This window comes from Martes martes (genome assembly GCF_963455335.1).
Source record: "Martes martes genome assembly, contig: scaffold_288, whole genome shotgun sequence".
In the NCBI taxonomy this organism is placed as follows: Eukaryota; Metazoa; Chordata; class Mammalia; order Carnivora; family Mustelidae; genus Martes; species Martes martes.
Window position 1 is genome coordinate 1,131 of NW_027666337.1, and position 64,157 is coordinate 65,287.

Consider the following 64,157-nt stretch of genomic DNA (forward strand, 5'->3'; position numbering starts at 1 on the left):
GAGACAAGTAGGATGCTCTTAATTGTTTCAAGTGAGAAATAATGAGGCTCTTGATTAAGGTAGGGATGACCTTAACCTGAAATTATAAAAACTTTTAAACATTGGTTATTTAGCAGATGTTCAGTTTTCTTCTTCTGTACCCCTGCATATATGTATGATACCCCTCTGCCTGTAATTTGAAATTGCCTTGTATTTCTCTCTGCTCTGTTCATATTATTTTCTCCTGACATGCTTTTTCCACTTTTCTTTCTTGTGGAAGGCCTGTCAACTTTTAAAGACCCACCTCAAGTGCCAATTCCTGAGGTCCTTTCTGATCTATATATGTATATCTATATAAAATATGTAAATGTCATTTTATAATATTTATTAAAATATTAAAATACCAAAAAATAAAAAATTAATTAAAAATTTAATAAAACATTTAAAATTTTATTTAAACTTTTTATTTTTTAAAATTTTAAATATTTGAAATTTTAAAAATCAAAAAATTAATAAAAATATTTTAAAATAAAATATTTTAATATTTAATAATATATAAATATTATAGATGTATTTTTAAGAGCAAGTGAGTGTGTGTGATGAGTGCTGGAGGTGAAGGGAATGGGTAGGGGCAGAGGGAGAGGATGAGAAAGAATCTTAAGCAGTCTCCATGTCCAGTGTGGAGCCTGATACAGGGATTGATCTCATGACCCTGAGATCATGACCTGAACCAGTATCAAGAGTCGGTCACTTAACTGACTAAGCCACCCAGGCGACCCCCGATCTATATTTCTTTTGACTCTAAAAAATGTTCCTTCCTAGTTTAAGGCCCCAGAGCACTTACTTTTGTTCTGCAGGATATTATTATTGTGGTCCTTGTTAAACTATGTAACGGCAAGTCGCAAAGGAGAAATCAGAAAACAAAGAACATGGTCCCCATCCTCTGTTTCTAGTTGTATCTATAAGGTATGTGTATAAGTAATATGAGTAATGATAACCAACACTGCCAGGTAAAAGTGATAAATGCCAGAAGAGTAAATCATTGCTTCTTACTCAGGGTTCTATAGCACTGAGAAGTACAGACAGAACAAGGGAGGGATTATTTGAGGTTTTGGAAGATGAGTAGAATTTGGGTAGGTAAAGAAAGAATTAAAAGGTATTTCTAGAGAAGCTGATTGATAGAAAAATGAATATTTCCCTAAGAATATAGTAGAGGTCTTGGAGAGGGTAGGAAGTGTGACATAAAATTTTACTTTATGGAAATTGTTCTAGCATTGATTTGTGAACGTATATCATTAGAGAAATGGAATGAGGAGTCAGGGAGCCCAGAAGGTTGTAGGAACTGTTAGGTTTGAAGTAATCAGAATTAAATCCCAGTAGTAGCAGTGGAAATGGAAAAGAAAGACCATGTGGAATAGATACTGTCAAGGAAGAAGGAATAGTAATTTCTGACTGGATGTTGGAAAGAGGTGATGATGCCTATGCGTTCTGTCTAGATAGTATAGATAATGTACTGTCATTGGGCGGTGTCAATAGCAAACATAAGTAATTTTTCAAATCTGATTGGATCTAAGTTTAAAGAAACATTAAAGTTAAAGTTCTACTATCTTACTGGTTTCTTCATCTATTTATGTGCAAGAAATATTTTTCTACATTATTTTTCAAACCTTAGCATATTGTAAGGGAGATGTTATGAAAAAAGCAAAGTATTGCCTTTTTATTCTTACTTTTTAAAGTAATTTTAAAAAAGTAATTGCCTTTTTTGAAAGTGTAGTTTTTAAAGAAAGAAATACTGTTCTGGGGTGCCTGGGTGGCTCAGTTGGTTAAACGGCTGCGTTTGGCTCAGGTCATGATCCTGGGGACCTGGGATCAAGCCCAGTGTTGGCTTGGACACCTTGCTCAGTGGAGTCTGGTTCTCCCTTTCCCTCTGCCCTTCCTCCCTGCTTGAACTTGCTCTCCCTCCCTCTCTCTTTCTCTCTGTGTCAAATAAATAAAATCTTTGGGGGAAAAAAAAGAAATAATGTTTTGTTCATATTTATCTCTTTCGCTATAGTTTTATTTATTTATTTATTTTAAAGATTATATTTATTTGTTTGACAGAGAGAGAGAGAGTGAGAGAGGGAACACAAGCAGGGGGAGTGGGAGAGGGAGAAGCAGCCTTCGCGCCAAGCAGGGAGCCCAATGCAAGACTTGACCCTAGGACCCTGGCATCATGACCTGAGCTGAAGGCAGATGCTCAATGACTGAGCCACCCAGGTGCCCCATCTCTTTTGCTGTAGTTTAAATACTATGTACTATTTAGTAAAAGAATGTTTAAAATATTTTTTTGAAGATTTTATTTATTTATTTGACAGAGATCACAAGTAGGCAGAGAGGCAGGGAAGCAGGCTCCCCGCTGAGCAGAGAGCCCGATGCGGGGCTCGATCCCAGGACCCTGGGATCATGACCTGAGCCGAAAATATTTCTTTAAGTATAATTCTGACACTTTTACTGAAGGGTGGTATCTTGTTTTAATGGAATTACTGCTTAGTGAATTGGGATCTATAAAGAAATTCATGAAGCAGAATTCAATGGTTTCCAGTTAACAGATATGTATTAGTATGGTAATGTCCTTAGAGAAATATCTTATAGTGAGGTTCTTAGTTACTTCATGATATAAAACTAACTAATCTTGATGCTTTTATTAAAGTTCTTTTCAACCCTTAATGGACGACTGATTTAGGATTTTGAAATAGTTAGAAATATTCCAACATTTCATATTGAAAATTAAGTAGTCACTGTTTTGTAATTATACATTGTGTAACTGGAAGATGTTACATTATTGAGGAAAGCTTTGTGATTGGATTATTATCAGGTTTTCTCTTTAAAGTCAATCTAGTTAAGTTCTCAAAGTAATTAATATTTGTACTCTATTACATTTATATGTATATATTTTTTAAAAGAGCCCCTTATCCCAGAATAGTGACAGCAGTGTTTCCTGAAGTGTGGAATGGGTGCTGCAGGTAGTATTCGGAATCATTTCAGATTGTAACAGTTGAATTTTAAAAATATGTTCACGGTTGTATATTTACTTTGAGAACCTCCAATTCATAATATCAAGTAATACCGACTTTTCCATTTAATACTGTAACAGTACATTCAGACTGTGATTCAGAAACCTGAGTTAATCACGTCTTCTGTTTATGGCAGCAAAATTATTTTGTTGTTTATTAAAATCCCTCAAATGATTTATTTCATTTCCTTTCTTCTTGATTGCCTCTTTTTTATCTCCTGCTGTAGGACCACTCTAATTTGTTTGCTTTATGTCCTTGAATGAATGTATAGTGTTATTGGTGTGTGCGTATATATGTATTTAATTGACTTAGTTAGGTTTTGCTACATATGGTCTGCCCCTATTTTCCACTGTTTTGTTCAGCACTAGAAAGTTAAAATCTCCCTGTTGCTGTGTATATACTTACATGTTCTTTGCTTTTTACCTTTAGTGCCCCACAGCGTACTGCACCGGGTCCTGCTACTGTATTTATTTATTTATTTTTTTAGTGTTTCATTTAAATTTTATTTTTTTTAATTTTTTTATTTTAATAAACATATAATGTATTTTTATCCTCAGGGGTACAGGTCTGTGAATCGTCAGGTTTACACATTTCACAGCACTCATCATAGCCCATACCCTCCCCAATGTCCATTTCCCCACCACCCTCTCCCGTCCCCCCTCCCCCCCGCAACCCTCAGTCTGTTTCTTGAGATTGAGTCTTTTATGGTTTGTCTCCCTCCCAATCCCATCTTTTCATTTTTTTCTTTTCCTACCTCCCCCCAACCCCCCCCCGCATTGCATCTCCACTTCCTCATATCAAAGAGATCATATGATACTTGTCTTTCTCCGATTGACTTATTTCGCTAAGCATGATACCCTCTAGTTCCATCCACGTCGTCGCAAATGGCAAGATTTCATGTCTTTTGATGGCTGCATAGTATTCCATTGTGTAGAGGCAGCATGCTCTTGTTCAAACACAGGCAGTGGAGCTAGTGGTTTTAGTTTGAGTCCTGACTGCACCGCTTCTTAGTCTGGGCTCCTTTGAAAGTAGAACCTGAGAAAAGGACTTAATGGCTGGGCAGTTTATTTGCGAGGTGATCCAAAGACACAGAAATGAGGGAATGGGACATGTGAGGGAGGTTACATATAGTGTGTTAAGGAGCTAGTTATCACTATGGGCAACTGGGGTTCAGTCCTTCTGGGAACCCTCTGAATGCACCTTAGTATTGTCCCACCAAAGGACAGGGGGCTGGGACCTTTATCCACTGACTTTAATCTTCTGTTCATTGAAGGCTGCTCCTGGAGCTTTAATGCTAGCATTTATGTGGCTGTGCCTACTTACTGCTGGGCAGTCTTCTTTAGGTTTGGAGAAAACCCTGAAGAGCAAAACAGCAGCATCTTGGCTTACACTTGGTGTCGGATGTTGTCGGGCAGTGCAGAGAACTGTCCGCTGTAGCTGTGCTGAGGTGGCAGGCAGGCTGAGGGGATAGCACCACAAGTGTTCAGCTGCCCCTTTTGTTACTCAGATTGCCTCGTGTTCCAGTAAGCCCACTCAGTCTGCTTCAAATTTGGGCTAGTTATAACTGCTAAAAGAAATCTCCGAGACAGGAGGGTTAGTGGAACAAGCTATAGTCCCCACTACTGTAGCTGGTTCTGAGGCCATAATTGATATTCCTCATGCGCTAATCTGTAAACCCTGGGACGATGGTGCTGGCATAAGGTATATGTGGGCAAGGAAGACAAACCTGAATCTGGAGTGGCAGTGGTAGTAATTAGGTCACCTTCATAAGGAGGAGCCCATGCTGTTGGGCCTGTGTAAAGCCTTCCTCCCTTCACCATGGCTCCTCCGTTCATGGCCCTGTTGGTCAACCATTGAGGTGGCTGACAGCAAAAGCTCGCTGTAGTTAACCGACCAGTCATTTCCTCTGTAGTTGGGAATGGTGTTAAACACACCTCTTCTTTTAGTGCTTTGTGGTGGGTATTACCATTACCGTAAGACATAAAGATCAACACTTTGTGCTGACTCTTGTAGAGCCATCAACATGCCTTTTGTTTAGGTGCCTTGTGTCTTATTTTCTAGTGTTTCCATCCCACTAACCAGTCAGCCATACCATTTGCCACTCCCAGGGAGTCCATATTTTTTCTTCTCTGGTCACTTCTCCCTTCACCATGCCTGCCAAGAGAATTTCTCCTCTTCATTGTCTTTCAGAGTCTTCCAAGGAAGGCTGCAGAGCAGTAGTGGTCTAGTTTTGACTTGTCACTGGCAGCCAGGCCCCAGGTTTCTCTTTTTGTCATTGGTCACCAGGAACCTACCATAAAGTTGTTGGTGTGAGCAAAAGTAAAGACATCTGTGTGATGGGAGTTAGTGACATAAGGTTCTGGGCTACCACTTGGAATTCACTAGTGCCCTCTAGAACTGCCTAGGTCCTGTTACAGAAATATATTTCCATCATTAAGTAACTTGCTGCTGCACCTGACCTTAGGACTTGGTGGATCATGATGGGTAGCTCTGGTCACTAAATCCTGGATCTTCCATGGTTCCATTCCTTACTAGGGCCCAGTATCATGCCAGGAGCTACACTCTTCAAACAACATTATAGAGGTCATATCCTTGCCTCAGAAGGTCTAGATGTCTGTCCTCCATCTCTTCTAGTGGAACTTGCCAGAGATTCTGCATGGCCTCTCTGTCTACCACAGATTATCTCTAGTACCTTTGAGTTGATTGAACATCAGGACAACTTTGCACTGCAGCTTAATCTGCTGAGAGCCCCTTCTTTTCTGGTCCATCAGCCTTCTGATGACTCAGAACTTTAAAAAAATTTTTTCTAAATGTACAATCATCTTTCACTGAGCATTAATTCTCAATTAGGATATAAAAAGATTGAACAAAGATTGAGTTCCTCAAGGGGAGGTGCAGGGCAAGGGTCGTGATAAGGAATGTGGAGTGTACCCTTCTTGCTGGGCCCTCTTCATTGGCTCTTCATTGGTTGCATAGCTGTTAGTGTTTTTTTAATTTTTTTATTTTTAATTTATTTATTTGAGAGAGAGAAAGAGAGATAAGGTAGCAAAGAGAGAGACAGCACGAGTGAGGAGGAGGAGAAGCAGGCTTCTTGCTGAGCAGGGAGCCTGATACAGGGCTTGATCCCAGGACCCCAGGTTCATGACCTGAGTGGAGGGCAGATGCTTAACCTACTGAGCCACTCAGGTACCCCCTCCTTTTTTTTCTTTTAAGATTTTTTTTAAAGCTGTTCATGTTTGAGTTCTTAGGAGAAAAGCAATAATTGAGAAGCACATCATCTGCCAGCACCGTAGAAACCCAGAGATGCCCCCTTTCTTCACCTTGGCGTACTGTTGGCATAATACCCTCTTTGAAATGCTTTGACCTTGTCTTTGGGGGCGAAATCGTGCATTGGCAAAAAAATCTGCTTGGCAGCTCCTGTGCTCTGACATCCATGAGTTGCTTCTCCTTTACTGGTCAGACTGACGCCCTGGGTGTCCTGCATGAGCACTGATGCCCATTCCCTTCTGTTCCATCTAAGTAGAAGCCACCTGTTCTTATTTTGAGCTTAGCTTTTTTTGTGCTTGCTGAGTTCTCTTTAAGCAAATTGCATTTTTTTGCACTCACTTCTGGGAGTCTTGGGTTCTCTAAGCATTTATTTAGTTTTGGCTGTAGGCATCTATTGTTCAGTGGCAAACCAATCGGGATAGAAGTTGGAGTGTTTCTGCTGTGGGTTGATAACAAGTGGAGCCAACAAACTGTTACTGATTTCTTGGAGCTCTGGGAGGAGTCTCCTCAGTGCCTCCATGCACTGGCAACTGCTAGATTCTTGAGCAGTGTAGTGGATCTGTTAGATCTAACAGCATTTTAAAACCCTGCATTGCAGAAAAGCAATTATAACTCCATGCTTGAAGAAAAGATGAGTTCTAACCTTACCGTTGAGTTCTACCCTTTCTACTGGTATCTGCCAGCACACCATTGAAAATTTAGTCTTACACCTCCTCTCCTTTTTTTTTTTTTTTAAGATTTATTTATTTATTTATTTGACAGAGAGAGAGATCACAAGTAGGCAGAGAGGCAGGCAAAGAGAGAGAGAGAGGGAGGGAAGCAGGCCCCCTGCTGAGCAGAGAGCCCGACGCGGGACTCGATCCCAGAACCCTGAGATCATGACCTGAGCCGAAGGCAGCGGCTTAACCCACTGAGCCACCCAGGCGCCCCTCCTTTTTTTTTTTTTTTTTTTAAGATTGATTTCTTTATTTTAGGGAGAGAGAGAGCTCGGGGTGGGAGACGGGCAGAGGGACAGAGAGAATCTCCAGCAGACTCCCTGAGATCATGACCTGAGCCAAATCCAAGAGTCAGATGCTCAACTGACTGAGCCACCCAGGCACCCCACACCTACTCTCTTCTGTAGAGAAATCTAGAACTCATCCTATAGACATCCTATGGACCTTGCCCTCAGGCTCTTGGGTTATAATGCTATCCACTTACCCCCACCCCCAAGGGAGACAGAAAGCTTATTCCCATTGTCTTCAGTGAAGAATGCCTCCTCATAACTACAATATTATTCTTATTTATATATGTATGTATATAGGCTCTGTGCCCAGTGCAGAGCCCAGTGCAGGGCTTAAACTCACGACCCTGAGATCAAGACCTGATCTGAGATCAAGAGTCAGACACTTAACCACCTGAGCCACCCAGGTGCCCCTGAGAATCCATTCTTCTTAACTGAAGTTGGTGGGTATGCTCCTGGCTTTCTTATTTGATCATTCTCTGTGTTGGGTACTTTCAGGTTCAGGTAGCCATTTGTGTTACTACAGCTATATGTGATACTATGGGGGAGAGCATGCCACAGGATTTCAGCAGCATCTTTTCATCTTCTGTAGTGACATTTCAGTTCCTATCCTTATCCTCCATCTCAAGTACTTCCTTCCTGCTCTAGTGTCTTACACTTTCACCTGTTTGTAATGTGGTTTCCAATCCAGGTATCTCAGATTCCAGTTTAACTCTTGAGCTCATCTGTTTCCTCCCTATTCTTCCTTTCTTGTATTCCTCCCTTGCTTGCTCCCATCTGCTCTTTGTTTGTAAGGGACTAATAAGGGGATCTGATGAGCTCTTCTTATATAAAATCTTGAACAGTATACACCAAAGCCTGTGTTCCTCCTCACTGCTGTCCCCCTCCACCGCCCTTCTTACTACCTGCCATCCCATTTCCAGTATGGTGACCTCTACTTCTTATTGTCACCTTGGCATATTTAGGTATTCTGCTTCCTCTTGAATTAATTTTGGTATTTAGTACCATTCTAAAAAAAAATCATACGCTGCTTTATTTTCAGATTTATTCTTATAAAATTATTCATGATGAGAATACTTGCCTCATAAAGTTAATAAGAGGATTAAATGAATTAATATATATGAAGTAGGTAGACTATATTAAATTTATTTCATACTATTAAAAAAGTATGATAAGAAAAACCTAATGAACTTAGAGCTAAGATAATTCAAAACATGAAATAAGCCAGAAATATTTTAAGAAGAGGGCTTCTGAGTATATTAAGGTTCCCTGTTTCAGGACTTGGATGTAAATTTCTTTTCTCCTATACCTAGGAAGTCACCAGAGGTGATAATAGGAGTGAAGTTCATGAGCTAGTACTTGGATAGAGATTGTTGGATTGGTAGTTACTGGTTTGGAGAGGCATTTTCAGATGCCAGTATACTTCTAAAGAATGTTAGAGTATATATGTGGTTTTTGTAGTGGGTTTAACTCCTCAGTTATGTTTCCCTTAAGATTTTAATATATTTTTTATTCCTTTATTGAACATGTATCGCTTTGCTTAGTAATGTGCCAGAAAATGGAGATTACAAAAGCTGCAAGAGAAGTCCAGACATCACCTGACAATGTATGTCTCTTAATAGGAGGAGTTATATCTGCTTCATTTACTGTTGTGTAAGAAGTGTAGAGCGCATACCAAGGAATTAATAAGTAGTTTTTAAATGAATGTTAGCCAAGAGCCGTGAAGCAGCTATGGTACATGTTCTGGGTGCACCAGCCGTACAGAGATAGGACACCTCCCTCAGCCTGATGAGTAAGGATCAGGGATTGCCTGCCAAGATTACTCATAGATCAAGTCTTGAAGAATGAATTAAAGTTAACCTGGTAAAGGCCAGAGGCTGTGCAGAAGAATGGAAGTCTGAGGGGATGCCTGTGAAGATAGAGTGCTACAGTGATTTCAGTATAGTTGGAGCATTGTAAGGATATGGAGGAGTGGGAGGATGGTGTTAGAAAACCCTGCAGAAGCCAGATTCTAACAATTCTTCTTATGTCTTGGTAATTCCACCCTATTAAAATGCAGATATTCATGGATTTTTAAGCAGAGAATATGACAAGTTCATTTGTTCTAGACGTTAACATTTATTAAATGTGACCATTTACTAGGATGTACAGCAAATTCTAATACATTTCAAAATATAAATAATTCCGATACATTCCAAATAATCATATCAACCGTATTTTCTGCCAAGAAATGCACTTAAGTTAAAAATGAGTAACAGGGGCACCTGGGTGGCTCAGTCGGTTTAAGTGTCTGCCTTCAGCTCAGGTCATGATCCCGGGGTCCTGGGATCGAGCCCCACATCTGGCTCCCTGCTTGGCAGGGAGCCTGCTTCTCCCTCTCCTCCCAGCTCTTGCTCTCTCTTGCTATTTAGGTCTCTCTCTCTCTCAAATAAATAAATAATCTTTTAAAAAATGACTAACAAACAGTATATACAAATCTGTGGTTGTAAATTTAAAAACATACTTCTGTAATCCCACGGGTGAAAAGTAAAATGACAATACAAATCAGAAAACACCTAGAACTAAACAATAAAGAAAATTTGGATATTAATACTTACCTGACACACTGAAGCCTTAAATACTCATATTAAAAATACTAATAAGCTAAGCATCTAACAAATTAGGAAAAGAACAACAGAATAAATTCAAGAGAGATAAATAGATAATGAAGGTAAAAGCCAGCATTTCTGTAGCTTCTGGGTGGTGTAGTCAGTTGAATGTCTGACTCTCAGTTTTGGCTTGGGTTGTGATCTCAGGGTTGTGGGATAAAGTCCCGTGTTGGGCTTTGTGCTTAGCTGGGAGTCTGCTTGGAGTTTCTCCCTCTCCCTCTGCCCACCCACCGTGTACATGTGTGTGTGCTCTTTCTCTCAAATAAATAAATAAATAAATAAATCTTAAAAAACAAAAACAAAAAACTCCACACTTACTGTCTAGTCCTTGCATTGTTCCATATACTTTACAAGGATTATCTTATTTAATCTTTATAACCTTGTGGAGTGAGTACTGTTATTATTCCCATTTTATAGATGAGAGGACTGAGGAACAGAGAGAAACTTCTGCAAGCTTTTAGCTAATCTCTGATAGAATTGGGGTTTGAAATTAATGGAAAAAATATTTTTTAAGACACATAGAGAGGATTACGAAAACCAAAAACTGGTTCTTGAAAAGGCTAATAAGATAAACCATTTGAACAATCAAGAAAAACCCAGAAAGCACACATAGTATTGGGCATGTAAAGGGGAGAATGTAACTTCAAATATAGAAGAGATTTTTTTTCTTAAAAATAAGAGAATACCTTGAGTAACTTCATGTCAGTACATTTTATAATTTAAATAAAATGACAATTTTCTTTAAAAAAAAACAATAAATTGACTCTGACTAAATAGAAAACCTGGATTTTTTAATAATTATTAGAGAAATTTGATTTATATTGAAAGACAGTTCGCTCCCACGTACTCACGGATAAGCCCTTGGCCCAGATAATTTTATTATTTTTTAAAGAGTTTGTTTTTAAGTAGTCTCTACATTCATTGTGGGGTTTGGACTCAACCCCAAGATCAAAGTCACGTGTTTCACCATCTGAGCCAACCACACACTCCATGGCCCAGATGATTTTAAGACTGACTTTTGTCAAACTACTCTAGTGGTAGATATGTCCAAATTTATATATATTGTACCAGAGAACAGCAAAATAGGGAAAGTTCCTCAGCTTATGCTATGTGGTTAGTATAACTTTGATATCAAAACTAGGCATGGATAATACAATAGGCACGTCTTACTTATGAACATAGATACAAAACCTAACAAAATATTAGCAAAACAAATCTAGGAGTGTGTTTAAACAATTCTATCTACAATATTGTAGTACAGTTCTGATAATACCTACCCACAGATATAAGGGCACAGTCCCCAATGAGATTACCCTTACTTGAGATGCCAGTAACAAGTTTGGGGGTTTCCAGGCTACTTGGACTTCTCACAAACTGGCTGCAAATCCAGAAGAATCAATGATCCCCTCAGATTTTATTTGACGATTTAGTAAAATGACTTCAGAGGATTCAAGAAAGTGGTACATGTACAATGATCATTTGATTCTAAGGGTTACAGATTGGGACCAGCCAAATGAAGAGACACATATGGTGAGGTCTGGGAGTGTTCCAGATGGGGAGCCTCCTCTCCCCTGGGAATCAGGGTATATCATCTTCCTGGAACATTGATATATTTACCAACCAGGAAACTTATCTTAGCTATGGTATATAGTGTTTTCAATGGTGTTTCATTGTGTAGGTATAGTTGGGTAATTGGCCACATAATTGAACTCAGTATTCAGCCTTGTCCCCTCTCCAACCCTCTGATCACATGGTTTGCCATTTTGGTGACCAGCCTCCATCCTGAGTCATAAAATCAGGTATGATCTATAAGACTTGTGCATAACAAAGACACTGCTAATACCGGGACATTCCAAAGATTTACTTTAGGGGTTCCCTTCTAGGGACTAGGGACAAAGACCAGACAATTTATTATTCAATAATGACAAAATTGAATTTATCCCAGGAATCCAAGGATAGTGTGTTAATTATTGCTGCATAACAATTTATCCCAAAACTTAGGGACTTGAAACAATGAAAACTTAACACAGGACACTAAGAGCAGTTCACTGGGTGATTTTGGTTCAGGGTATCTTATGAGATTGTATTTAGGATGTCAGCAGGGGCTACATTCGTCTGAAAGCTTGATTGGGGGATGGGGAGGGGATCTCCTTCCAAGGTGGTACACTCAAATGGCTATTGGCAGGAGGCCTCAGTTCCTCAGCCCAGATTGAATGACCCAGGAAAGAGCAAAGAGAAAACTGCATTGCCTTTTAAGACTACTTACGGAGCACATACTTTGTCACTTTCACTTTCTGCTGTTTGTTAAAAGGGAGTTATCCAATCTAGCATGCACTCATCTATCATACAGTCCACTTTCACAAATGTGAAAAGATTGGTGGACATCTGGTAAACCACAGATGGTTTACTCTTTAAGAAAGCTCTTAGTATGGATTATTATGATTAATTTATCCACTAATATGGATTATTACCAATTAAATTATCCATTAATGCATCAAAGGAGGAAAACATTGATCATATCAATAGATGGAGAAAAAACACAATAAAATTGAACCCCATTTATGTTGAAAACTCTTAGCAAACTTAGAAGGGAACTTCTAAGGAGGAATTGACATACATGATATTGAGGCTTTCTATACCTAATGTAGTATGTCTTTCCCTGTGTTAAAGTGTATACTGTGTCCTTCAGGAGTATTTAAAAATTGTCTTTTTTATTTTTTTAAGATTTTATTTATTTCTTTGACAGATAGAGATCACAAGTAGACAGGCCTGCAGAGAGAGAGAGAGAAGGAAGCAGGCTCCCCAACGAGCAGAGAGCCTGATGTGGGGATCATGACCCGAGCCAAAGGCAGAAGCTTTAACCCACTGAGCCGTCTAGGCCCCAAAATTGTCCTTATTTAAAAAAAAAAATTGTCCATATATCAGTGTTGCACTTGGAAGTACAAAACGGTACGGTTCCAGTGAAATTACCAAAATATCTACCAAGACTACAGGTAGAGCCAGAATCCTACTTCTGGACTTTTGCCTTGCAGATTTATTTGCTCAAGCAACAACAGAAGCAGCTATTCGGGTTTATGTATTACTAAGGCTCTGAGAGGGAAGTGAATTGGCCAGGATCAGCTAGTTGGTTAAGGCAGAATTAAAACTAACCTAAAAGACTATGCTCTGTATTATCCTTTCCTTATTAAAAAAAAAAAAAATGCGTTTTTTTGATGCAGGGCTCGAAATCACAACCCGGAGACCCTGACCTGAGCTGAAATCAAGAGTCAGTCACTGAACTGACCGAACCACCCGTGCACCCCTTTTTATTTTTTTGCTTTTTAATTTGTTTTATTTTTTGTCTTTTTAAAAAATAAACATGTAAGTTCATAGGTATTTACACTAGGTATCTCAGCTGCAAGATACTAAAAGGAGAAAAAAAAGTACACCCTGTGCCATAGAACTTCTTCAGCAAAGCACTCTAAACCAGCACATTTAGTGGTGGTAATGTTCTGACACAGAGTAACAAAATAAAAAGTAGATGTTTTGTCTATAGGCCAGAAGTGCTTCCTGGGTTTCCAGGTGCTGCTTCCCATTTAATAAATTGGAATTTGTAATCTCGAGGATGTTCTTTTGTAGATCTACATTTCGCAAGGTTTAGTTTCCTATAGTCTGTGGTTAAATACAGGGAAGAATTACTAATGATCTGATTGTAACACCCTCTGGTCTTATTCAGGGCCTTTGGTGGCTTACAATTTACATATAAATATTACCTTTGAACCTTTACTTGTGCCTCCTTACTGAAATATTGCAGTTGAGTTTAGATAGTCCTTTGAAGTTCCTTTTGTCAGACCACGTTGTTTGTACCAAAGAGAGGGCTGTATTTTCTTTTTGTCTGTGATTATTTCCACAATTATTTAACTTGCTTTAACTATGTGGTACTGTCAAAGTATAACCCAAGCCATTGTTTGCCTTAAGCAATATTTTAGATCTTGAGACGTTATGTTTACTTATACAAGACTTTATTAAGACCTTTTAATTTATATCTCAAACTGGAGTACATGCAGTGAAAAGAGTGGAAAATTTTCCTCACAGGATCTTGACACAAGTCAGGGCTCAAAGTGAGCAGGAGGAAGTGGTGTGGTTTTTGTATCATTTCAGTTGTGTTGAGATAAGGAAATTGAATAGTTTATCCACAGTACAGCCTGTTTGGGAAGGTCTCACTTGTATATAAAAGTAAAAAAATTTGGCATGATGTTTTAATTCCTTCTGCTATATTCAAATTCCCTCAGCAAATATTTATTTAGTACCAACTATGTGCCAAAAGCTCTTCTTGGTGCAAGAAATACAGAGTGAAAAAAAAAAACACCCCTGCCCTTATAGAGCATACATTCTAGAGCAGGTACCAAGCAGTAAGCAAAATAAATAGTAAATTGTATGTCAAATTGTAGGATGACAGGTGCTGAAGAGAAAAAAAAATAGATATATATCAGGGAAGGAGGCTAGGAGTGCCAGGGGTAAAGATAGGATTACAGTTTTAAATAAGGTGAGCAGGAACACTGTTAATAAGAAAGGGATATTTGAGTAAGCCTTTGGAAGAAGTAAGGTAGTAGCAAATCATACAGATGTCTAGGGGAGGAATGTTCTAGGTAGAGGGACCCATGAATGCAAAGGTCCTGCAGCAGAGCCAGGCCTGGTATGTGTCAGGGACAAAGAGGCCAGTGCAGCTGGAGTGGAGGAGCTGGAGTCCTATGGGCCATTATGGACTTCAGCTCTTACTGTGAGTGAGCAGAGGGGGTGATGTGACCTAGTGTGCTTCCTATCACTACTTTGGCTACGGTGTTGAGAATATACTGTAGTGGACAAGGGTAGAAGTGGGGATACTGGTTAGGAGGCTATTCAATAATCGAGGCAAACAGTGTTGGTGTCTTGGACCAGAGAGCAGGGGAGGTGGTGAGATGTGCATAGGTTCCGGGTATATTTTGAAGGTAGAACCAGCAGGGTTTGCTGAGAGATTGGATATGGAATATGAGAAGGAAGGAGGAAATGGCCAAGAATGACTCCCAAGATTTTGGGCCTGAGATACTTGAAAAGTGGAGAGGCCAGTAGCTGAGGTAAGAAAGACTGAGGGGGCTAGCAGATTTGAAGGGTAAGAGGAGAAAGACCAGGAGTAATAAATTATGTAGCTGCTGGACACATTATTAGGTAAATTTGTATACTACTGGAGCTATCTTTAATTCTCATACCTGTCTATGTTGTTGCTTATTCAGAGTTACTCATTTTATGCTAATCTAACCCAGAATACTTAAGTGTTCCTTTCTCTTAAACCTTCCTGTCCACTGGAATGTTTTTGGTTCTAAAGGAAAAACTGACTCCTTGTGACCTAAAAAATAAAAAGGAATTTATTGACTGTAAACTGAAAAGTGCCTGTTATTCAGGCTTCGGGCAAGGTTGCTGCTCACTGATGGCTGTAAGGACCTGGCTTCTTTTAGTCTCCTGGCTCTGCCTTCTAGTTCCCCTTCTGGTGCCAACATAACTGCCAAAAGCTTCTTGGGCAGCTGTTTTCTTGGGCCTATTCAGTCTGAAAGAGGGACGGTGTCTCTGCAGGCCTAGCCACAGTCCTGAGACTATGTTAGACTGGCTTTCCCCTGAACTTTTCATTCTGGCGTGGAGGATGGAATATGCTGAGTGGCTTAGTCTGGGACAGAGCCTCTACTCCCGGAGCTTCAGGGAAACCTGTGTGCTCCTGTTTTTTTTTTTTTTTTTTTTAATTGTAAATAGAGAAAAAAGTGGAAAGAAACTGATTTTCAGCTGTTTTTGCCTTATGCAGGTACTGTGGTTAATACAGTAAGAATAGGAATCTTTTTTAAGTGGTCAAAAGAGAGGGAAAAAAAGTAAAGTGAAAGTAAAATTGCACTTAGACATTAGATTGATCAAGGTAATTTTTCTTCCTAGAGGCCTAATACTGTTGCATCTTGGACATCTAGAACCACAGAGGAGCCTATAGATAATGAAAAACAGTAGTCAGGTCATTTAGTCAAGAATCCGTATTTCTCAACAAGGAGAGCACTATTGACATTTGGTTGAGACAGCTCTTTGTTTTGAGGGATCATCCCTGCACATTGTATTGCGTTTTCTATTTTGGTCCTTTGTCACCAACCAAAAAGTCACCCGCATATTTCCAGATCTTCTTAGGGAGGGGCACACTTGCTAAAGCTCATGACTGGGATGCCTGGGTGGCTCAGTGGGTTAAAGCCTCTGCCTTCGGCTCAGGTCACGATCCCAGGGTCCTGGGATTGATGCGAGCCATGCATCGGGCTCTCTGCTCAGCAGGGAGCCTGCTTCCCCCTCTCTCTGCCTGCCTCTCTGCCTTTTTGTGATCTGTCAAATAAATAAATAAAATCTTTAAAAAAAAAAAAAAGCTCATGACTGTTTTTGAAAGGTTGATTTTCCTTATTGAGAGCATAAATACAGACATATTTTGATTTAGTTTCCTGAGTGAAATATGGGTAGAGGTTTTTTGTTGTTATTTTTGAAGTTCTGCTTTGTTCTCCCAGCCCCCCTTAGTTCTGGAAGTTGGTTATATTCCGCTGAAAGATTCATCTAGCATTTGAATTAGTTTTTTGGTCACAGCTATTTATTGAGTTAACCCAGAAACTCTTTGATTACATGTAATCTTGCTTACAGAAATGAGAAATCTGTTTTGAGAACCAAATTTTGGTATTCTTTTAGGCATTTTGACTTTGGGTCACATAGGTTAGAATAGGAAGCCCAGCCAAACCTGAACAAACTTCTAACTTGGATAGGTTATAATTATTTGTGGGAGAAGAAGTAAAATGTACTGAGTCTAGAAGATTTCATTCCTGAGGTCAGAACATCTTAGAACTCTTGAATACACATATTAAAATGCAGTTTATAAGCACTTGAGAAATGTTACCTATGTTGTTGGCTTCTGCTTAGTGAAGTGAATATATGTAAAAATGTGTGTGGTGTGTGTGTAGTCTGTTCAGTCTCTGAGGTCTGTTTTCTGAAGTATTTGTACCAATCAGGGCCCAGTCAGGAACCACAGTGGCTGTTTTCACAGGAAGAATTTGATATAGGGAATTGACTACACAGGTATTAGGGAATTGAAAAAGCCAACGAAACACGGGGATTAAGCAAAAATGGTCATGTGGGAAGCAGCTACCACCCTGAAGAGACTGAGGTTTCAGAACCAGATGCTTGGAGAATGTGTGCCCCTGTGGAGGCAGCTCAGAGCCCAGCTGCGGCTGGCCCCTGAGGAGCTCAGAACATAGGTCCCGAGGTGCTGGCTCTCAGACTTTGAGGTGCTGGCACCCCTGGATCAGAATGTGGGCCATGAGCCTGGTTTCTGGAAATGTGGCAGGAAGCTGGAAACTAGAACCTACTGGCTGCTGCCTTTGCGGAGGGTGTGGCTCAGATGGCTGACAGGGAACAGCAGAGTCCGGAGGAAGCAAGTCCCTTCTCCCTCTTCCAGCTTTCTCTCTTTCCCCTGTTGGCAGAGCCTTTGAGAGAGCTAGCTGGTGAAAAGACCTGTTAGCATTATCCCAGCTCAGTGTCACACAGTAGAGCGTTGAGAGTTTTTCCCCTTTCTGAGCAGCAGTGGTGTGTAATGAGCATACTACTTTCAGGGTTTTTTTTTCCTCATTACCTGCCTCCTACTGACTTCGCAGCAGTGGGTGGAATTTGGGCTTTGTCAGCACCAGACTTGACTCTAACTGGTTATGTGATCTTGGGCAAGTTTCTTAACTCAGCTGTGCTTCACTTTTTCCTTGCAGAGTTGTAAAGTTGAAGTAAAATCTTACGTGGCTCAATAAAAAAATAACTTCCTGTTTCCTCTTTGATGGATTTACTCATGTACCAACTGGATAAAACACAGCCCTTGGGGTTCAAAGACCTGAGGCTTAGTTGTTCCCCAAGTTGCTAGCTATATGAAATTCAAGTCGCTTTAGCTCTCTGAGCCTGTCTTTCCTCTGTTAGAGTAGGAATAATTTTACTTACTGTAAGGGTCATACAGATGGTTTAATGCACGTAAAACTAACTTGCAAATTACAAAGACGGGCTATGCTAACCTAAAGTTACCACTAAATAATATTTAGGAGTTTCTCTCATTTAATCTACACAGAGGACCTAGATCTGTCGTATGCTAGACCTTGAACTCCTCTTCACTGCCATTTTATACTGATTTTATCTGTGTAAAAATACTGTGCAGAAAACACAGGTTGTATTGTTCAACGTTTCCCCTAATACACCTGAATAGGAATGACCAAACGCTGCTCCTCCCAGGCTTCTCTGCAACCATTGATTCACTTCGCTTGTTTTTTGGTCATCTTTGCTTATTCCAGAGGAGAGACAGACCCCTTTATGGACAGCTGGCAGTAAGACTCTCTTCTGAGCGCAGTCTTGCCAAAGATTGATGTATAGCCTAATCTAGTTCTTACTTGCAAGCATTTTCATTTAATAGAAGTAAATGAACAAAAAAAAACCTTTGGACCAACTAGGTTAGGGGATTTGTAGTACAAAGTTGAATGGTTGAAAATAGATCTCCTGGGGCGCCTGGGTGGCTCAGTGGGTTAAAGCCTCTTCCTTTGGCTCTGGTCATGATCTCAGGGTCCTGGGATCGAGCCCCGGCATCGGGCTCTCCGCTCAGCGGAGAGCCTGCTTCCTCCTCTCTCTCTGCCTGCCTCTCTGCCTACTTGTGATCTCTGTCTGTCAAATAAATAAAATAAAAATTAAAAAAAGTAAATAGATCTCCCTTAAAAAAAAAAGTTCATAAACCAGGAAGCATTTGTTGTGCATCTAATATTGAGCCCCAGGTGTGAGATGTAAGAGTATAAATGCATCAGCAATGTATAATGCTGTACTTGTTTGGTTTGCCTTTCTGTTCCTGGAAGAATTCATACTTGTGTTGGGGAGAATAGTCTGTTGGCCCAGAAGGAAAGTAAAAGGTTTTGAATAAAGAGGGGACGACTAAACAGAAATACAAAGGTTAAATGCATTAAAGTTGCTTTGAATAAATAATTGAGCATTGGGAAAAGGTTAAGTCTAGTTAGAAAGTAACTTCAGTGGTGACAATGAAATTAGTGACCTCAAGGTGTTGAAGACATGGCAATTAGAAATGTCTCTATAAAGTGGAACTTCTCCATCCCTTGTAGCTCAGAATTCAGTGAGATGGTTGGTTCTCTTTGCTCCTTTTTCAGACTTTCCAAAAGACCTCATTATGAATGTCTCACCCAACACAGATTCTCACAGCACAGCCTCCCAAGGCAGACATTTTGGTGAGATTCCTGTGTATTACCACAGATACACTTACATAACTATTTATTTAAGCATGTTTTTTTTCTTAAGGGTTTATGTTTAGATTTGGGTGAGATTGTTTTTCACACTGATATAAAAATAGCCATGAGCAGTGTTACTACAGTTGTCTGTGTGTATATTAGCTCAGGGATTGATGGGGAGAGATGGTTCGAATGGGGAAGGAATAGATGGGTTGCTGTTTAAGAGAAAGGACAATATTCTTATGCTAATCTAAGCTCTGGATAAGGAGCAAAGCAGCCATGCAAACAATGGCCATGGAGCCAGAAAGTCTGCAGTGAGTCTAGTCCTTCTCAGAAAGCTTGTCAGGCCAGGCGCCTGGAGCTGCCTAGGGGGAGGGACCCCTGAAGGGGGGAGTTTTCTCCTCACTACTTCATGGAATTGGCAGCTGGCCAGCTTGTTGAAAATTCCCAAACCTCACTACTAGAGAGTAAAAATTAAGGGTGGGGGGCTTAACGGGAAGAGGAAAGAATGACTTTCATCTGTTTTTTCAGCTGACTTCAGCCTTTTCCTGTTTTTTTATTCTGACTGAACTATTGGTTCAGCCTTACTTCTGTTTACCAAGCTTTGTAATTTTTTATTTAAAAAGAAATTATTTATAATTTATTGAATAATTTGCCATAGATTTATTTTCCTGAAGAAGGAACAGCACCAATCTATGTATGTAGTAATGGAAAGTATATTTCAATGCCTATTGAACTAAATATTTTAAAATAACTTTTAAACACCAGCATCATTTTGAAATTTTGATCATTTGGCAATTTCAGATGTCTGTGTTTCCTTACATCATTAGCTTTCCAAGATTTGATATTTTAAATTTAATATAAAAATTCCAACGAGTTATTCTAGGAATTTAAAATCTGTTATTTTCAGATGTTAGAATTATAAAATACTCTGTTTCAGGAATGATTGCAAAATATCGCTACTGTTTTGCTATGTCATGATCACAGAAACAGTTAACATGATGGGACAAATAAAGGAAAAGTCATCAGTATTTATATTATTAATAGCAGTAATCAGAACCGTAACAACAAATGGTTAATTCTGAGAAGCACGATGCTAACTCATTTGGGTTAGTAGTATCATTCCCATTGTGTGGCTAAGGAGACTGAGATTTAGACAGCTTGAATAACTTCTCCGAAATTACATCGCAATAAATGCTGGAGCTGATACTTGAAACCAGTAGACTGACATCAGAATTCACTCTCTTAAATTTGCCAGGATATTATATGAGAAGTACCTCTACCTAGAACATAAAATTGATGTCATCTTTCTGGAACTCATACCTTAAAGGGCATGTGTTTAACAGTATAGAAAGTAGAACTAGCGATGGTTTTCTTCCCACAAGAATGAACCTTACTTGTTGAGATAATTTTAAAGGAAAGAGCATACTTTTGGTTACTCCTTTGAAAGAAAGGTGTTACTTATATTTACCAGTTAGTTCTTTGGGCATCGTGACTGTCTTATACTTCTGCTATTATGCTCTGAATTGACTGTGCTTTCCAGACTTCTGTTTTTTGGTTGCCTGTACAATAACTTGCAGTGATTAGGCTTTTTATTATTTTAGCAGATTTCTTATAATGACTATGTTATATAGCAGTGAATGTTTTCTCTTGCCACCCAACAAATTACCCCAAAACCTAGCAGCTTAAAACAAGCATTTATGATCTTCCACATTTTCTGACGGTCTGGAATCCACCAGGGGCTTACCTGGATGGGTCTGGGGTAGAGTCACGTGAATTGTGCTGGTGAAGTTGCGGTCACCTGAAAGTCTCCCAGGGGCTGCAGCATCCATGTGCAAGCCAGCTCACTCCCATGCTGCTGGCGGGAGGCCTCGGCTCCCCGCCCATGGCCCTCCAGGTAAGGCTGCTTGAGTGTCCTGATGACATGGCGGCTAGCTTCCCTCAAAGTGGGTTTCTCAAGAAAGAGCAAGGTGGAGTCGGAAAAGCCTTTTATGATCTAGTCTCTGAAGTCTCACTCTGTGGTCTCCATCTCATTTTATTTGTTAGAAGTGACTTATTAAAACCAGTGGGAGTTCTAGGCCGGGAAGTAGACTCCTCCTGTTGAAGGTACTGTCACAGCACTTGTGGACATGTTTTAGATCACCGTAGTGCTCTTTTGGTAGATTGTTGTTTTTTTTAACCTGTGAAGTGTCACTTGTGAATAGTGGTTTATATTCCAGCTGTGCTAATATATGCTACATTAATACTGCACACAGTCGGTTCTAGACTGTGAACTTATTTTATCAGTGAATGCCAAATAAAGATATGTGGTGTCAATGCTTTTATTAATCCCGTTTTTAAATGAATGTTGGTGTTCTGGGGCCCTCTTTTCTTTTCATTCTTAGAAGGCCATCTCATACGAAGCCATAGCTTCAAATACTCTATACTGTTGGTGTAATAGATTGGTATCTTCAGTACCTAAAGTGTCCTTTAAGCTTCATGCCCATTAGACATTCCCTTTGGGTAATCTCAAATGTCTAAAATTGAACCCTTGATCTCTTCTCCTTGCTCCTTTCAAAATCTGCTTGTCCTTATTTCAGTAATTGCTTATGCCAGAAATGTGGAGATCTTCTTTGACATTCACTCTCCCTCACCCCCACATCTAATGCAATACTAAGCCCTATTAAATCTGCTTATGAAATATACCTTGAACCCGTCCATTATACCACCACTACCCAAATCTTAACCGCCGTTGTCCCTCTCCTAAACTACTACACTGTCTTTCTCACTGGTCTGTTTGCTTCGGCTTTTTCCCCCTTCAGGCCATTATATAGACACCAGATAATTTGCTTTCCCATCCCACTTAGACTTAAATCCCATATTCTTCATACACTCTTGCCTCATCTGGTCCTTGTTTTTCCTATTTCTTCAAACCCACATCCCACCAACTACCCCTTATTCTCACCATTCCAGAAATATCATTCTTCCATTGTTCTTTTCTGCCTCAAGATCCTTGTATAGGCTGTTCCTTATGCCTAGAACTCACCCCTGTTTCTTTACCTGGGTAACTCTAATTCTTCAGATGTCAACTTAAATGTCGCTTTTTAGCATGGCTTCCCTTAGTCTTTCCAGATGAGATTAGGTCACCACCTCATGCCTCTCTTGGACCTGGCACTTTTCTTTCCTCACACTTAGCACAAGTTATGATTACATATGATTTGTACTGTCTTGTTCAGTGCCTGACTATCTTAATTGTCTTGTTTAATGCCTGTGAACTCCGTGAGGGCTGGGCCCGTTTTGCCCTCATCAGTATATTCTCAGTGTCTAGTACAGAATCATGTATATAATAGGTACTTAATAAATATTTAGGAAATAAATTAATAGTCAGTGCAAGGATACTGTTCCCGCAGGACTTCAGCATTAGAAGGAATCCGATGAATCACTCCTTTCCGTCATGTCTGTCATGTCCTTGACAGAGGTGCATTCACACTTTGTTCCTTTGATACTCTGTGAGCAAAGGCCCCCATCTTTGAGTTGTAATCTCAATTGTAGTCATTTCCCTGTCCTTTGCATTCCTGTCATTCCTCTCTGAAGTGTTGAAGAGGCCAGACCAGGTGGAATGAAGAAGGTGGTGACCCTCTTTGATTACAGCAGTGTGCCTCTATCCCTGCTTGATAAGGCCGCCTTCGTGTCTTAGCAGTTGTCATAAGCATATGTCATATGGAGCTGGTAGTCAGCTAAAACCTAACATTTTTCTTTTAAAGATTAAGGCTTTTCCATTGTTAGACTACAAATGAGGCAATTGAAGCCATTTTTACCTTTAGCCTTCTGTTGGCTGATAGCTGTTTTTTCCGGCTATCAGAATTTCTTGAAGACAGATTGTTATAGATCACACCTGTTACTTCCTGTGACATGTTATAAACATGTATGAGAGGAGGAAACTTTATTGAGCACCTATTCTATACCAGGCTCTCCTTTATGATACGTAATTTACATTGTATGACCTACATACAATATACAGCAAGGCAGTCTGGGGTAGCAGTTAACACATGGACTCTGTGGACTCTGAGCTTCTTGAGTAGAATTAGAGCCCTGCCGCTTACCAGTAAATGCCTTAAATTGTGCTTGCCTCAGTTTCCTCATCTGTAAAATTAAAATAATAATTTCACCTCCCTCATAAGGTGGTTGTGATGATCTGATAAATAAATATTATATTCAAAGCATTTATAATGGTGCTGGTACATAATTAGAGGTGAATATGTATTAGCTATTACCTCATTTAGTTCTTAATGATGAGTTAATAATGTAATTTCAGTTTTACAGATGAGGAAATCATCCAGAGAGGTCAGGTTCCTTATTTCAGGCAGATCAGGATTTGAACTTGTGCCCAGCATAGCAGTCACAGATGTTTATGGGGAAGAATCACACATAATCCCCTTCCTGTGAAAGGGGCTATGACTGTGGCAGGTGCTTAGAGTCTCCTCAGCTGCTCTGCAGGATGCCTTGGTTGTCCTGCTAGTGATACTAGACCACATACCAGCTTTAAATAAATCGATGAGGAAACAATGAGTCTGGAAGAGGGAACCAGTCAGAGCAATCCGTCTCCTGCCCATGACCATGAGCTACTTGAAGCAGGGACTGTCACACTCATATTTGTATTCTAGCACCTTGCACTGATGTGTCTTGTGTACTCAGAAAGGGCTCTTGGTGCGTGGAAGTGAGTGGAACTACGGAGCAGAGTGGGGAATGAGTAGCTACTAAGAGAGGCAGAAATGATGCCAGGGTTTTTGCCATGCGTGACCAAAGAGATGGCATCACCTTCCTCTGTGATAGTAAATGCAGAAGGAGGCAGGCCTAGAGGGTTCAGAAGGAAAGTTAATGCTTTTGATTTAGACGAGTGGTGTGTAATTCTAGTAGAGATACTTAATAAGCAAATAGAAATATGACAGGAGAGCAGGGTTGGAATTATACTGCAGACTGCTTTTGAATTTGAAACCTGGAACAAGTATCCCTAGAATCACAGTTGTGTAATTTCAAGAAGGGAGTTTTCCCAGGAAATGCTATTAAGTCACATTATAGATGTTTTCTGTAATTATTTTAGATTTTATGTCTTACTCTCTCAGCATTATGTAGATGAGAACCAATTTAATTTTATAGTAGAGAAGTGAGAAATTGTAGAGAGTTTAGAAGTCAGCCATATTAAAATGCACAATATAAATGACACTCTATAAACCTTATTTCCTCAATACTGTGCCTTTGAGGAGCTAAGTAAAGTGAAAAATTCTTAGGTTGATAAAATAGAAAGCTCAGGTTGTTTGTGGTAGAAATCATGCTAGGGGTAATTGTGTCAAGAATAAATAAAATCTTTTTCATTCAGGAATAGTTCAGGCTGAAATCAATAAAATCAATTGTCTGAACCAGTACAATGGGAGAAAAAACAGAATTATACTCATCTATATACTAACTAGTGAGGGTTTTTTTGTTACCTATTTCAACTATTTTATAGTTGCCAGATCCTAACCTGGGAGATTATGTTTCACATCATCCATATTAAAAGCTCAATTTTATACTAATGAAGTCAGATTTGCAATATTTTAGGAAAATAATTTTAAGATATATTTCTGTTGCTTTAATGATGAAGCACACTGCATATTTAAATATGTGTGATTATCTAGGTAGCCTTTCTCTTCTATGGAATAAATTATTTATTGCAAAGATTTGAGGTGCTTTTATCACATCTATTAGGATTTGAAAGATTATTGATGAATATTTTAAATTTTAAAATTTAAATTTTAAATTCATTTTTTAAAATTCATTTCTTTAAATTCATTTTTTCCTGCTTTTGTCTTAATATATTTAGAAATTGTTACTAATAAAATAATTAGAGCAGCCAGAAAAGACTATCTGGGTTATTTAGTGTACTTGTTTTACATATGATTACTCTGAGATCAGGAGAGGTGGCAACCTATTTACTGAATTATTTAAGCTTTTGAATTACAGTGCCTTTTTGTTGTTGGAAATAAAGATAGCTTTATTCCTTAAAAATGTATTTCATGGGGCGCCTGGGTGGCTCAGTGGGTTAAAGCCTCTGCCTTCGGCTCAGGTCATGATCCCAGGGTCCTGGGATCGAGCCCCACATCGGGCTTTCTGCTCAGCAGGGAGCCTACTTCCTCCTCTCTCTCTGCCTGCCTCTCTGCCTACTTGTGATCTCTGTCTGTCAAATAAATAAATAAAATCTTTAAAAAAAAAATGTATTTCATTTCTGAGTGGCTCAGTTGGTTAAGCTTCCAAGTCTTGATTTCAGCTTGGGTCATGATCCCAGAGTTAGGAGATTGAGCCCCACGTTTAGCTCCATGCTGGGCACGGAGCCTGCTTAAGATTCTCTCTCCCTTTTCCCCTCTCCCAATTCTCTCTCCCTCTCTCCAACCCCAAAATGTATTTCATTATTTAAAGGTATGTTTGAGCATTTGTTTTTCTCTGTTAGTTTTGAAAACTTTCCAGAATTCAGTTATATTCATTATCTTTTTTGTATTTTTATCTTTCAGGAATCAGGAGAAAGCAGTGGAAGTTGAAGTCATTGTCAAGTGATTGAGACCTTCTGCAAGAAAATCATCTGGATAAAAGTCATTTAAATTAGTGACATAACAGGACCAGTTATTAGAGGTGACAGTATACAGGAAACATTAAAATTGAACAATGACTCAGCTGTATATTTACATCAGATTATTGGGAGCCTATCTGTTCATCATTTCTTATTATGTTCAAGGTAAATCATTGTTCATTTAAGTAATCTTATCTTTTTCAGTAATTTATTTCTATGTTTAAAACACTCATTTTTGAAACTGCTCCTTCTCCTCATGTCCCTTTTTGAACAGTTAGGCTCAGTATTGCCAGCATAGCTTTTAAGTAAAAAGGCAAAGAATAAGTACATGCCAAATAATTTTGAACTTGACTGTGGTAGAACCATTGTCAAGTATTTGTTAAATTTCAGCCTCTCTGAATCTGTTCTCTTACCATAACATAGACACTATGATATGCAACATTAAGTCTTGTGAGGATTAAATGAGATAAAGTATAAAATGAAGTATCTGTCCTAGTTAAGACTAAGACACGGGGTAACAGGTACTCAAGACTTAGTTTTAAAATTCCTTTCTCCTTTAAAATACAATATGGAATAAAGGTAAATAATTAAAAAAATCATTTTGTCATCATTAAAAAACTTCAGAAATGTAATTTGCATTTCTGTGTGTGCTAAATACTAAAATTTCTTCATCGAATACTCAAAGTTTTATTTATGAACAACATTGTAATTTTGTGTTCACAGCTTGGAACTCCCGAACAGGAAATTATTGTGATGACTCTGAGGATCACATGGGCTATATTTGCACGTGGGCTTTTTCCCAGATGGTTTAATTAGGACATCATTTCAAACTGAAGAGATAGTACTGTTTTGCAAAAGGTTTTTAGATTAAAATTATTGGGTCTCTTCATTCTCTTAAGTTTAGATTAAAGTTATTGGATCTCTTCATCCTCTTAAGTTTATGTCATCACAGATTGTTCTTTCATAATGTTTCATTAACAGTAATAAAGATTAATATCTACAAGTAAGAAATAGAATTAACAGCACAAATATTTTGACAGTTTCATTAAAAAAAAAATTATTTAGGGGCACCTAGGTGGCTCAGTTGGTTAAGCACTGCTTTCAGCTTGGGTTGTGATCCCAGGGTCCTGGAATTGAGCCCCGCATCCAGCTGTCTGCTCAGCGGGAAGTCTGCTTCTCCCTCTGCCTCTCCCCCTGCTCATGTTCTCTCTCTCTCTCTCTCAAATAAGTAAATAAAATCCTTTTGAAAAGTATTTGTTTATTTTAGAGAAAGAGTGTGCACACTAGTGAGGGAAGAGGCAGAGAGAGAGAGAGAATCCCAAGCAGACTCCCTGCTGAACATGAAGCCCAAAGTGGGGCTCAGTCTCATGACCCTGAAATCATGACCTGAGCTGAAACCAGGAGTCAGACACCTAACCGATTGAGCCACCCCAGGTGTCCATGACATTTTCATTTTAAAGATAAAGTCTGTAGCTTCATATTTTATTTTAGGTGTAATTAATACCTTTAGTATTTTCTTGCTCAGAATACAGAAAGCCCTCTTCTAAAAGCCACTTTTTTTGGTGAAATACCAAATTATTTAATAAAATACCTTTATTTAACAGCTCTTGTTATATGTCTTGTTGAGCAGCATCAGCCAAAGCTGTCATAGTTTTGAAGATGAGTTAAATCAGTAGTAGCATATTTGCTGTCTCACTCCCAGGTAATCAGTATTTGATGTTAATTTTTTTTTTTTAATCTGTGTAGATCACATGAGGCAATATAATTCAAAAATTTTTCCCTACCCTGATTCAAACTGTACTATAAACTTTTATTAGATGAAATGAATTGGTAATTAGTTATCAGGTGTAAGTGAAAAATCTTAATAAGAATCACATTTCTGTGATGAATAGCCAAATATTTACATTTCCCTTCAAAAAGATTAGTTTTAGAGTTGCTTTAAATAAAATAAAAATATTTAGTCTTAAAGAAAAGAAAAACCAATATAGAAGAAAATGTTATTTCTTAGAGATTACCAAGGACCAGAGAGTGATGTTAGTGGAAGTAACTTGACTTTATCTTCAACTTTAGCTTCAGTTGCGTCTTGAGAAAGTAAATTTCTCCATATATTGGTCTCCTTGTTGTAAAATAGAAACAATAATACATATCCTAGATGTAAACAGGAATTTTTGGAGCATTAGATGTTTTGATAAAGATTTAAGTCCTTTACATTGAGATGGTTGGAACAAAGAATGAGTCACCTAATGTTAACATTAATTGCTATTTAGTTCTTGTTTTTGGCTTGGTCACAAGTTTTAGGAATGGATTTTAGCTTTAAGAAACTGCCTACAAACAGTGACTTAAACAAATAGATTTATTTTTTGATGTAGATGGTAGATATTTGCTGTTTGCTCATTCAGTAGTTGAATGGTGTCAGGGTTGACATCTGTAGTTTTCTTGACTTTTCCCTAATGGTTATAAAACGACTGCTGTTATCTACATTGGAGGAAGGAAAAATGAGGAAAGGGTCAGCACTGACTTCAACTGGATGTTATTTCAGAAAAGCAAAATGTCCCCAGAAACCAACCTTCTGCCAGCAGATTTTATCATGTTTTGTTGGATAAACTGAAACAGTTGCTAGGGCTACTGGGAAACTGGGAGACAGAATTGTGACAGTCAGCTTAGATTAACGTAAGTCCATTACCTATGGCCGGACACATGTCCCACCAGACAGAAACAGAGTTTGACAGGAAGATAGGGAAAATAGATATCCTTTGGTTAACTTAAAGAGTCTGGAACAGATTCTTTCTCTTCTGTCAGTTAAGGTGTTTTCAACTATAAGTAACAACAACAACAACAACAAAAAACACCAATTCAGAATAGCTTAAACAATAAGGAAAATGTTGTATTACAAAACAAGAAGTCTGAAGGTAGGGGGACTTCAGTAAGTCCATTCCTTGGCTCATCAAGTTTTTTCTCTTTTTCAACTTTGTTCTCCTCCACCTATTAATTTAGCCCTAGGTTAACTCACTTCATGGCCACAGTGTGGCTGCTGTGGGGCCAGGGATCCCATGTAGATATGGCAGTTTTGCGTTGGCAGCATTCGGTAGAAGACAAATGGATGTCTCTCATGTCTCTTTCTAATTGGTAAAGAAATCTTTCCCCAGGCACCTCTCCTCTTCCTCCCCCTTCCTCTTGCAGCAGACTTCCTTCTCACTTTATTGGCAGAATTAATTTATCCTCTTGTGTAAGCGGAGGCAAGGGGAATGGAACTAAAATTGTTGGATTGGACAAAACAGTTGTCTCTACTGAGGGTAGGGCTGTGCTTCCCTGAATCACATGGAGGACGGAGCAAATACTTAAAAAAGGGTGTTTGTGTGTTGTTAGCAAGGTAAAGGGGGAAAGAACACCTAACAGCATCTGTTGCAGGGTACCACATCTGTCCACCTAACATCATCCATACCTTACATCATACGTACCCTTCTTACATGCATATACTGAAAGTGCCCGTGTTGTTGGAAATATTCAGTTCCTCCTCAAAGGTATATATGTATGTATAACCCAGAGGTTTATCCACTTAATGCACTCGGCCACTCATTCAGGACTTTTGGGTAGTATGTAACCTTGTCCACCAGGTTCACATGGACCTCTTCATGGTCTAGCAGTGAGTAGCTAAGAGAAATTGTAGTGCCCAACACACCTAGTATTCAGTGATGAAGAAGAAATTGGATAAGTCCTATATAAACTCCCATATAGAAGGACAGCTTGGAAGCCACCTTCAGTAATCACTGCTCCATAGCACATAGGTTAAGGAGAATTGTTACTGATGTCCCATTGATGTCTCATTGATGTCCCAATGGTCTCTCCTGCTCTCCTACCGTTTGCCTTCTGATTCCTATTCTAGACATTGTACCTTAAGGATGGGGGAGGACTTTCTCTGCTTTGTACAAAGGAAGCCCCTAGATTGCTGGGAAAGCAAGAAAAATTATTTAGTCAGGAAAAAAAAGGTAAAATTATTGATGCCAAAAATTGCCATTAATGACAAAGGTGGTATAAACGTGTCTATAGTCACTTGTCTCTTTTAGCCATTCACCTCCATATTTATATATATTTAGTTTTTTCTCAGTTGTTACACTTGAACATGTAAACCTGAAATATTTTTTTGCATGTATTTGTTTTGAAATACAACCTATAGCTTCGGCCCACCCAGACCTCATAATTTTATGCTTCGTAAACACAGGACTAGTGAGTAGAAAGAGATTGGCATATTGTAGAACTAACAGAAAGCTAGCATGCCTACGCATGGTGGAGGGTAGGTGCTGTGAGTTGATGTTAGAGAGGTACACAGGGTCCAAATTCTGCTGGTGGTGGGTGTGGTGAAGAAGGTTGGAGTTTATACTGAGTGCATATGGAGTCATTAATTGGTTTTAAGCAGGGGGCATGACAGGATCAGATTTATGTTTATAAGCTAACTCTGGCTCCTGTGTGGGAAATGGATGGGAGGGCCCAAGAACAGAAGTTGGGAGGTCAGAATGGAGATTCCTATCAGAAGTGGCACTGCATGATGGGCCTAGGTAATAGCAGTGAAGTTGGAAAAAACTGGAAAAACTTGAGATCTATTTTGGAGGTTGGGCCAAAAGACTTGGGGAGATGGGTTTGAGGAGATACGTTGGTGAGTTCCATTTTGGACAAGTTAATTTTGAGATTACTTAAGCAGCTTAAGGCTGGAGGGGTAAATCTAGGAACCATCAACAAAGAGATTTGTTTAAACCATGGGATGGGTGCTGTCACCTAGGGAGATAGTGTCAAGAGGCTGTTGCTTTGTTATTTTTCTCTGCATCCGTGCCTCTATTTAGGGAAATCTTACAACTTTAAGATACAGCTTAGTTTTCATTGCTTTTGACACCTAGGCCAAGTTTGTGTTCCGGGCGCCTTCCTTTGTTTACCTTTGTATTATATCACTTTTCACAGTGTATTTGTTTATGTCTTATTGCCCTTCCCTGTTTCTCAAGGACCAGATCAGTTTCCAGCATTCAGTAACTTGCTTGCCCATAGCTGGCCTCTAATCAATATTTTGTTAAATAAATATTTGAGGTAATATAAACCCCAGGTGCAAATTATTATAATTAGGGTTTTTAATTTCCTAAATTCAGATAGTGTTTTGGGAAATTATGTGTGTTAACCATGCTATAACTTTGAATATTCTAGGTATTGGTGATCTTTTAGTGTGATCTTTGTTATTAAGTAATTTCTTCATTTATACCCTTTTTTTATATGTAATTAAGCCCTTTATTATACATTCATGTCTATATATAACCTTGAGTTGAATTGAGCAGGAATTATTATCACCATTTTTTAGAGATAGAAGAGCTTCAGAGAATAACACCTATGCATATATTTGGGAGTTGAACCCTTACCTTCACACTGTTACTTTCATGTCATTTCTACCATACTATACCACTTTCTCTGTGTTTCACTAGATTTTTGAAAAATTAATTGCATGTAGTATATTATTTACCATTTGTTCTCCATGCTTAGATTAATGCTTCCTTCTGTTATCGTAGTGGATTTTAAAGCTGGTGAGGAGACTTCAGATGGCCTCTAGTTCTGTGGTCTTACTAAGTAAATGAGGTCTGGAGAAGTGACATGGCTGGTCCATGATTATCCACCTAGCTAAACTGTGGTGAGACCATCATAGGACCATAGTAGACCACAGTACAGGTCTCCTCATTTTTAGCCTAGTGGATTTCTTCTGTTCTTGCCCACCATGCCTTTTTGTTACTTTTTACAGTTGATGTTCCTAACGTAAATGAGGTCTTTAAGCTTTTTATTAATTTAAAGGGTTAAATGAAGATTATTAAAATTCGAAGCATGGAGTCACTAAAAAAAAATAGCAGGACATTCTTTTCCTGTTATGAGTATGTATTTGTGTGTTACTTTTTCTTTTCAGTAGTTCATTTTGCCTGTACGGCTAAATTTAAATTCAAGTCCACATTATACTTGAGCCACTTATCTAACTTTTATAATGAAGTGTTGTTTATACACAATTCTCTTAATATTTTATACCTGTTTGGCTCTATATTTTATTCCCTGGAGGTCAGCCCTACAGGAATAGGCTAGCCAATTTCAGTTGATTCAGAGGGAAGGAAGAATTACTGAAACATTTTAGTTCTGTTCTGCTTTCAGCCTGGAAGATTCAGTACCAAATATGACAGTATCTGTCATTTGAGGCTACTTGACTCTAATGCAAGAACACAGTAATATTTTCATAAGCTAACTACTGCCCTACAGTAACCTTCAGTTTCTGGCAGCATAGGCTGGATTTGAACCAATGACCTTGAGATAAAAGGCACCAGATAATATGATTAGTCTCCTTGCTCTCACAATTCCCTTACTTAAGCAAGTAAAGTCCAAAACGAAATGCTTAGTAACTCCACTTCCACCTAGAGGCACAAATAAAGGACTTTTTTTTTTTAAAGCTAGTCCCACGTCTTGAGCCAAGGAGTTTAAGAACTATAATTCATGTATTTTTTGTAATGATTGGAAACAATCCGACTTCCTGAAATTGCTTCCCATTTTGCACCTTTCTTACAAGTCATGACAATATTCTACCTTTGCCACATTGTTTGTCTTCCACTGTGCAAAATTTGTGACACAGTCCTCTCTGTATGTCTCTCAAAACCTGGGATGGTTTTTCTGTGCTCAATAGGTTATTAACAAATGTTAAATGTATGAATGAAATGTATTTTTAATTAAACACAGTAGCTGCCATACTGTAATAAGAAAACCTAGAAACTTCTCATTGGAAATTGAAATGAAAAAAATTAGCTTTTCAGAAATGGTTTATTCACAAATTTCATATTTGAATACAGGGCAGAATCTAGACAGTATGCTCCATGATACTGGGATGAAATCGGACTCTGACCAGAAAAAAGCAGAAAATGGAGTAACCTTAGCACCAGAGGATACCTTGCCTTTTTTAAAGTGCTATTGCTCAGGACACTGCCCAGATGATGCTATTAATAACACATGCATGTAAGTATTTTATGCAGCCCTTCTTGAAGTTATGAGAATAGGAGTGCATTTGATGCTATTTTAGGAATTGTTCACATTGTTTAATGTTTTTTTTTCCCCCTTAATTTTATGTGGTATCTTTCCAAAGAGCCAAAAAGCTCTTGTTCTGCGTATGGGAACATTTAGTACTACTACATGATTGATGGTTCTTTTCTTACAGTAACATTGTAATATCCCTTTTAAAGGAGATGAAAGGAATCTGGTATTTATCTAACATTTTGAGTTTATTTAATAATCTTTTTATCATAAAGTTTATTGATAATTTATTGTAGAAAATTTAGAGATTACCAAAAAAGCAATTCACCCCAATCTTAAAATTCTGAATTGGTTGAAATATTTTACCAAAAGATAGGGGTTGATATTGTGATATTTAATTAATTTTATGTTACTTTCTTACAAGTGAGCTCCCAATCCAAGCCTGATTTATATGACAGTTTTAATTTTCCTACTTAATTTTATGTTCACTTTGCAACACATTTGTAAATGATCATATAATTCTATTCCATATTGTTTGGGGACATCAAAGAATTGACTTATTAGCCAAAAAAATTCCCTGAATGACACACTCATCAATTAATTAATTGTGTCCCTTTTATGAAGGTAATAACATCCTACTTTGAATGTCACCAGATGTAAAGCAAAAAAGTATACATGTAAAATACTGAAATTATATGAATAGCTCACCATGTCTTAAATTTGTTGTTTTGTCCTCTGGTGGTGATTGAATTTATCATGACGGCTTGGATGATCTGTCACAGGGGTGTGTTCCCCACTGTGGCACCAAGTAATTTCTTGCCAAAATTCTTGTCTATAGTATGTGCCTGATATGTGTGGGCTGTTAGTGGTTTAGTAATCCAGAATAGAACTGAATCATTAATTTTAACAGACTTTTGCCCCATACTTAGCATTTTTCCCTACAAAAAAGTAATAATTCTGCAAGAGTCTTTTAAGTAGAAATAATATACTTACTGATGTGAATAAGTAAGAACACCCAAAAACATTTTTTTTTAAGATTTTATTTATTGATTTATTTGTGAGAGAAAGAGAGAGAGAGAAAATCTAAAGCAGACTCCCAGCTGAGCATGGAGCTTGATATGGGTCTCAATCCCACAATCCTGAGACCATGACCTGGGCCAAAATCCAAGAGTCAGACACTACTGACTGAGCCACCCAGGCATTCCACACAAAAAAAACTTCCACAAGTGTCTTCCTACCCATTAAAGTCTAAATGAATATGTTAGGGATAAACTCCAACATACTAATACTAAAATGATAACATTTCATTAAATACATATATATGTACATTTCTTGAAGCTATTCAGAAGTTATCCCTTTTTTCTTATTGCATTCGGTAAAACACACCTCTCACGATCTTAGTCAGTTTGTTATTCCCAAATATATTTTTCTTTGTCATTTAGTCTGGTTTTGTGTTTCATAGAAAAGTTGTTTTTATTTATTGTCTATTGTATGTGAATACTGAAAATTCTATGGATAAAAAGAGGAAGTCTTTTTTTTTTAAGATTTTTATTATATGATAGACAGAGATCACAAGTAGTCAGAGAGGCAGGCAGAGAGAGAGGAGGAAGCAGGCTCCCTGCTGAGCAGAGAGCCTGAGGTGGGGCTCGATCCCAGGACCCTGAGACCACGACCTGAGCCAAAGGCAGAGGCTTTAACCCACTGAGCCACCCAGGTACCCCAAGAGGAAGTCATTTTTTTAAAAGATTTATTTATTTGAAAGAGAGAAAGCAAGCATGTACGAGTTGGGAGAGGGGCAAAGGGCCGGGGGAGAGAGAGAGAGAGCGCAAGTAAATCTCAAGCAGAGTCCCCACTGAACATGGAGTCTTGCTCACAGGGCTTGATCCCACAGCCCTGAGATCTTGACCTGAGCCTAAGCTGAAACCAGGAGTCAGACACTCAGTTGATTGAGCCACCTATGTGCCCTAAAGAGGCAGCCATTTTTACACATATTTTTAAAACATCAAGATTCTTTACTTTGTAAAATTTTATAAATCAGCTTTCTGTGATCACGTAACTGTGATTAGCAAAGAGAAGTTACATAGTCATATTTAGAGGACTCATTTTAAAAGAAATCTTTTTTCCCCTTGGACCATTAGGTTTTAGTTCAGACGTGACCTCTTTCATTTGCCTGAAAGCCCATAGAGTTTTGCCAATAAATAACACGAACGTAGTTCTAGTTCAAAAAACAGGAACTAAAGGCCATTAGTATCCAGTCACATTCAAATTGAGATTTAATTGGTACTTTCTGATGTAACGTTATGTTTTTTTGTTCTTTTTGTGGGGGTCTTTTCTTTTAGAACTAATGGGCATTGCTTTGCCATCATAGAAGAAGATGACCAGGGAGAAACCACATTAGCTTCAGGGTGTATGAAATATGAAGGATCTGACTTTCAGTGCAAGGTAAGGATCTCCACTGGGGCCTCTGAAATAAAGAAGGGAGGGACCACATGAAAAGTATTCATCTCTCCAGGAGGAGTGTGCCTGATCTGCTCATCACTGTATCTTCTCGTAAATCAAATATATTGGAGGAAGCTTAGCTCTTGCTTCAAATAGTAAGATTGTGGTAATTGAAGTTCCAGATTTTTTTTTTCAGATTATTTTACTTTTAAAAAAAAGGTTTAAATCATCCTGTTTGCAAATTGTCATGACTGCAAAAAATATTGTCACAGTATCACCCATGGATTATAAAACTGACTGGAAAGACTTTAGGGTAATGGGCAGTAACCTTTGTGTCACTGAGACAAGTCCTTGTAAGGAAATCTCAGTGGAGTTATTTTAACAGCAGCAGCAAAGGCATTAGAGGGCTGGTAAGAAAGAGTTTATGAACATCCTGATGGCTGTCGGGTATAAATCTAATCTCTTCAAAATCCTGTGCAGTAATTTTACCCTAGCAGTCCTTCGAGTGTTTCTGAAAAACAGTTTCAGACGGAACTGTTTGTGACAAATTTAAGGTTCGACTATTTTAGGAAGTTATTTCCATCATTAAGAAATTCTCAGGATTGATAGAAACTTTAAAGGTTATATGGTCCAACCTCTGCTAAAGTTCGGGATCCCTCCCCCCACACACGTATTGCATCCCATCTGTTTTCTAGTGTAACACCTCTAGTAATGGGTCCTCGCCTCCCAAGACCACCTGTTTCGTCTGTATGAACAACCTGACCTGATTTTTAGAAAGCTCTTCCTTCTAGTGACTATAAATCTCTTCCTGCCCCTTTGGACCACAGAGGACAAATCTAAAGCCTCTTTAATAAGACAGACCTTTACTATGTGAAGAAAGTTTTCTGTGTGGTCCTGCCTTCCTCCCCATACCCTCTCATCTTTGCCTGGTGAAAATGCGAGTTCCCGGTCACCTCAACTGCTCCGTGTGTGATCAGCTTCAGTTACTCTGGTTTCTCAGGGTTGTATGCAGAATCAAGTGTGGTTTGACCCGGGGTGGTGGGGGAGGGAGATAAATAGCTCCTTTCTCTTTTTCTAAATACAGCCAAATCTCATGTTAGATGGCAGATTGTCATACCACACTCTTGAAACCTGCCGAGCTTCCCATCAGCTGAAATCCCCATCTTTCACTCACGCTACTGCTGAACCACATCTCTTGCATTCTTTGTTGGTTCTTTTGGTTTCTTGACACAAATAGGAGGATGGGAATGGAATGACTTTTGTTAAACAGTTGTTACATACTTGTCTATGTTACATTTTATCATGTTAGAATTAGTCCTTTGCTGTAATTTGTAAGGATTTGGGGGGGGATGCTAATTTGATTATTTCTTCCAGTTTTATGCCATTTGCATGTTTATCAACCATGAACTCTGTACCTTTTATAATCACTGAAAATACGGAAGAAAGAACTGTAGTTAGAGCACGGAGCTCAGCAGTAATAACCAGTATCCTGCAAGCCCCCTAAACTAGGTGTATCATAAATTGAACTCACTAATAGAAGTTAGTTGTTAAACTTCACAGTCTGTATTCAAATCCACGTGCTGCTTCTTGCTAGCTGCAGAATTTTGGGGCAAGAAGCTTTTCTTTTTTCAAATTGTTTTCTTACTTCTAAAGGAGTTGTAAGGATCAAATGAGATAACATATATGTAAAGAGTTTAGCACAGAGGGCTTAATAAATGTTAGCTTTTACAATATTGATGATATAACTGAGCAGTCGTTAAGCTGGTTATGTGCATCCCTAAGTACACACAGACTGTTACACAAGGATCACATACATGCGTGGATAGTTTAGGGGAATTGCTTTCCCAAGCCTAGTCCTATATTGTACTCTTGAGCTGCCTGAGAACAGGGTTCCCCAGGCAGTTTCTGTTCCTTTCTCCCTTTGCACAATCGCCCATCTCCTGATTTACAGATCAAAGGCCTGGGACCGCAAACCTCATTTCCAGACAGTGTTGTAATTCACATCTAAGTATTTAAGCTCACATGACTCTGGTCAGATCACAGAATTGGACATGGATGGAGGATGGGAGCGGGGGAGTGCAGGAATAGAAAAGGTCCCTCCTCTACCTTGATCATCTGATGTTTGCCCACCCAGACATACGGTTAACTATCGAAGAAAGGTGGGACCTGAGGCTGCTATTGCTGTTCTTGGTCAAGCCACATCGGCTCTTCTAGGAGTTTATAAGCATTTTTGGCTTGTTCTAGAATCCCCAGTAGGATCATGTCACACTCACTAGAGCAGGAAGAATTTATTTATCAGATATTTAAGGTTTGCTTTTAATGTGCCAGGTACTTGGTGTAAGCTACCTCATTTCCTCGCAGTTACCCCACAAGGCAGGTGTTTTTGTCCTCCATTTTAGAACAGAGGAAACAGAAGCCCAGAGAGAAGTTCATCGTTCACAAAGTTAGTAAGTGGCAAAGCTAGGATTTAATAAGCTTTTTGGTTTCAGAGCCCTTGCTTTTTCCGTAATACCATGCTGCCTCCAAACTCTAGTTGGCCAAGTCTGCTTTCTTTTTCTTTTAAAAAAAGAAAGAGTATAACATTTAGCTCTTCAGTGTCCAGTACTCGTTCTTGCTAAAATCTTAACATCGCACCGGCCTTCCAGGCCTCTCTCTTCCTTTTGCTGGGTGTGCTCACCGGGCTTCAGCTTCAAGGGCAGGCACTCCTGCAGAGCGCAGGAGCCCTGGAGGACCTGTTGCTGTGTCCGGGAGAGCAGCTTCCACGTACGGTGCTGATCTGTGCCCCTCTCCTGCTGTCTCGTCAGCAGCACATTCGTTGCTTGGTGTCTGTCCTCTAACAGTGCCACAGAAACCCTTTCTTGGTTTTTCTTTAAGTTTTCTCTTCTGCAAGGCTCAGCTCATTTTGGTCGTTAGCCTTCCTGCAGCTGTTCTTGGAGCTTCGCAGCCCTTGTACTCATCTTCAGTTATGTACCCTTCATTTCATCCTTCATGTAAGTCTCCTCGGGCTGGGATTATTTCAGAGTCACCTGTATAACTCCTGAATTGTCTCTGTCTCCTCTTTTTTATGATCATTTACAAGTAAAAATTGTTTTAATGTTAAAAATTCAGTTAAAGTATAAAACTTGTGCTTTTGAAAGTTTCCAAATACTCTTGACCCACTTTCCCTGATAGAATCTCAAGTCCTGGACTCCTGAAGTCTTTCTTTCTGGCCATCTGATACTTAAGAATAGTATGGCCAATTTCTGTGCTTATATTGTTGCTACTTGTATAATGACAAGTAATTCCTTTCTGTTACTACTTTGGTCCAGAATGGCAGTTTTCCCAGGCAGTGCTGAAATGTCAGCATTCGAGTTAATAACTTGTCAAGTACTGTACCAGTCAAGTAAAACTTCACACATAATTGTTGGTGTCTGTTCTCATGACTACGGTGTTTTCCTGTGCTCATTTATTGACCTATTAGGGACACGTCTCATATCTGGTTGGTAGACTCTAAGAAACTCAGAAAAATGGCTTCTATATTTTGCCTTTGTCCTCACTGCATCTGCTTTAACTTGCTTCTACGTGGGGTTCATTAGTCTCAGTGTAGTTGTTGTAAGCAGTATCTTCTACCGACTCAACCACTCTTCCTGATGTCTCTTTTCTTTAGACTGGGACACCCTCCACCTAAGTAGTTTTGGTACTGCTCTGAGATCCTGTGTACCCTACTAGTTCATCATTATGATAAAATGTCTTATCCATGTTTTTTAAGGAAAAGATACCATGACTTACATTTTTACTGAAAACAAATGAAAAGGAATATATTAAGATAAGCCAAAGTTTTAGTGAAAAATACTTAATCAACTTTTGTTTGTAATTTATGGTTCAGTGTTCCAACACACCATCCACATACATACGTTCTCTTTAGGAAAAATAATTTCACAAACTTCACTATTTCAGCACAGATTCTAAGTTTTCAGTAGTCTTTTTTTTACACATAAAATTTGGAGGTCCTGTTCTTTCAGCTGAATTAGAAGTTATACTTAGGAATATTAAAAAAAAACTCATTATCAACCTTAAAATATCAAGCCATTTTTAATTTTATTATTACTTTTCCTCTAGGATTCACCAAAAGCCCAGCTACGCCGGACGATAGAATGTTGTCGGACCAATTTATGTAACCAGTATTTACAACCTACACTGCCCCCTGTTGTCATAGGTAGGTTAGCCGAAAAGGATGTGATCATGATTTTCAATAAAATATTTTCTCTGATTTTTACAATAAGCAAGCTTTCTAGAATTTAACACTACAAATTATTTTTCCCCTTTAATATGTGATAGAAAGATAATATGTATACTTCATTGTTTACTTCCCTTGTCAGGTCCATTTTTTGATGGCAGCATTCGCTGGCTGGTTGTGCTCATTTCTATGGCTATCTGCATAATTGCGATGATCATCTTCTCCAGCTGCTTTTGTTACAAGTAAGATAATTATTTTGATATGAAATATTTTGTTGAATATTAGATATGAGCAATTATTCTTTAAAAGCTAGTGCAGGGGCACCTGGGTGGCTCAGTGGGTTAAAGCCTCTGCCTTCAGCTCAGGTCATGATCTCAGGGTCCTGGGGTTGAGCCCCACATCAGGCTCTCCGCTTGGTGGGGAGCCTGCTTCCCCCTCTCTCTCTACCTGCCTCTCTGCCTGCTTGTGATCTCTGTAAAATAAATAAATAAAATATTTAAAAAAAAAAATAAAAATAAAATCCAGTGCAAAGAAATTACTGACCATTGAATACAGTTCAGACACCGTTAGCTTATATTCTCTGGTTCTATCTCCTTTAGGTTATAAGCTTCTAACTAGAATATAATTTTCTTAAGGGAAAAGAGGAGCTTTCTGCTAATCAGTTAGTTGAACCCAACTCTATACTTCTTGCTTCATTCATGAGTTCTTGTGATTTTTCTTATTTTTAGAATAATGAACTTTTATATATATGAATGTTGAAAATCTGTCCCAAAAAGCCAACTGCATTATCATTCTTAAGTTATTTGTGCCTTCAGAATTGTTTGTGTTTAGTCATGATTTCCCGAAAGAGAAGAGTAATAACAGGAGGGGATAAACTTCAGTAATAAAGCATTATCTTACTGGCATATGGATAGACCGAGAGATCAGTAGAACAGGTTACTAGACCCATAAACAGACCCAAGAATATAAAGAAATTTAGTATATGGTAAAGGGAACATTTCAGATCACTGGGGAAGAGTTGGATAATTCTATAAATGGATTTGGTAGTAGGTAGCTACATGGAAAAAGATAAAGATTTTTTTTTTAAAGATGAAGTTTAAGATGCAGTTTAATCAGTTACCTACATTGGAATAAATTTTACCCAGATTAGAGCTAGATATATGTAAAATGAAGTGATTAAAGCACTGGAACAAACCATGGCAGAATTTTTAAAAAATGATCTCAGAATGTGGAAGCCTTTTCTGAGTGTGACACAAGAATGAAAAACCACACCCACAGAAAACAAAACCTTAAAATTTAAAAAAAAAATTGTGTCAGCTACATAAAAATAAAACTTTACTATGTGGCAGAAACCACCATAAACAGAATACAGTGAAAAATATTGGCATCTCATATTACAGAGAGCTGATTTCTCAAACATGGAGAGCTTTTATAAATCAAAAAGAAAAAAACCTTAGCAGTTCAGTGGGAAAATGAATTATTTACCTAAAAGGAAGTACTTACAGCTCTTAAAAGCAAAATAAAAAGATGACTCAAGGGGTGCCTGGGTGGCTCAGTGGGTTAAAGCTTCTGCCTTCAGCTCAGGTCATGATCCCAGGGTCCTGGAATTGAGCCCTGCATTGGGCTCTCTGCTCAGCGGGGAGCTGCTTCCCCCACTCTCTGCCTGCCTCTCTGCCTACTTGTGATGTCTCTCTGTCAAATAAATAAATAAAATCTTTAAAAAGAAAAAAGACTCAAGAATACTCAGAATATGAAAAATATAAATTAAAGTCATACTGAGATACTGTTTTTCACGTTATACTGGCAAAAATCTTAAGAGACAGGTTGAGCGTACTTACTGTTGCTGCCTCCAGTAAAAAAAAAGCAAGCAGTAAAGAGTTTTGAACTTCTTTGTCCGACTAGGATGAGGAGAACAAGAGATAACATCAAAAAACTTTGGACCTTGTGAAGCTTTTGGATGAGTAGTAAGTGACTTTGCAGATCTAAAAAATCAGACTCCTAGGCTAGAACTTTGAGAAAGTAGCAACCAGTTTATATCCTAGAATTCTCCAAGAAGCTCAAGAATTGGCAGTACCGGGGCACCTGGGTGGCTCAGTGGGTTAAAGCCTCTGCCTTCGGCTCAGGTCATGATCCCAGGGTCTTGGGATCGAGCCCCGCATCGGGCTTTCTGCTCAGCGGGGAGCCTGCTTCCCTCTCTCTCTCTCTCTGCCTGCCTCTCTGCCTACTTGTGATCTCTGTCTGTGAAATAAATAAATAAAATCTTTAAAAAAAAAAAAAAAAAGAATTGGCAGTACCGGTTATCTCTGGAAGTAAAGTTGAGAGTGGTGGTAAAACCAAGAGTATTGCTTGAAAGTCTATTTTTAGAAAGTCAGATGCTGTGTGTGTTATGCAATACTGCATTAAGAAATCACTTCCAAACACAGTGGCTTAAAACAGCAATTATTATCTCTCACTGTGGGTCAGAAACTCAGGAGTGACTGTCTGGGTATCAGGATCTTTCATAATATCCAGCCAGCATCAGCAGAGGTTGTGCTCACCTGACGACTTTGCCTGGAGCTGGTAGATCACCTTCCAGAATAAAGGTAGCTCCCTTCTCAGGCTCACAAATTGGCGGGAAGCCTTAGTTTCTCTGATGGTGAGCCTCTCTGCAGAGCTGCTTGAGTGTCCTTGCAGTATGAAGCCTGGCTTTTTCCTCCTAGCGTGACCCAAGAGATCAAGGTAGAAACTGCAAATCTATATACAATCTAAACTCAAAAGTTACACCATCATGGAGCACCTGGGTGGCTCAGTCATTAAGTGACTGTGTTTGACTCAGGTCATGATCCCAGGGTGCTGGGATAGAGCCCTGCATCGGGCTGTCTGCTCGGCAGGAAGCCTGCTTCTCCCTCTCTCACTCCCCCTGCTTGTGTTCCCTCTCCCGCTGTGTCTCTCTCTGTCAGATAAATTAAAATATCTTAAAAAAAAAAAAGTTACACCATCACTTCTGCCACATTCTGTTGGTCACACAGGTCATTCCTACTGTGTTATGGAAGGGAACTAAAAAAGGACATGCTTACTGGGAGGTAAGGGTTGTTGTGGGCCATCTTTAATGGCAAGTACAACAGATGTTGAGATTCATGATTCCTGTTCTGAGGGTCACTTCCCCACCACCTCCCTAACAGAAAGCTAGAAAGTATATTCCCTGGAAAGAACAAAGATAATATTCTTAGCGGTGGCCCCCATTATTGAGGGTGAGGTATTACAGTGAAAATATGGTGATAAAGTGAACATTTACATACTGATTGGTGGGCGCCTCAACTATGCCAGAATGCTGTCAGCCAGGCTTATTCAAATGACAGATGGGAAGAATCTTCTTGGGGAAATCCATCCAGCCCAAGAGAAGAGACCTAAACCTGCTGACCTCAGTGGGCCCAATGAAACGGCCCAGGCAGTTATCTTACAGTGAAGCCTATAATCAGTAAGCCCCACTCACATACTAATAGCTGCCAATCAGGCAGTGAAACACACTAATCCCCAAAAAACAGGAGACAAATAAAGTGAGCCTTATGATTGCCTACCTTATTGCCCAGAGAGAATTTCTACCTACAGGACACGGAAGGAACCCAGGTGTAGTCCAGGAGGTTCTGACTCCAGGAGATGTAGCTAAGTCTGGAGTACGAATAGCAGTTATAGTTCATAGGACAGAGTACTGGAGAGGAGAGTGCTTCACAAGGAAAGAACTCTGGATATCTGCACAAGGTTCCTATCAAATATTCAGCTGAATCTTGAGCAGCACGTACAAGTGAGAAAACTACCCATGGCTGGGGTTTTGCTTGATAAGACTGAAGAAAACATTGTTCAATGCTCACACAATTCTGGGAATAGTGTCTGTTCCTACCAGCTGTGAGACTTGAAAACGTAATAATTCACAGGGCTTTGGTTAGAGTACTCGTAGGGGTCTTGGTTCAGTATTGGAAATAATTAGCCCTAGAAGAAATATGACACTGGTCCCACCTCAGAAGGGCTGTCCTGTTTCCAAATAGCTGCATCCTAGAACATAGTTCAAGAATATTTAAAGGAATACAAAAGTACTCAGCACCCAACAAGGTAAAATTCACAATGTCTGTATCCATTCAACAATCACCAGGCATGCAAAAATACAACCAATACAACCAATAATGAAGAATCAAAAACAGCAAGGTAGAACTGATCTAGGTTTTAGAATTAGTAGACAGGGGCATTAAAATAGTTATTACAACTGTATTTTATATGTTCAAAAAGTGAAATAGAGACATAGAAGATATAAAGACCCAAATCAAACTTAAGGAAATAAAATCTGTACTATCTGAGATGAAATGTACACTGGATAAGATTAATGGCAGATTAGCTACTGTAGAAGAAAATAGGCTCAGACATGAAGACACTAAACAAATGGAATGCCTGGGTGGCTCAGTCGTTAAGCATCTGCCTTTGGCTCAGGTCATGATCCCAGGGTGCTGGGATCAAGCCCCACATGGGGCTCCCTGCTCAGTGGGGAGCCTGCTTCTTCCTCTCACTCTGCTGCTCCCCCTACTTGTGCTCTCTCTTTCTCTCTGTCAAATAAAATCTTTTTTAAAAGAAGAAACTAAACAAACTAAACCATTAAAAAATAACTTAAAAAATAAATTAAGCACCAGTGAGTTGTGGGACTTCAAGCAGCCTAACGTGTGTGTGTGTGTGTGTGTGTGTGTGTGTGTGTGTTTTGAACAGTGCAGGGGTTAGGGGCACCGACCCCTGTGCAGTCAAAAAGATTTTATTTGGCAGACAGAACAGAGGGAGAAGAAGCAGGTTTCCTGCTGAGCAGGGAGCCCAGGGCTCAATCCCAGGACCCTGAGATCGTGACCTGAGCTGTAGGCAGAGGCTTAACCAACTGAGCCACCCATGCGCCTCTTTCCTTGAGCACTTTAAAGATGCTGCTGCTCTGCTTTATGCATTGTTTCCCCTGAAAAGTCAGCTACCACCCATCCTTACCTTTCTTCTTCTATACCTAATCTGCCCTTTTCCTCTGGCTGCATCTAAGATTTTTTTTTTCTTTATTACTGGTTTTGGGCAATTTGATAATGATGTACCTTGGTGTAGGTTTCTTTGAGTTTCTTGTACTTTGGCTCTATGGGTTTATAGTTCTAATTAAATCTGAAAAAGAAAATCTTGGTCATTTTTCTTAAAATATTTCGCTCTCTCTCCTCTTCTTTCCTTTTCTTTGGGAATTCCAGTATATATAGTTGACACTTGAACAACATGGGTTTGAACTGCCTTGGTCCATTTACATGTAGATCTTTTTTCAACACAGCATAGTACTGTAAATGCAATTTCTTTATCTCATGATTTTCTTAATACATTTTTTTCTCTAAGAGCTTACTCTATTTTAAGAATACAGCATATACTACACACCGGATAAAAAATATGTGATAATCAAGTATTTGTTTTATTGGTAAGACTTCCAGTCAACAGCAGGCTATTAGTAGTTGCATTTTGGGGGAGTCAGTTATACACAGATTTTTAAAAAAATATAAATGAGAGTAGATCGTGGATAAAATTAAAAACAAAGTTCTAGGGCGCCTGGGTGGCTCAGTGAGTTAAAGCCTCTGCCTTCGGCTCAGGTCATGATCCCAGGGTTCTGGGATTGAGTCCCATATCGGGCTCTCTGCTCAGCAGGGGGCCTGCTTCCCTTCCTCTCTCTCTGCCTGCCTCTCTGCCTACTTGTGATCTCTGTCAAATAAATAAAATATTAAAAAAAAAAACAAAGTTCTAGAAGTGTTATAAAGGTGTGGGTGAGTGTGGGAAGGATGGGCTGTCCTATAATGGTGGGGATTTGTAACTGGTATAACCTTCAAAGAGGAGGTCAGTCAAGCATTCCATCAAAATTCCAAACTCAGTTCTAACTTCTAGCAGTTTGCATACAGGTATGCAAGAAACTTTTTTCATTTTAGCCATATATGATGTAAAACTAGAAACAATGTAAATGTTCCTGGTGAAGGAATGGTTAACTGCAGTACAAGGGACTACTGTTCCTCCATGAAAGGAAAAGGAGGCCCTTTATGTACTGCTGTGGACTGAGCACCCGGATAGGTTGTGAAGTGAAAAAGCAAGATGCAGGACAGTATTTACGGTACACTACCATTTCTGGAAGAAACAAGAAAAACGGGAGGTGAACAGCAATGTATGTATTTTTATCTAAATAGACATAAATGCTCCTCAGAATATTACTGAAGAAATTGTGGAAATAGTTCCAGTTCCAGGTTTTTTCCAGTTCCTCCCTGATGGCGCAGGGAAGGGCAGGAGGAAGATTGTTCATTGCATGTACTTTTGTGCCTTTTAAATTTTAAACCATTTGAGTCAATTACCCAGGTAAGGTTTTAAAAATAAAATTCAAAAATGGCTAAGTGTATTGGGCTATCCAGAGAGAAAACAAATCTGACTGGACGCTTTCTATAATTTCCATCCTTTACTATAAGTGCCAAATGGGTTAAAGGACTCAATGAGAGAATTAGAATTTAAACACCCTTAAAACATGCTAATGATGTTAGGGTTGAGAAGATGGACTTAAAGCATAAAAGCATGTATCCAAGAGGGAGGAAAGACCACCACCGTAAGTGGAATGACAGGATACTAACAGACTGAGAAAAGACTCTTGTAGCATAATTACCAGATTTAGCATCCAGATTACATAAGGAATTCCTAATGAATCATTGAGAAAAAGAGAGAAAACATCCCTGTTGAATAGCAAGAATAGGTACTTCATAGAATAGGCAGAAACTATGACAAGCAGTTCACAGGAAAAAAATGAACTATAGGAAAAAATATGAACAGCCTAAAAATGTGCCAGTTCCAAGTTTGCACTAGAATATGGGGAAATGCACAATGTGATATTATACTTTATAATACATTAAAAATATAATAATAGTATTATATGTAGTATAATATATAGCATAGTGTATAATATACATAATAGTAATAATATAGTATATACTATATGTTCTATATATGTTCTGCATATAGTATATACTATAATAGTATAATATATGTTATATATTTCTATTATTATATCAGTGCATTTATAATATAAAATATATAAAATGTAGTATTATAAAGTATAAAATATTTTATGGCATAATATTATTACTATGCTTTATAAATTATTCCACTTTGGAGAGCAATTTAGTGATATCACTAAAATTGAAAGTATGTCTACTTTTGAGGGGCGTCTGGGTGGCTCAGTTGATTAAGTGACTGCCTTCGGCTTGGGTCATGATCTCAGGGTGCTGGGATCCAGTCCTGTATTGGGCTCCCTGCTAAGCAGGGAGCCTGCTTCTCCCTCTTCCACTCTCCCTGCTTGTGCTCTCTCTCTCTGTCAAACAAATAAATAAAATCTTAAAAAAAAAAAAAAAAGAAAGTATGTGTAACTTCAAGAAATTCTTACACTCCTGTTCAAGAGACTGGCACAAAAATAATTTTTGTGTTACTATTTGTATTAGCAAACTTTCAGAATTAACAAATATGGCTGTCAGAGTAAATTGTGGTAAATTTCTAACAAGAACCCAAGGCACAATTTAAATCATTTCTCTGGCAGAATAGTAATGATGGAGACCATGGCTCCCAGACTCAGTATGGGTTTGGATCCCAGCTTCACCACCTGGTGGTGTCTGACTTGGGACAGATGATGAACCTCTGGGCCATAGTTTTCTCACCTGTAAAACAGGAGCAATAGTATTCACCTCTTAGGAGTTTTGTAAAGATGAAGTAAGTCCTAGAACGAGGCCTGACACACTCAGCATCAATAAACATGAGCTCTTGTTTTTAAACATGTATCGGCATGGATAAGTATATAAGACATAAGGAAGTGTGTGTGTGTGTGTGTGTGTGTGTGTGTGTGTGTTTTAAGAAGGATGTCAAGTAAATACAGCATATGCCATTCGAGTCCATTTGTATCCAGAGAAACAGTGTTGTTTATGAATATGTCCATCGGTGGTAGATAAATCGGAAGAGGACGTAACAACCTTTCAGGATAGTGTTTGTTTCTCAAGAGTAAAGGAAGGAAATGGAATTATCAGGGAAGTGGCAGGAGCTTCAAATATTTCTAATGTTTATTTCTTTAAAATAAATATAATGTTAATATTTATTCAGTTTAAAAGGTCTACACGTGGATGGCAGTTAAATCTCTACTTTCCTGTATGTTTGAAATATTTCATAATCTGAAATTGTAAGAAGAGAATCTTCAAAACTGTCAGAATGAGTTCAGAGAGTTTATTTGATTTCTTTGCATAAATTCCTTTTCCCTTTTTTAAAATGGAACTATATTCATTGTTCATTTTGACAAAACAAAATTCAAAATACTGACAAATTCAAATCAAAATGCTCATGTAAAGTAGAAGGTGAGTACTCCAGCATCCCTGGAAATAACTGTTATTTAGAACTTGTTCTGTATCTCTTTTGATCTTTTTAGACATAGGTAGATATATATAATTTTTAAAAATTATATAGCTAGGATCACACTCTGCATGCTGTTTTTTAATCTGTTTTTTTTTTTTTTTTACGAGCCAGTGCACTGTAGACATCTTTCCATTTTAGCAGGTACATAGAACTCTACCTCATAAACTCCATTCTTGGGCTTGACTTTAACAGAAGAGATATTATCCTATAAGACTAATTGGGACGTGATCCTATCTGAAGGAAGGATAATGGTATCGACAACCTCAAGATTTTTCTCACCCTAGAATTTTGTAGTTTTGGAATTTTAATGTAGGTTATTTTCTGCTTTTTTAAAAGACATTATTGCAAGAGCATCTCAAGCAGACGTCGTTATAATCGTGATTTGGAACAAGACGAAGCATTTATTCCAGTTGGAGAATCATTAAAAGACCTTATTGACCAGTCACAGAGTTCTGGTAGTGGATCTGGGCTACCTTTATTGGTAAGATAAAATATCATATAAACATGAATGGTTTATTGGTACAGAATGTGTCCTTATATGATGGTAGGCAGTGTAATTGTTACAGTTTAGGGAACATTACTTAACACATTTTTTCCTTCCTCCTTATTTAAAAAGATGGCTGCAGTCATGCAAGAAGAAATCAGTTAAAAAATAAGAACTATGAAACAAGAAAAATAGAATAGGCTGGAAGATAGAGCCACAAGCAGTTAGGAGAGAAAATGTGATCATGCAGTGCTGTATAAGTGCTAGGGTTAGCTCACGAGTTTTGCTTTGAACAGCCAACGTGAAGAGGAGTCAGATATAAATCCCTTGCACCTAAGATTAAACTCATTGGTTGAGAGAAGTATAACTATTTCAAATTAATAAATGCTAGATATCAGACATATTTTTAATTGTTTAATTGCATTTGTTTAAAGTAAATACACTGTTTTAAATTTATTGAATTAAATAATTCTGTGATTGAATTAGAAAAGTAAAAGTAATACTGTCTTCATGTGCAGACGGCATGATTATCTACAAAGAAAAATTTCAAGGATGTTACCATAAAGCTACAACAACCACTAAGTGAGTTTATCAGGGTGACAGACTGCAAAGTCACTCTACAGAAATCGTTGAATTTAGGTATACTTGCAACGAGCAGTTAGGAATTAAAATATTAAAAGCAGTATCATTTTAAAATAGCTTCAAAAAAATCAAATATTTTAGAATAAGCTTAACAAAATTTATGTAAGACCTGTGCACTGAAAATTAGAAAACATTGCTGAAAGAAATTAACAGAGCCCTAAATAAGGGGAGATGTGTATCCTGTTTGTGAGTCAGTAGACTCAGTGTTAAAATATCAATTGTCGTAAGTTGACCTACAGTTTTCATTCAATCCAGAGCAAACATTTGTAGAAATTGATAAACTGATCTAACATTTATGTGGAAACGCAAAGGACCTAGAAGAGCCAAAACAAAAGAACAAAGAGGATTCACTACCTGATTTCTGGACCTACTATAAAGCTACAGTAATAAGTTTAGTGTGGTCCTTGAGGATAAGGATAAATGCATGTGGCAGTGGAAGAGAATGTCCATAGCAATGGATACAAATGTCACTTGAGAGAATGAAGTATAGAAATGGACACAAATATCACTTGATTGGGGTGACAGATTAATTCAGTGGGGAGAAGACAGTCTGTTCCACATATTATGCAGGGAAGATTGAGCATCCATTTCCCAAAAAGTGTATCACAACCCTTATCTCCAAATATGAAATTACCTTGAAATGGGCCATAGACTTAAATGTAAAATGTAAAGTTAAAGTGTAAAAACCTTTAAAAGAAAATGTTTTAGAAAATCATTGTGACCTTGGGTTAACCAAAGGTTTCTTAGGACACAAAAGACATGAATCATTTTTTAAGATGATAAATTAAGCTCTCTCAAAATTTGACATTTTTCCTATTCAAAAGACACTTAACTTAAGCAAAGGAAAAAATAAGTCACAAACTGGCAACACAGATCTGAAAGAGTTTGTGTTCGTCTACAGTTCAGTAATAAGACAACCCAATTTTTAAAAATGGACAGAAGATTTGAACAGATACTTCCCAAAATAAGAGAAAGGAATGGCAGATAAGCACAAGAAAAGGCAGGAAAAAGCAAATTCAACATCAAAGCAAGACGCTGCACATCCACTAGTGTGACTAAGACCGAGAATATTACGTGTGGAAAAGAATATAGATCAGCTAGAAATCCCATACATTGCTGATTGAAATGAAAACATTTCAGGCACTTTGGGAAGCTGATTGACAGTTGACTGAAAGACGAAGCATATACTTTCTATTATCATGAAGCAGTTCTTCCGCAAAGTATTTACAGAAGAGATCTGCATTCATACAGTGGAACATTCCTCATCAATAAAAAACTACTGATACAGGCAACAACAGTACAGATGAATTTTGAAGTGTTTTATGCTAAGCGAGAAAAGCTAGACGCAAAAGTCTACATATTGTATGTTTTCATTTATGTGATATTCTAGAAAAGATAAAAAATTGTAGGGAAAGAAAATAGATCAGTGATGCCACGGCCTGGGGGTGGAGGGGAGGGGATTGACTTAAAGAGGCAAGAGGGAACTTTATTGGGTGATGGAAACGTTCTGTATCTTAATTGTGGTGTTGGTGGTTACATGACTGTGTACACTTATCTAAATGCAATTGTCAAAAAGAGTAGATTTTGTTATATGTAATTTATACCTCAGTAATCCTTTCCTTAAAAGTTACAAAAGGATTCTGAAATAAGTGATAAAGTAAGTCAGTTTAGGTATGCACAAAATCTAGTTCATTTTAACTGCATTTCCAACCTGGACCTTGGGGTTCTTTTTAATTTGAATGGCCGCTAGTGGTTCTGAAAATGAAAAGTAGCAATTAATGTGCATCTCTGAGTCAACAAAAATTAATGAAAGCACTTACTACATTTCAGGTGTTCCCCTAAACAAATCCCTATATTCTGTGAGTAGGAAGGAATAGAATTCAAACAAATCCATATATAAATAATAAAATTATAATTGTGTAAAGTGCAGCAGCTGAAAGGTATACGTGTGCTATGAAGGTGTTGCACAGAGAAACAACCCTCTTAGGTAATGGAAACTGCACATGCCAAAAGACTCTGAGATGGGAATATGCACAAGTGAATTCTAAAAGCTGAAATAAGGTGAATAAGAGGGGTGAGGGCAGGTCATGATAGCAAACGATGAGGCTGGAGAGTCAGGTAGAGGCCAGATCATGGATGGTCTTAATGACTTGAGTGGAAGATTTTTTTTTTTTTTTAAAGATTTTATTTATTTGACAGACAGAGATCACAAGCAGACAGAGAGGCAGGCAGAGAGAGAGGAAGGGAAGCAGGCTCCCTGCTGAGCAGAGAGCCCGAGGCGGGACTCAATCCCAGGACCCTGGGATCATGACCCGAGCCAAAGGCAGAGGCTTTAACCCACTGAGCCACCCAGGCACCCTTGAGTGGAAGATTTTTAACTATCATTTCGATCTTGCTGCATAGTAAAGCACTCCTAAGTTTAGTGGTTTGAAGCAACAATCATTTTTTATTTCTCATGATTCTGTGGGTCTGCTAGGCAGTTCCTTTTCTGGCCCTGCTCAGCTAGAGTTAGATGGTGTAGTTCACGGACATGGCCGGTAACTCCCAGGGTTTCATTCAGCGGTCACAGGGTTCTCCAGAACAACAAGGAAGGGCAGGCCCCAGAGCACAAACACTTTTCAAGTCTCCACTTGAATCACATTTGCTGTCGTTCCATTGCCAAAAACAAATCCTGTGTCCACGCCCAGAGTCTGCAGAGGAGACTACCCAAGGGTATGTGGACTGGGACTCTGAGCCGAAGTATGTTGACCATTTCTGCAAACAGTCTGTCACGTTGACTAACCCGTTAGTGTGCGATTTCACAATATATTTTATGTTGTTTCGTCTTCTTTTAAATCCTTTATAAATTCTACCGTGGGGGTGGGTTAGTTGTACATCCCGTCCTTTTTGATGGGACAGGCCATGGGCCACTTTCTCGGTCTCAGCAGGTTCTTTTCATCAAGAACGGCACAAACATTTTGCTTTTCTCTGTGAAGGTTCAGCGAACTATTGCCAAACAGATTCAGATGGTTCGGCAAGTCGGTAAAGGCCGGTATGGAGAAGTGTGGATGGGTAAATGGCGTGGTGAAAAGGTGGCAGTCAAAGTGTTTTTTACCACCGAAGAAGCTAGCTGGTTTCGAGAAACGGAAATCTATCAGACTGTGCTGATGCGCCATGAAAACATACTTGGTGGGTACATGTTTGGTTTCGGCCGATCCCATATTCCAACAGGGTTAGTGGGGTGCCATGGAAGCCTGCCACACAGGCTGTGAAAACATACGTGAATTCCATTATGTGCATCTGGCTCAAGGAAACCCAAGAGAATACACAGTTTAAATACAAAACAATCCTGCATGCCCACCAACGGCTTTATTTACTCTCCAGCTAGGAAAACAATAGGGAGTTTCAAAATGGAAGTAGTACTAGTTTATTGGACTTACTCCTAGAGTAACACAGCCCAAGTTTTTTAAAGGTAATTTAAGCAATGTTCTAATGTAACTTTAACTATACATGCTTTTTGCCTTTTATAAACTGAATGCCCCTCCCCACTTTCTTTACAAAACAGAAAAATAATTAGGTATGATCTGATCCGTAAAGTACAGAAACTCCTCTAGCTTCCCTGACTTTTCAGCTACTGTTTCCCTACCCTTTAATTTAGAGAGTGCATAGCACATTGCCACAAGTATTCCAGACACTTAACTGTTAGTTTCCTTAAGGGCTGTCACAACAAATTACCAGAAACTGGGTGGCTTAAAACAACAGAAATTTATTTTCCCGGAGGTATGGAAGCCAGAAGTTTAAAAGGAGGGTGTCATCAGGGCCATGCTCTCCGAAGGCTCTAGGAGAGGCCCCTTCCTTACCTCCTCCCCCCAGCTTCTGGTGACTGCCAGCAACTTTTGGCACTTCTTGGCTTAGAGATAACGCTCTTACTCTCTGTTGTCCCATGGCCCTCATGTTCACATTCCCCTTTTGTAAGGATACTGGTCAATGAATCAGGACCCACCCTAATCTAGTATTGACCTCCTCTGAACTTGGTTCTATATACAAAGACCCTACTCCAAAGAAGGTCACATATACGGGTACCAAGTAGACATGAATTGGCATGGTATGGGAGGAACGCATTATTCAACCCAGCACTCACTGACCTTCTTCTGAAGGGAAAAAGGACAAGAAAAGAAAGAAAGGAGGCCAATATCATGGCCCTTCTTATCAGTGAGCCAGATAGAAATGCAGATGTGCTGAGGCTTGATGGGCAAATGGCAGCTGGCTTAGGAGCAAACTTGTGGTTGAACATTTTAACTCTATTACTTTAATGTGTTCACTTTTCAGTTTGAAATTCAAAGTTTTTCCACCTTCCGTTGTGCTTAGAGAATCATGGAGTTGGACAGCATTTCCCCAGGCTATTTTCTGATACATGATTTTTTCCTTAGACATATGATTGTCATCTTCATGATTATCATTAAGATTATTTTAAATATACTGCAGAAGTGTAGAGTTGTCTGTGTAAATGGCAGGAAAGAATGGTACACATTCAAGAGATTTTGTTAGGCAAATTAAATTTTTGTTAATTTAATTACAAGAAAAATACCAAGATACCAAAGTTATTTTTAGTATCCTGAATTAGCATTCAATATTCTTCTTGCCCATCTCTGATAACTAACCCTTTAAACACATTAATTGAACAGGTTTCATAGCAGCAGACATTAAAGGTACAGGTTCCTGGACTCAGCTCTATTTGATTACTGATTACCATGAAAATGGATCCCTCTATGATTTCCTGAAATGTGCTACACTAGACACCAGAGCCCTGCTCAAGCTGGCTTATTCGGCTGCCTGTGGTCTGTGCCATCTCCACACAGAAATTTATGGCACCCAAGGAAAGCCTGCAATAGCTCATCGAGACCTAAAAAGCAAAAACATCCTCATTAAGAGAAATGGAAGTTGCTGTATCGCTGACCTGGGCCTTGCTGTTAAATTCAACAGGTAAGGGACGCCTGGGTGGCTCAGTTGGTTGAGCGGCTGCCTTCAGCTCAGGTCATGATCCCAGCGTCCTGGGATCGAGTCCCACATCGGGCCCCTTGCTTGGCAGGGAGCCTGCTTCGCCCTCTGCCTCTGCCTGCCACTCTGTCTGCCTGTGCTCTCTCTCTAATAAATAAAATCTTTAAAAAAAAAAAAATTCAACAGGTAAGCGGTTCTTTGCCTACTGTTTTGAAATCGTTGGACTCTCCAAAAGATATTTGCCTATTTGGATTCAGGATAGTGGAATTCCAGACATGTTTTTGGGCTTATCTGGTTATATAAATAAATAGTTGGGATTTTTTATCTTGGTGTTTTGTTTTTCTGTTTTTTAGGGTTTTTGTGTTTTGTTTTGTTTTTTACAAAAATTGCATCCTACTCTACATAATTCTTAATTTCCTGCTTTTTATTGTCTTAGACATCATTCTATTGCAGTTTATGTAGATCTGCTTCATTCTTTGAAACAGTGTTGATGCAGTTTTCCATTATGTGGATGTTCTGTGACCCAACCGATGGGCATTAAAGTTGTCTCTATTAATTGAAAAATGCCTTACTACACGTTGTATTATACCTATATGTAATATCCTTGACTGCTTGTGTAAGTATTTGTTCATGGTGGATTCCTAGAGAAGGGGCTACACAGAGTATGTGCCTGTTAAAGTCCAGTATAATTGCAAGCTCTTCCTTAAAGAGGCGTTCGTAAGTTTACACTCCCATAAACAGAGTTAGAAGTATGCGTTTCTCCATCACCACTTGAAATTGTTGATATTTTTTATATAGAATTATCAAATTTTTATGAAACCATTGAAGCTTTTATAATACTGTTAAAACTCAAGGATACAGCAGCCATGAAATGAATTTCAGAATTCATTTCAGGTTATAAAATAAAAGTACTTCCCTAGCTGTGACACTGTTCTGGTTCTGTTGTTCTTTATTGTTGTGGTCCTCATTGGCTCAAATACTCATCAGGTACTGTTTAAGACAATCTAAAATACATTACATTAATCTTGGCTTCAAAGTAGTTTCCAGAACCCACCAGAACTGGGGGCCTAAGTAACAAAGCATTTATGTCTTCCAACTCTAAAATGTAGTCCAAAAATTGAAAAACCAGTAAACGCCATTTATTACTGATTGTCAACATGATTATGTAAACATAACTGACAACAGAACTAAGTTGGTTGGACCCAAAAAGAAAATGTAATCCTGTGTCACAAAGGCTGAGTTTATCATATGAGAACAGTAAAGGCAGTGATTCCTCTCAGTTTAGTTTTACATTTGCTTGTTCTGGGACATAATTATCTACTGTGCTTTCTTCTATTCGGTACCGTCCTTTTTTTTGGAGAGGCACTAAACATGTCTGGTGACAGAACTTGAACTTATGTGAGGTGTTTATTGTCTTTATTCAGGATAATATGAATATTCATACTTAGCTTTTCACTGCAGACAGTAATGATTCTGATTGGGTGCTGTCCCGGACCCTGCTCTGGGGTGTTGTGTAATCTGTAACATATATTAAAGAGTATATTACTTTTCTAAAATCTGGGAAATGCTAAATTTTAAGATCTTATCTGGTCCCAGAGAATTCGGTTAAGGGAATGTTGAGATATAAAATTAGGTAGGTAGGTAGATTTTATTTAATTTAAATTTTTTATATATTTATGTGTTGTGTGTGTGTGTGTGTATGTGTATACACATGGAAGGAAGAGTCTGACTTACAAAATGAGAACAAAAATACAAGATAAACTGTTTTGTTCCTGGTCCTCAACCTGAACACTGTCTTCTCTTTCAGCGACACAAATGAAGTTGACGTACCCTTGAATACCAGGGTGGGTACCAAACGCTACATGGCTCCGGAAGTGCTAGATGAGAGCTTGAATAAAAACCATTTCCAGCCCTACATAATGGCCGACATCTATAGCTTTGGCTTGATCATTTGGGAAATGGCTCGTCGTTGTATCACAGGAGGTAAGACTTCAGGTAGTGGGTTTCCAGTTATGTTTGTATCCTCATTATTCAAAAAAGGAACAGCTCCATTTATATGACTTAGATGTCACATATGTCAGGAATCCCCAGGGCCATTCCCAGGTTCTGTGATTTCACTACAAGGACACACAGGTCTCAGCATATCGTTGTCCTCACAGCTAAGATTTATTACAGTGCGAGGATACAGATACAATCACCCAAGGGAAATGGTGCATGGAGCAAAGTTCAGAGGAAATCAGGCACAAGCTTCCAGAAGTCCTCTCCCAATGGACTCACAACAGGATGTGCTTCAGTCCTCCAGGAGTGAGTTATGACAACATGTGAAATATTGTCATCCAGGAAAGTTCATTAGAGACCTAGTAGCCAAAGATATTTTTGGAGGCTGGTCACGTGGGCACCCTCCACCTAGCATGTACCAGAATTCCAGACCCCTAGAAAGAGAGCAGGTGTTCAGCATAAACTATATTGTTTGTACACATAGTCTAGGCACACAGTGAGTGACCCTTATTATTTAGGGAAAGTTTTATATGAGTGTGTAGGGAATTGTTTGCCCAGCAAGTTCCCAGATACCGGCCCAGTGCCAACCCTGCAAGCAGGCCTTTTCAAAGATTAGCACTCTCCAGCCTGCTGTGTTAACTCTTTTCTGCATATCATGTTGTCTTTCTACTGCAGAACAAAATAAGGCAAAATAAAAAACAAAAACCACATTCATTACTAAGAACAATTATGTGTACAAGTAATCAAATTAAAAATTGAAGGGGCACCTGGGTGGCTCAGTCAGGTAAGGGACCGACTCTTGGTTTCAGCTCAGGTCATGATCTCAAGGTTGGGAGATCAGACCCCACATCTGGCTCCATGCTGAGCATGGAGCTTAAGATTCTCCCTCTCCCTCTGCCCCTCCCTGGCTTTCTTGCTCTCTTGTATATGCATGAATGCAAAATAAATAAATAAATAAAAATTTGATGGTAAATGAGCACTTCATCTTACTTTTCCTAAGGGGTATAGGTAGGTCCACAGGTATGATGGGGACCGTGATGGAAGTAGAGGAAATAATTAGGCACAGAAAAAGAGAAGAAAACACATTTACTATTAAAAGTGAATCATTTGCTCTATAATTCTCTTCTTTATTTAGGAATCCCATTTTAACTCCCATAGTTCAGTAAGGGGTGCTGAGTAGGTTGATACATTTTGTCCAGCCATTTTTGTGCCCACTGTGCTTTCTCACTCCCTGCAGGGATAGTAGAAGAGTACCAGTTGCCATATTACAATATGGTGCCCAATGATCCATCATATGAAGATATGCGTGAGGTTGTGTGTGTCAAACGTTTGCGGCCAATTGTGTCCAATCGGTGGAACAGTGATGAAGTAAGTGGAGCTCCATCCCCTGAGGAAGTGATTGGTAAGTGTTGCCAAAGATCTTTATGTGCTCACTACATTCTCTTTACTTTTCAGTGTCTACGAGCAGTTCTGAAGCTCATGTCAGAATGCTGGGCCCACAATCCAGCTTCCAGACTTACAGCTCTGAGAATCAAGAAGACACTTGCCAAGATGGTTGAATCCCAGGATGTAAAGATTTGACAGCGAAACAATCATGAGGAGAAATTCTAGACTGCGAGAACTGTTTTCACCCGAGGAACGGGTGGAATTAGAGTAGAATAAGGATGCTAACTTGGTTCTCAGACTCCTTCCTCACTACACCTTCACAGGCTGCTAATATTAAACCTTTCAGTACTCTGTAGAATAACAAGCTGGGAACTTCTAAACACTTCGTTCTTTATATATGGACAGCTTTATTTTAAATGTGGTTTTTGATGCCTTTTTTTTTTTATTGGGTTTTTATGAGCTGCATCAAGGCTTCGATCCTGATAATTAATGTCTCCAGTTAAACTCTGGGTACTGAATTTCCTGTTCATAAAATGGTGCTTTCTGTGAAAGCCTTAAGAAGATAAATGAATTCAGCAGAGATGGAGAAATACACACTTTTGCCTTCTACCTGAGGAAAATTAATCTGTCTGTGTTCCGCCTTTGTAAACAGCCTATGGATTATGATCTGTTTGGGGTACTACTTAGTTTATGATAGTTTGTCATGCTTTGATATTGGTATGTGTGTGTATGCGCACACATGCACACACCAGGATTCCTCTGCTGCCGTTTGAATTAGAAGAAAATAATTTATGAATGCACAGGAAGATGTTGGTGGCTGTTGGTTTTGTGCTTTAAAAATGCATTATCTGACCAAGATTCTCCAATCACATAAAAGCCATTTATTTACCTTGCAAGTGAGCTAGCTTCTCTGCCAACTTGATTTTTTAACATAAAGGCCAAAAGAAGTTTGAAGTGTCTGTAAATTTGGACTGTTTTCCTTTCATCACCATCTTTTTCTTCCTTCCTTCCTCCCTCCCCTTCCTTTCTTCTCCCCTCCCCTCTCCCCCCACCTTCCTTCCTCCCTTCCTTCTCTTTCTTTCTTTTTGGTAATTCTTTCTTTTGTCATGAAAAGCATCTTATCCGAAGTTGGAACTCCCTATGCCATGAACCTTCTAAAGAAAACACTTCTTATTGAAGTGAGTTACTAATTACTGCATTTGATAGCAATGTAAGTGCCTATAATCGTGTTCTATATTCTTTATTCTCTAACTTTTAAAAGGGAAGTTATTTATATTTTGTGTGTAATATGCTTTATTTGCAAAACACCTTCTTTACAACCCATATTTTATATATGTACACACATTCATACTGTAGAAACCAGCTCTCATGTGTACCTCATATCCCATTCTTAGGGAAGAAAATGAAAAGATCATCAGAAAAAAATGTCATAAAGTATAAGTACCTACAAATTGTCAGAATTAATGCATTCAAAGGAGTATATCAAATCTAGGCTCAGGCATATACTTTCATTAAGATGCCGTCATCTCAATTTTTCTTTATGAAAGGATCCTCCAGTTAGAAGTTTCTATATCAGAGCTGATATAAACTTATCAACAGCTGTTTGGGGCATTTAAATCATTTGAGATTTTTGGTTCTATGATTTCTGTTCTATAACTTGTGAAGACAATGAAGAGTCAGGCAAAAAAGTTCAGTATCTACTCATCCTGTATTTATACCATATAGCTGTTATTCAATAAAATGCTACATATTTTATGGATGCCGTGTTATCCCAAGGAATAATTCTGATTTACTTAAACTTACACTTCTCCAATGCCTTCTAAATATTGTCTTATCCTGAGCGAAGAACTCATAAGTGCATAAAGTGAAGCAGTTTTCTTTGAATGTAACATAAAATAAATGTGATTATATCACAACATAGTTAAAAATCTTTAAAGGGGAGGAATCAGAGCATGTACCATCCATTACCAAAAGCCTGACTGGCATTTAAGGATGAAACTCTTACGGTATTTATACATCAAACTTCACAGATTCGAAATCTGCTTTTATGGTCTTGACTAAGTTTAGTAATTTTCATCTAACATAATTAAAGCTTGAAGTGTTTGTGAAAATAAGTAAATGTACATATTGGTAGTACCCAATAACATGTTCTTTCAGAATTTCCTCCCTTATACTGAGAGAGAGTCTAATCCATGTTGCCTTGTGATTTAAGAACACTTCTGAGCTCTGATCTTAATCTAAGGTTAATCTTGCTTTATTTTTTATTGGCTAAACTATAAGTCCTGAACATTATTTGTCAACTTAATAGCAAAGAACATATGTAAAGAAAGGCAAACTCTGTTCTTAGAAATGTTGAAATAGTATGTGGAAGCAATTACATACGCTTTTCTTCTGTTCAGAGCAAAAATGTAATACAGCTTTTAAAAAGAATCCTGTATCTCTTAAACTGGCTCAAGATCAAATTTGATAATAACTTATTCCAGGCAAGATTTTATAAATTAAATCACTTGTGTTTCTTTTCATACATGTTGTTTGGATATATTGCAAACATCTAAAATAATTTCAACAGAAATACTAATTGACTTTTTATTAAAAAAAAAAGATTGTTGCAGCTCTTACACTGTTTAAAGGGGTACTGTTTATTTGCGTGGGTCAGGTGTTAAAATAGGGTAGCAGTTCACTCATCATCTTGCCTCAGTGCTATTATGAGAGTCACTGTGAAAACTGCAAAGAACCAACATGTTCAGGAAGACCGAATTAAATCTCGGGCAGCAGCATACAAAGCCACATGTAATGATCATCCCATAAGGAAAGTATGTGAATACTGCTTTTGCAAAGGATTAAGTATATTGTAATTTTAGCTCGTGCTCTGTACTATGCTTCCAGTGGAATTATTTAAGCCCTTTTAGTGACCATTGTCCTTGCCCATTTAAAAACTAAAATGTAGTATATATTGTATAAAATGAAAATATCATTATAGCTTAATTAGGGAAGTTGTACATAGACATTGAAAGAAGGGTTAAAAACAGTTTTATTATGCAATTGTAAAACACCAAAAATACAGATTCATCTTTGATATGTAACACACTAAATGTATTTTGTACAGCATCTGGTTTAAAAGGTGCCTTATTAAGTTTACCATTAATTGCTTTGTTCTATATATAGATTACATCCAATGTATCATTTTTAAGTAAATAACCTTATTTTAGTATACTTTAGTGATGTGTTTTGTGATACTCGGACTGTATTGTGTATCAGAAGTCACATGTCTGGGGAGATTTTATAACAGATAAGTTCGTATACATACATTCGTCCCTGAGATGTGCATTTCAGCTATCAGAAATCGAGTGTGGAACACATGGCAGGTAAGTGACAGCACACTCTTTCCTTTGTGTAGATAGAGCAGTTAAAAACCTATTAGAGTGAAGAGTTGTTTCCCTTTAAAAAAAAAATTAATTCTAAAAATACGTACTCATTGCAGAAATTTTGGAAAACATAGGAAAGATTAAAGAAGTGACTAAAATCCCTCACAATTCTATTGCCACATGTACCCCTATTTACATTTGAATGTTTCTTTCCAGTCTTTTTTTTCTGGGGCATGCATATATATATATATATATTTTTTTTTTTTTTTTACAAAATTTTAGATCATAGTATGTCCTTAATATACATTGAAAAATGTAACTTTAGGGGTGCCTGGGTGGCTCAGTGGGTTAAAGCCTCTGCCTTCGGCTCAGGTCATGATCCCAGTGTCCTGTATCGAGCCCCGCATCGGGCTCTCTGCTCAGCTGGGAGGCTGCTTCGTCCTCTCTCTCTGCCTGCCTCTCTGCCTACTTGTGATCTCTGTCTGTTAAATAAATTACATCTTTTTTTTAAAAAATGTAACTTTGGGCCCCTGGATGGCTCAGAGGGTTAAAGCCTCTGCTTTCGACTCAGGTCATGATCCCAGGGTCCTGGGATTGAGCCCCACATCGGGCTCTCTCCTTGGCGGGGAGCCTGCTTCCTCCTCTCTCTCTCTGCCTGCCTCTCTGTCGGAAAAAAAAAAATTTTTTTTCACACACACATACAAAAAATGTAACTTTAGGGACGCCTGGGTGGCCCAGTTGGTTGTGCGACTGCCTTCGGCTCAGGTCATGATCCTGGGGTCCTGGGATTGAGTCTCGCATCGAACTCCCTGCTTGGCGGGGAGTCTGCTTCTCCCGCTGACCTCTATCCTTTCATGCTGTCTCTCTCTCTCACAAATAAATAAACGAAATCTTAAAGAAAAAAAAAAAGAAAAATGTAACTTTAAAAAATTAACTACATAATATCCTACCAAGTAGATGGAATGATTTTTTATAATTCCCTGTTGAATAATTGGGTTATTTCCATTGTTTTAAAAAAATATGAGTGTATTAAACATCCTTGTACATACATCGTTTAAAACATAAATTTCTCTTAAATTACATTCCTAAAAGTGAGACTAGTGGATATGAACTTTTAAAGGATTATTTAAGACGAAAAACAGTCTAAGGTTCTTGGTAAGTGTGGCCATATTACTGCCCAGAGGGTTTTCTGGGCACATTCCTACTAGTCGTGTCAAGAGAGTGTTCATCTTATGACTTGGGCAGGTCTTGGCTTCAATTTCCTTTCTCTGCTAGCGTAGCGCCTGGTTTCTTGTCCTGTAACTGGTTTCTGTTACCTACAGTCACGGAGTCCATTTACCCGGCTTTACGGTGTTCCAGCTGCAGCAAGTGCTTTGTGAGAAGCTGGAGCTTCAGGGCTGAATGGCAGCTTTCCCTCTGTTCCCCCGCAGTGTCCTCTCCCCTCCTGTACGTAGTTTCACCGCCTATCAGAGCTGTTTCCGACTGTGCATGGATTCAGTCAGCAAACCTCGGGGTGCCTTAGGCAGCTGGACATACTAAATTGTAAAAATTTGGGACTCGATGTCTCCCCCCAAAAAATGCTTGTTTGGGGATAGCTTGTTAACAGATTCTTCACAGGAACCCCTATTCAGTGTCCCCGTAAAATGGTTTCTTGAAACAAGCATGCACTCTCATGTAGCCTGCTAAAGAATTGGGATTTTCTGGGCCTGTCAAATTACTTGCTATAGCTTTCCTTCTATCCGTAAAAGGTTGACCCCAAACCTAGATCAACATATTCGTTTTCCTTCACGGCATAATCTGTTACTGTCACTGATTAGTTGGAACAGTGATGATTTCCAAGGTTTCTTTAATATTATTAGTAATACTAATAGAGAAGACATTAAGAAATGAGGACAGTGTCTTTCCAGAATAATTTTAATTTTTTATTTCTTTTCAGCGAAACAGTATTCATTGTTTTTGCACCACACCCAGTGCTCCATGCAATCCGTGCCCTCCCTAATACCCACCACCTGGCTCCCCCAACCTCCCACCCCCCGCCCCTTCAAAGCCCTCAGGTTGTTTTTCAGAGTCCATAGTCGCTCATGGTTCAGCTCCCCTTCCAATTTCCCTCAACTCCCTTCTCTCCATCTCCCCTTGTCCTCCATGTTATTTGTTATGCTCCACAAATAAGTGAAACCATATGATAATTGACTCTCTCTGCTTGACTTATTTCACTCAGCAGAATCTCTTCCAGTCCTATTCCATGTTGCTACAAAAGTTGGGTATTTGTCCTTTCTGATGGAGGCATAATACTCCATAGTGTATATAGATCACATCTTCCTTATCCATTCGTCCGTTGAAGGGCATCTTGGTTCTTTCCACAGTTTGGCAACCGTGGCCATTGCTGCTATAAACATTGGGGTACAGATGGCCCTTCTTTTCACTACATCTGTATCTTTGGGGTAAATACCCAGTAGTGCAATTGCAGGGTCATAGGGAAGCTCCACTTTTAATTTCTTGAGGAATCTCCACACTGTTCTCCAAAGTGGCTGCACCAACTTGCATTCCCACCAACAGTGTAAGAGGGTTCCCCTTTCTCCACATCCTCTCCAACACATGTTGTTTCCCGTCTTGCTAACTTTGGCCATTCTAACTGGTGTAAGGTGGTATCTCAGTGTGGTTTTAATTTGAATCTCCCTGATGGCTAGTGATGATGAACATTTTTTCATATGTCTGAAAGCCATTTGTATGTCTTCATTGGAGAAGTGTCTGTTCATATCTTCTGCCCATTTTTTGATATGATTATCTGTTTTGTGTGTGTTGAGTTTGAGGAGTTCTTTATAGATCCTGGATATCAACCTTTTGTCTGTACTGTCATTTGCAAATATTTTCTCCCATTCCGTGGGTTGCCTCTTTGTTTTGTTGGCTGTTTGTTTTGTTTTGTTGTTTTGTTGACTGTTTCCTTTGCTGTGCAGAAGCTTTTGAATAATTCTTGTAGGTAATTTGAGGCAGATGCTAATTCAGCCATTAAATCTTCATCCACTTGGAGAACTGTTTCCCTGCTGCTAGTACACGGACCTTTTCTGGCGCTAACCTTAGATGCATGTTCCTACAAAGCCTTGCGACAGCCCTCGGAGCAGTACAGGCCTGGCCAGGAGGACATGGCGCACTGACGGTGGCCAGTCGGTCATGGTGGGAGAGGCCACCTAATGGCAGCGGCACCGTCCTGGTCAAGGGGAGTTAAATACTGCGAGCTCAGGGCAAAAGCAGAAATAGGCAAGTCACCCAAAAGCTGGCAATCAGGAGGAGACTTAGAACTAGTTCATGAGTGCCAAAGGTACATATGCAAAACACATCCGCTGGAAGCAGCGGCTATGGCTGAAAGATTT

At 38.7% G+C, this 64,157-nt stretch overlaps 1 protein-coding gene across 1 annotated transcript; it reads left to right on the forward strand.

Moving 5' to 3' along the window:
• The first annotated feature begins 25,740 nt into the window (after window positions 1-25,740).
• Window positions 25,741-60,636, forward strand: BMPR1A (bone morphogenetic protein receptor type 1A). Its single transcript, XM_080831636.1, has 11 exons — window positions 25,741-25,970; window positions 32,657-32,819; window positions 35,174-35,276; window positions 39,372-39,468; window positions 39,632-39,731; window positions 48,274-48,418; window positions 52,039-52,231; window positions 53,728-54,025; window positions 55,848-56,023; window positions 57,276-57,406; window positions 57,494-60,636. Exons 1-11 carry the CDS (start codon window positions 25,901-25,903, stop codon window positions 57,617-57,619), a joined length of 1,602 nt encoding a protein of 533 aa, XP_080687762.1. The 5' UTR covers window positions 25,741-25,900; the 3' UTR covers window positions 57,620-60,636.
• The last annotated feature ends 3,521 nt before the right edge of the window (window positions 60,637-64,157 follow it).

Coding starts and splice junctions, on each gene's coding strand:
- BMPR1A (XM_080831636.1), top strand. CDS start 25,901: ATGACTCAGCTGTATATTTACATCAGATTATTGGGAGCCTATCTGTTC. Junction 32,820..35,173: donor GCTATTAATAACACATGCAT/GTAAGTATTTTA, acceptor CTTTTCTTTTAG/AACTAATGGGCATTGCTTTG. Junction 39,469..39,631: donor ACTGCCCCCTGTTGTCATAG/GTAGGTTAGCCG, acceptor TTCCCTTGTCAG/GTCCATTTTTTGATGGCAGC.